The sequence below is a fragment of the Condylura cristata genome, unplaced genomic scaffold (assembly GCF_000260355.1).
Source record: "Condylura cristata isolate star-nosed mole 26May11 unplaced genomic scaffold, ConCri1.0 scaffold00014, whole genome shotgun sequence".
NCBI lineage: Eukaryota > Metazoa > Chordata > Mammalia > Eulipotyphla > Talpidae > Condylura > Condylura cristata.
The window spans coordinates 5,180,780-5,242,941 of record NW_004567115.1 but is presented as its reverse complement, the minus strand read 5'-3'; the positions used below and the strand labels follow the sequence as shown (position 1 = coordinate 5,242,941).

General features: G+C 37.1%; 1 protein-coding gene across 1 annotated transcript; it reads left to right on the top strand.

The window, feature by feature from the left end:
• The first annotated feature begins 24,773 nt into the window (after positions 1–24,773).
• On the top strand, positions 24,774–44,053 carry LOC101622571 (chromosome unknown open reading frame, human C3orf58). Its single transcript, XM_004682128.2, has 3 exons — positions 24,774–25,963; positions 41,500–41,803; positions 42,722–44,053. The coding sequence occupies exons 1-3, from the start codon at positions 25,307–25,309 to the stop codon at positions 43,051–43,053; spliced, it is 1,293 nt and encodes a 430-aa protein (XP_004682185.1). The 5' UTR covers positions 24,774–25,306; the 3' UTR covers positions 43,054–44,053.
• Positions 44,054–62,162: the final 18,109 nt, after the last annotated feature.

Below are 62,162 nucleotides of genomic sequence, written 5' to 3'. Positions count from 1 at the left end.
ATGTACAAATAAATAAATCTTTAAAAAAAAATGTTAATGGAGTTCTAGATACAAATTTTCGAGATTTTGAATAGTTTGTGGGGTCCAGCTTGGTGAATAGACTTTTATAAATTTCTCCAGATAGTTCTACAATAATTTATCTTGCTGCAATGTTAAAACTATATATATTTAAATAAAAGTATTCAACAATTTACTGTAAACAAATATTTCTGTCTAAGTTACTGAACATTCTATCTGGCACTGGAGAAAAAGCTATGAAAAAAGGTAAAACTTTTATTCCTGTAGGAGGAACAAATAATTAGCATGGAACCAAATAATATTTGCGATAAAGAAAATTACTCATAGTAAAATGAATTACATAGTGTGAATTGTTAGAACAATGGAGAAAGCTTCTTAGGGTACATTTGACCATAGGCGAGAGGCACATGATAATTACATTATTTGGAAAGAGTATACAAGGGGAGGCCAGATAGAAGGGTGTGATGGCGGTTAAGCCAAGCTAAGGACATTGGACCATATTCTGATCTATCTAGTTAGATATTGTCTAAATGACATTGTAAAATTAACACACTGGCTATGTAGAGGCTGGATGGTAGAAATAGGTCGAAGGAGGCAGACCTGTAGGAAGATTATTACAGCAGCTTGTTTGAGAGATGATGGTGACTTGGGCTAAGGTGGTAACAAGAAAGTTTTCAGTAAATAGTTGATCTCAGGATATATTTGGAAAATAAATGCAATAGTTCTTGTAACTAGGTTGAAAGGGAAAATAAAAATACCTTGAATTTTAAACATCTACTAAGGTGGGAATAAAGGTTGGTACAAGAGTTCTGATAAGACCAGCATAAATATTTTTAAAGATTCATGTATATATGCATACAAGAACTGAGTACAGGCCAGAATGCTGGGATGAGAGAATCCATCAGAGATAGAGTGGGGAGCAGAACAATGGCTCTGTTGCAATACACTCTGAAGAGAGCAGCAGGAGAGACAGAAGAGGTCTGCTTCCTCATGTGGATCACCTCAGGGGTGGGGTATCAAACTATGCAGAAGTGGCTGTGGCTAGCTTCTAGTGCTGCACCCTAACCCATTGCACCCCTAGGGAGGGCCCCAGCATAAATTTAGTGTCTGATCATTGTCCCAGTGTAGAGGGTATTAGAAAAGATGTGTGTATCTGAAGTTCAGAAAAACAATCAAGGCTACAAATATAAATTTGGCTATCAACTATACATGAAGGTGTCCTTATTAAGTTTCAAATGTAACATACTGTGTTATTTTTAAATAATACAGGATGGTTATTTCATTTCAAAATTAATTACTTTTTCTAGTTATACCTGTTATCTAAATTATCTGGCACCTGATGATTTATAACGTTTTACTATAGAAAACACTTTGCTAAGATGATTGTTTCAATTAGTTTTTCCATGGGATCTTTAGAATTCTCTCTGTATTTTATAATGTCATCTGTAAATAATAATAACTTTTTTTCTTTCCTACTTTGGATTCCTTTCATATCTGCTTCTTGCCTAATATCGCTACCAAACTTTAAAAAATGAACTAATTCCTATCCCGCTCTGACGCTTTCAAAAAATTGAAAAGAAAGGGATCCTGCCAAATACTTTTTATGAGGCCAGCATTATAACTAATACCAAATTAAACAGACAACACAAAGAAGGAAAACTACAGACCAATCTCCATAATGAACACAGAGGCAAAAATCCTCAATAAAATCTTATAAATCAAATCCAACAATGCATTAAAAGGATTATTCATCATGACCAAGAGGGATTTATACCAGGAACACAATGTTGGCTCAAAGATCATCAACCATCCAAAAATCAATCAATGTAATTCTCTACATCAACTAAAATGAAGAAAAAAAAAAGCATGATGCTAACAATAGATGCTGAGAAAGTATTTGATTATATTCAGCATTAATTTATGTTGGAAAACATGGTATAAATGGAACCTATGTTAACAGAATAAAAGCCATATATAACAAGTCCATAGCTGGTATCATTTTCATTGGTGAAAAACTGAAAACCTTTCCACTAAGATCTGGTACAAGATAAATATTTCCACTCTCACCACCACTATTCAACATAGTATTAGCAGTCCTAGTTAAAGCAATTAGGCAAGCGAAAGTGATAAAAGGAATCCAAGTAAGGAAAGAAGTAAAACTATCATTACTTGCAAAAGATATGATAATACACATAAAGAACTCCAAAAACTCTATGAAAAAAAAAAAATAAAGCAATAGCCTGCTAAGCAAAAGTGGTAGGATTCAATGTCAGTACACAAAAATAATTTTCCTTCTTAATATAAACAAATAATGAGATAGAAGAAAAAAACAAGAAGCCATTCTATGTACAATCTCACTTCAAGAAAATCAATACCTAGGGATAAATCTAACAAGGCAAGTAGAGGACCTAAATGGTGTTGGGGAAACTGAACTGCCACATGCAACAGAGGGAAATTATCAACTGATCACTGTCACATACCACACATGAAAATTAGCACAAAATGGATAAACTACTTGGATATAAGACCTGATGACAAAACACACAGAAGAAAACTTAGGCAAAATATTACATGACGTGAACATCAGAAACATCAGTAAGCATCAGATTACTTCCCAATAACAAGAAACAGATAAAACAGCATATATCAAACAGAAAGCCTCTGTATAGTGAAAAAGACAGTGACTAAAATGAAGAGATAATGAACTGATATAAGTAAATATTTGCATACCATCCAGCCAACGAATGGCTGTTATCAAAGATCTATAATGAGCTCATCTAGCTCAACAACAAAGTAAGCAGCCACAATTAAAAAGCAAAACAAAACAAAAACAAAACAAACAAAACAAAACAAAACAAAACAAAACAAAACAAAACAAAACAAAACACTGGGCAGGGCCTTCCTGGAGGCTCAGGGGTTAAGTCTTTGCACTGTGCTACTGTTTGAATTTGGTTCCTGCCAGGTAGCTAAACTGCCTATGGAAATGCAGATCTCTCATGTCCTGACTTCTGCTCCTCTTAGCAGTGTATTTCAGTGGATCTGCATGTTCTGCTACCCTCTTTCTCTGGTAGATCCTCTCACTCACCACTGCACTGGTTCACAGCCCAATTCTTAAATGCCTAATTAATTAATTAATTAATTAATTTTTAAAAATGGACAGAAGAGCTTGATGGACTCATCTCCAAAGAAGACACACAGGTGGTCAACACAAAATAAAAAAAAATCATCATCACTTATCATCCAGGGCATGCAAATCAAAACCACAATGAGATACCACCTCACACCTGTGAGAATGGCCCATGTCAAGAAAACCAGAAATAAGGGCTGTCAAGGATGTGGAGAAAAAGGAGCCCTCTTACATTGTTGATAGGAACGTAGACTGGTACAGTCCCTACAGAAAGACTTGTGGTGGTTCCTCAAAAGATAAAAAATAGATCTGTTATGGAACTCATCAATTTCACTCCTACATATCTATATGAAGAATACAAAAACACTAATTTGAAAGGTTATGTGCAATTCCTTGTTCATTGCAGCACTATTTACAATTGTCAAATTAAGGAAATAACCTACACACCCCAGCTCAGTGAGTGGATTAGAAAATTGTGGTTAAATATACACAATGGATACTACTCAGTTATCAAAAAATACAAGCTCGTGCGATTTGCAGCAAAATAGATGAAGCTGGAAGGGATTATCCTAAGTGTAATAAGCCAGGAGGAGAAAGATAATACAGAAAGGTTCCACTTGTATGTGGAATAAAGCGAAACAAAAAAAGGATACAACAAAGACTAACTTCAAAAGCAACCATTGGAAGCTGACCATAGATCTGAGGCATCTAGCATTTAAAGGGAGGGATTAGGGGGAAAGGAGGAGAGAAAAAGTGGCTGGTAAGCACAGCTGACTATGGTGGAGTATAGTGGGAGAACTATGGTGACTATACTTGAAGGCAGAAAATTTTTATTCTGGAAATAAATAAACATGAGTGTAAAGTGATGGTAATAGGACAACATCAAAATACATTAAATAAATAATATATAATAAAATAGATAATAATAAAATCATAAACCACTGTGATTTTATTTTAACAAAACATATTGTAATACAGCTTATAACTACAAAATGAAAAGATAATCCTTAGTGAGAGGATTTTCTTACTGCAGAAGAAAGAAGGGGAAGTTATCACAATGGGATTGAGGCCATCTCTATGGCATCAAGTAAGTAAAAGCATTTATGTGTGTTTAAGCCCTCTCAAGCCTATTTAAAAAAAATAATATATATATATATATTTTTGGTATCAATGGTCATTTTGGTTCATTTTTCATATTCGTTATTCCTTATACATTTTCCTATAAATCCTCCAAAATACCTATAATCTTAAAGAATATACACATTAATTCTATTAACCGTTTTATTTATGGATGTGTCTTCCCTTATACTTTTAAGTTATTAGACACTTTTTCCTTCTTGTTTAATAACTTTTGGGAATCAATAGTTATTATTGGTTATTGATTATTCCCTTTTCTGGGCAAAAGGATAGGTTTAAATTTTAAATCCTATCTGCTTGTCAGTAAACTTGCAAATACAACCTTTCTTCTTTCAAAGTGAGGACATGATAAAGTTGGCTAAAATACTTCAGGTACTGAGCACCTTGGCTTGGCATTTCTAGTTCTTGTAAAACGTGTTTGGAGTGTGTTTGTATGTCTTACGTATTTTCTCTTCCATTTTATTCTTTAGTTCTAAATGTTTTATATTTATTTTGGAGTGTTATCAGATATGTTATGTTTTTTTTCTAATTCTGATCTGTTTCATTTTTTTCATTTTTTCTTCAGATTGGTATCTTTTAATGTCCTTTACCTAGTGTTGAAAGAGTACAATTTGATTTTAATTTATTTGGAATATGTCCTTTTATTGGAATTTCTTTCCTTACAGGATTAATTTGTTTCTTATTGCCCTATTTTCTTCTAGTTACTTACATGTGACATTCATAATTTTCTTAGAAGATTTAGTTCTGAATGCCTTCTTAATGTCTATGAGTTCCTTTTTATGTTGTTTTCATATATTAGTAAAATGGCTTGCTTGGTATGCTTTCTTATCTTTTTTCCTCCTTTTTACCTGGGCTTTCTTGTTCTTTCCTTTCAGTTGTTTCTATGCTGACTGATTTTTCCAGTTCAAATAGTGACTCAAACCAATAAGTCAAACAGGTTACAAAACAAAATGCATAGACCACAAGATACAATTTATTTCCAAAATTTTAGTCTCAGAAAGGAAGAGATCCATTGCATAAGCAGTAACACGGTGCAGTAAAAAATACTCATTTGTCAATCTTTTGTGGAAATATGAGAGTCTCTGATTAAACAACTACTAACTCTTACTTGACTTTCCAAGTGAGAATGACAAGGGCCCTTGGAATATTTGTCTTTTTATAACACATCCCGAGACTGTGACATGGCTGTACAGGAAGAATACTGTTTAAGAGACTTAGAGTTCAGATTCTAGTCAAAAATTAGATTGGCTATCCTCTGTAAGTAGAGACACCCCAGTAAGTGATTCCTTGGAATAGTAGAGATCATAAGCCACAATGTCAAGCTCTTCAGGACACAAAATGAAACAATAGGAAACCAGACTAGTATTTTGGTTTTCTCCTCACTTGCATATTCATAGTTTCAGCCAAGCTTCAGCTCTCTTACAGCCAGACATTTTGACTTTTCATATTTCCTTTAGGTAAACCTTTACTTCAAGTGAGTGTCACTCACAGCAAAATATATGGGTCTGTCTGGTGAGGGCTCAAAACTCACCAGTCTAGGGTGATAGCAGAACAGCAAGCTTATCAGGGTTCTCTCTGCTAGTGAGTTTTCTACCCAGTGGAGTTGCTTCCTGTAAAAAATAACAAAAAGATAAAACATAGTAAACAAAGACCTTCTTTGGAGTGTTGGATCATTCTCCTGAAAAGGATTGTGTAGGCTTTACTTAAAGGATTAAGTAAGGGTATTCAAAGGAAAAGTAAGAAAATTCAAAACTATGAGAGATTTTACCCAACAAATAATTCTACATGTTTTCTCTTGCCGATCTACAATTTATTGAGGCAGAGGAGGCCTCCCTGGCAGCCTAGAAGTTTCAGCACTGTTACCACCATAGCCCACCACTGTGGCCTGTGTTCTATCCCAGCCCTGCAGGGGAGCTAGCCCAAATATGTCACCGTGGACCTCTCCTGTCTCACCAGCCACTCCCCTTAGCTGTGTATTTCAGTGGATCTGCCTATTCTGCTACCAACTGTCTCTGATGAATCCTCTCAGGGCCCCCTTCCCCCCCTCCCCCCGCCATGCCTCTCAAGAGAGAGGTCCAGGACACTGGCATGGTGAAAAAGCTTAACTGTGCTAGATATTTATCAGGTATCTCAGATCCCTCTCCTCTGTTGTCATCTGTGGGATTCTCCTGACTGGCTCACCAGAAATGAAGGGAAAATACATTGGATTCTCTCCTTACCTCCTTTGGTTGGTCCAATAATAAACTGACATAAGACAGATTAATTCGAGAAAAGGTGATTTGCTGTTGTTGCTGCACATGGTGGTCTCTAAGATATAGAACCTAATAAATGACCAGAACTTTCAGTTTATACAGTGTTTAGACAAGGAAACAATAAATCTTTGAAGACAAAGATATTACTCAAAAGTCTTGGTATGGACAGCAAAGCTAGTGAGACCAGCAGAGCATCTCTAAATGCTTCTTATTCCTGTCTTTGACAATAAAGGTATCTCTCCATCTCTGTGCAGGAAGAGTAGGAGCAAGGCTCTAGAAAATTCCCACTTTTAGAAAAAGTGAGGTTTTAGTGAATTAATCATTTAACAAGTATTTCTTACTTCAAAACAATCATTAAGCTACTGTAATACATCTTGGTGTGGCCTACTATGGGAACTGATGATATATTTTAATTACCTATAGAGTCTATTATCAGGATCCCTTGCAGGATGCCATTTGCATTTCAAGAATTTATAGTTAACACTTATAATACATAGGCTTACTTACTCTGTTTAGATTAGATACATAAGCTGTAGATCTTTCTGCATTTCCAAATAACTTTCTTTGAAATGGACAATTAAATTATTTCTTCGTGGCATTAGTTATTAAATCATAGTACTTTTTTTCTTCTAGCTTAAATATTGTAAATGAAAAGTCTTTTCTAGTCTGATAACTTCCTTCATGCATTTTTTTTTCCCCCTTTGGAGATAGCTTTGTTCCCCTTTATGGAGAAAGTTGAAATCTCAAAAAACTGTAAGTCCTTAAGATTGCTGATATATCCTTTCTCATGAACAGCCTCTGATCCTGTCTTCTCTGTTGATTTTAATGCAATTCTTAGGATTGGGATTTGATTGTACTACTATATAAAAGAAATCCATGATCGTTTTGATGCATTAAGAAATCAATTATGGTTTCTCTGCTCACTTTTTTTTATGAATATAATACTTAGTAACAATCTGAAGTTTTGAGATTATGGCCTTATTTTCCATAAGTGTGCATTTCCCTTCATCATTCCTGCACTAGTGAGCTCTATTATTCTCTATATGAATGTCTTTCTCCAGGAATATTTTTCTGTAAAATATTTAATTATTAGTGCTACTCCATTTCTTCCTCTTTTTTGAAACTCTTGTTACTCATATTGGGCCATCTGTATGCATTTTCAGTTCTCCATCCATTTGTATTTTTGTTCTGTGTTTTGAGATTTTTCTCCATTTGCTCTCTCAGGCTACTACTAATTCAATAATGTGTAATTTTTGCTGAATTTTTAAGTTTGAAAATAAATTCAAATTGTTTGGTTGAGAATGGTGTTACGTTGGTGGTGAGTGTGGTGTGGGAACAAACCTCTGAAGAATTGTGCACCAATAATTCGAGTCTTATAGAATATTGTAAAGCAAAACAACAATCTATAGAATTTCTCTCCACATATAAAAATAATAATAAAAGAATGCGTATGTTGGGGTACAGTGCAACAGGAATACCATTAATATGTTGCGAAAACATTCAGGATAAAGACTCAGGCCTGAGGTACAATACATAAAATCAGTAATGGAAATAGGATGACAAATTATGTTAGTTTAACTAATCCATAAACTATGTGGATTAAATATAAATGATTTTTCCCCCCATTCCTCTGGAGACTAGCAGTCAAAAATCAAGGTACCTATAGCAATGGTTTCCTCTGAGGCTTCTCTATTAGGCTTGCAGATGGCTGCTCTTTTGCTATCTCTTCAGATCCTCTTTTCACTGTATGCGCACATATCTGCTGTTTACATGTCCACATTTCCTTTTGTTATAAGGGGACCAGTCACATTGGATTAGAATACTCCCAACAGACTCATTTTTATTTAGTCATCTCTTCAAAAACTTTATCTTCAAATATTATTAGATTTTTGAAGTACTAGGGATTAGAATTTCAAATATAAATGGGGGGCAGGGCACGATTCAGCCCCAAATAGCTTCCATTGTAAATATAGTAGTAGTTGTTGAGTTTTATGCGCACACCCACCAATTCTTACACCAACTAGGTGTTAGCAACTCAATTCAATTCAGCCCTGACACCAACAGCCAGATCTAGCTTCATACAGCACAAGCTAAAGGCTCATTCTCACAAGATCTCATGTCAGACACTGGCCACAAGTGGGTTGCCAAGTTTACCTACATTTCTACATTGAAGACTCAGATATATGGGTTTCCTCAAACTTCTGCCTAGGTTTGATAACTCACTAAACCAATTTATAAAAGTCAGGAAGCGTTTTGTTGTCTGTTGTGAGATGAATGGTTTATTATATAATTCAGGGAAAACCAAGTGGCAGAGACACAAGGTAAGGGCTGGAAGAGTGTTGATGGTCTGTCACTTCCATGCCCACAGAAGGTAAACAACTAGCACATCTATAAATTCACCAACTGGGAGGCAAACCAAACCCCATGGATAAGGGGATTATATAGATTCATTAATTAGAAAATTGAATAAATTACTGATCATTGTTGATCATTTCCAACTTCTGTCCCCTTGCTAGAGGGCATTGATCTTTTTGGCAACCAGCTCTCATCCTGAACCTATCTGAATCATGCCTTATCATTAAGAAAATGTTTAGGAGCTCTGTACTCAGAACCAAGAACATAAAACAAATAAAATGTTTGTATTATAATTCCTTTGTGCAAAAAGGTGACCTTGAATACAGACCAGGAAAAAATTCCTGGCTTGTAAAAGGCTAAATTTACTTCTAAAGCAGATTGTCTCTATGATTGTCACTTAAGAAAGCCACAAAGGGATCTATAAATCAAATATACATAAAATATCTATTGATGTCCCTGCAAACACTTGAGTATATTGAATGTAAATATATTAGAGAGAGAAACTAAGAGTTTTTTTTCAATAAATTGAATTGATCTAGGTATCAAGTTTCTACAGATTTTCTGGATTCCTTGTGAGAAGTGTATTATTTTTGTTTGGATTTTGATTGCCATGTTTATCATTGTTACTCTTTTTCTTTGAACAGCTGTTGTTGAAACACTAGTGAAAAAAAGGGAAAAACTAAGTTTCTCAGACTGGGAAGGTGACAATCAGTTGCGAATTCAGCCATATTTAGGCACAAAGAGGTGACAGAAATGCATGTGAAACTGTTCCTTCTACAATGATATTTAGTGACAAAACTGGAAAGTTTGTGTTTTCTCAAAAAATGCAATCCCCCCCACAAAAAAATCAAACATGCTAAATAACTTAAGTTTAGTTTCCAGACAAAATCGTGTAACAGGCATCAGAGCAAATGCCATAACAATTAGAAAACTGGACAAAATTATGACACACTAATTTTCCACTGATGAGCAACAGTTCAACACAGAATAGTGATTAATGACTTGGCAAGAAAGAAAAAGTGAAAAGTAAGTTATATCTTATCAAAATTTACTCTGGGACTTTCCAGGATGCAGAATATGGAGGATAACAAACATCAGCAACTGCACTAAATTAAGGAGACAGAACTTGGTGTTTCTGAAAGCCTAACTTTCTAGAATTTGCAAGACATAAACATGTTGAGAATGTAAATACATACATATAGTGCTGTCGAGATCCACAGAAGGTTGACCTTCAGTCAATTGCTGATGACTGGTCTGCAAATATGAGTTAATATACTGTAAGAAACCAGTTGGGAAGAAACATGAAAAAAAGAGGCAGAAGAATCTTTAACTGTCTCACAATCTGGGAATAGTTTATGGAAAGATTGTCTAACACCTGGGATCTGAGGGATATCTGATACATTGGGAGTGGGGTAGAATTCTTAGAAAATGTTTTAATAGAGAAGCCATAACTAAAGGCTGATCTGTTCCTACTGACGGAGGGTGTTAGGAAATGCATATAAGTATTAGTTAGGAACAGGGTACCCCAAACCCCAAGTCCATTCATCAGCCTGATTGGGAAACAACCGCAGACCAAGAGAGTACCACCCCCTTCCAGCCCATGCCCATTCAATTACAAATGGAATGTTCAGAGGGCCAATAAAATAGCAAAATAGCAACAGACCAACAGACCAGCTGGTTTAGGAAAAGTAGGCTGGTTATCTTGGGAAAACTCAGTAGGCCTTGGTAGACAAGGAGTCCCCTTTCCTCCTACCTCTTCCTCCCCCATTCCCATCCTATAGGCCCAGCCAATCAGCAAGAGACACAAGTTGGAGACACCCTACTACCCATTGTACATATAAAAGTTCCTACTTCTCACCACATCCCTGGCTACCTACATGAGACCCCTCTCTGCTTGGAGAGATTTCCTGTCCTTCCTCTTATCTATCATTAAGTACTTGCTTTTCTGTAACTTTAGCCTCAATATTGAAGTCTTTCCTCCCAAAAGACAAGAACTGAGAAAGAGCCAGATTGGAGTCTTCAGACTCCAGGCCAGCTTCCAAAACACCACAATTTACTACCCTACAAAGTTAAAACAAGCCTCAAAAGCAGAAGACTAATTTAAAATAATTTACCAGTCTCTAGAATAACCCCAACACTATTTAAATGTACACACTACAATGTGGCATCTAGCACCAAAATTTATAGTGCCTGCCGCTTTTTAAATTTTCACTGCCATGCAAGAAACAGAAACACATGACCCATAAATAAAAGTAAAAAAAAAAAAAAGTCACATTAATAGAAAAAAGGAGCAGTAACAGTAGACTGCAGAAGAACTATGAAGTTATGGGCAGCCACAGCAGCATGAGTTTGATCTCTGGCCGGGGAACAGACCCACGCAGCAGACCTCTCCTGTCTAACCGGCTGCACCCCTCAGCAGGTGTTTCATTCCATCTGTCTGTTCTGCTCCCCACACTGTCTTTGACGAATCCTCTCACTCCTCACCCCACCCCATCCTGCACCTCTGGCCTATACCCCACTTCTGATATGCATAAATAAATAATTTTAAAAATATTTATTTATGCATAGAATCAGGGTTAGGCCAGAGGTGCAGGGGGTGAATGGATTCAGCAGAGCCAGAGTGGGGAGCAGAACAGGGATTTACTGATGTACACTGCTGAGGGCAGCAACAGGTGAGAGAGGAGAGGTCTATTGCACCATATGTGGGTTAGCTTCCTGACTGGGTATTGAACCCAGGCCATAGAGATGATGGAGCAGAGACTTATCCCCTAGGCCACTAGGCAGGCCCATACATTATATTCTATATGTTCAAGAAGATACAGGGATATGTGACATGATGAGGGGAAAATTGGAAGCTTCTTCAAAGAACCATAAATAACTGGTAAAGTTGAGAAAATAATCATATGAAGTTAAAAAAAATACACAGAATGGGGCTACCAGCACTTTAGACACTACATAAAAAAAAAAAGTGGTAGAAACTATCAAAAAAAAATCAGAGAAATACCTTAAAAATCAATCAAGAGCACCAATGATCTGTGGGTCAAGCTACCTAACAGGTAATTGGAGAAGGGGCGCCAGAGGAAAATGTTTCAAACCATGAGTGAAAAATTTCTGAATTCTTTTTTATATAAAAAAGTGTAAATCTACTTATCCAAGTAGAAGAAGCATAAAGAAAAACAATCCTAGATATATAATAATCATATTGTTAAAGGCCAGTGCTAAAGAAAAAAATCTCGAAAGCAGAGGGAAAAAAAGGACAATCTACATTCAAATAATAAAGCAATGAACAACACACTCTCAGAAATTATGCAACGCAGGAAACAATAGTGCAAAATCTTTTTCTGAAAAGTCAACCTAGAATTCTGTATCAATATAAAATAATTAAAAAATTGAGACGAGAAATACCTTTTCAGTTTTAAAACTTAGAAATTTCACTGATAGAAAACGCCTCTCCAAGAAATAGTAAGGAAAAATGCAAATGAAAAATAATGCCAGATAATTGAATCTACACAAAGGAATAAACAAAATGGGAAATGAATGGATTTTGAGAGTTTTTTTTTTAAAGTTCTTAAAAATTTTATAAAGCATTTTTTAAAAGATTTTATTTTATTTTATTTATTTTTTTATTTTTTTAAGATTTATTTATTTGTGCATACAGAACTGGGGTACAGGCCAGAGGCTAGGGGCGGTGAGAGGCTTCACCAGAGACAGAGTGGGGAGCAGAACAGGCAGATCGACAAAGTACACTGCTGAGGGGAGCAACGGGTGGGTCAGGAGAGGTCTGCCACGCCATGTGGTCACCTCCCGGACAGGCGGGGATCGAACTCATGCGTAAGCGGCTTTAGATTCTCGGTGGTGTGCTTTAACGCGCTGCGCCACCAGGGAGGGCCCAGATTTTATTTTATTTTAAAGAATTATTTATTTGTGCCTACAGAATTGGGGTACAGGCCAGAGGCACAGGAGTGGTGAGAGGATTCACTAGAGACAGAGTGGGGAGCAGAACAGGCAGATCGACAAAGTACACTGCTGAGGGGAGCAGTGGACGGTCAGGAGAGGTCTGCTGCGCCATGTGAGTTACCTCCGGTGCAGGCGGGGATGAACTCATGCGGAAGTGACTTTATCTTCTTAGTGCTGTGCTTTAACCCACTGTGCCACCAGGGAGGGCCTAAAGATTTTATTTTTATTTCTGCATGTAAGAATATAGTATAGGCCATGTATATATATATATATATGTATGTATGTGTGTGTGTATATATATATATATATACACGCAGATTATAATATAGTACAATATATAATATATATGTATGTGCGTATATATATATGCATATAATTTTTATAATCTTTTAAAATTAAAAACTTAATACCAAACATGAGGATTAGGTTGAAATATTCTTCTGCAGAGTTGTAATTTTGCCTTAAAAAAATGGACATGCCTAGGATTTTTGTTGGACTTGTAACTTTCCCTGGATCTATCTGATACCAGCACCAATAATCATCAAAAAATCTTTACTTAAATGTGTGTTATTAAAAACAATTTATGATGAAATACTAACCTGTTAGATAAACCTTGTGAAGTTCTTTTTTTTTTTTTATCGTAACATGCCTGTGTTTACATTTACATTAATGATGCAAAGGCAAGGATGGATAAAATGGTTTGCATGAGTTGTTACTTTAATGGACATTTGCGTATTCTTTTGGTGTTCTGCTTTTATAAATAGTGTTACAGGGAATATTCCAGTATTTATCAATTAGTGAATGGAAGCATATTTGGGGGAGGGAGGCATACACTTTGAATCCTAATTGCTGGTTCGTATGCTATGCATGCATCAGATGCCAGTCTTTCAAAGTACTTTTATCCATTGATTTACCTTGCAGTGCATAAGAGAAATACTTGCTCCACATCTTTTCTCACTCTAGTATTCATTTTACCCATGTCGGTGGGGTGCACAGTAATATCATATGATGGATTTAATTCATATTAGGCTGATGACTAATGAAGACAATGATATTCTTTTTTGAAGTGCCTTTCAAAGTCTGTTGTTTCTTCCCCCTCACCAATTTTTCCCACTTAATTTGTGAAAGTTGCTATAGAATGGGCACAGTTTTTTGTCAGATATATGCACTGACTGGAAATATTTTCACTGATGCTGTGAATTGCTTAATCATTCTCTCAATGAAAAAGTTCTTACTACAGACCAACTCATCATTTTTTAGGGGTTATGGCACTTTTTTGGTATTTTTGGTTTAAGATGTCTTTATTTATGTGATATAAAAGATTAATCTTGCAAAGAAAGGTGTGGTTTTTCCCTCTGGCTTGTGGGAGGTAACCTGTAATCCCTTGGAATGACCTGTCTCATAAAAATGTCTGTTTACATAGCAGTCTTTAACCATGACAAATATGCTTACAATGTGATTCATGTTTGGGGCCCTGGATAAAGGAGTATCCGTCAAAATGAGAATTCTACTAGATTGTCAGCAATGTGGCAAGAGAGCCACGGCTAACTGATGATCACCAACTATGCCTAGTGCCCCCCCATATGCCTAGTGCCCCCGCCGCCCCCCCAAAACAAAAACAAAAAAACTACTCCACATAAAACTCCATTGTAAGAAAACAACTGGAATTTCTCTGTGCTTGATCTCTTCTGGGCTTTCTACACTATTTCCTGTTGTTGATTTTAATCTTTATTCTTTCACTGTAATAAACCCTAACCATGAAATTAACAGCTTGGCTGAGTTCTGTTCTTCCAGTGAGTACTGAGCCTCAGGGCAGTGTGGGGACTTCCCACACCAAACAGTACCAAAGGTTATGCAGATATTCCTTCCTAAAGTTTTATAATTTTATTCGCATTTTAATCCCTTTTAATTGATTTTGGTGCATGATGTGTGAATTACAGATCATAAACACACCCACACATAATTATTCCATATAATAATCTCTTGACCTTGTATAGTGTATTGAAAAGATTACCTTTTCTTACTACACTGCTCTATCAATTTTTTTCATAAGTCATCTGGTCACTTGTGTATCTTTTTTTACTATTAGTTTAATTCCTCCAGCGTTATTACTCTTCATTACTGAATTGGCTGTTCCCGACACTTTGTATATTCATATGAAATTCCAATTTGTCAATTTAACAAAACTGTTGGTATTTCTATGGGGATTATGTTGAGTCAAAAATTAACATTATTTCATCTTATATCTTTACAATATTAAAACCACTAGTCATTGAACATAGCATATTCATTCCTCTATATAGACCCTTTAGATTCTCTGTAATTGTAGTTTCCAAAATACAGTTACTGTACAGCTCTCTTTAGATTTATTCTTAGGTATTTAAATTTTAAAATGGTGCTCTTATAATTTATAAAATTGTGTGTGTGTATGTGTGTGTGTGTGCAGATAACCCAAAACAATCTACAAACTATTAGAATAACAAATGTAACATTACTGCTAGATGTAAAGACAATATACACAAGTAACTATTTCAGTGTACCACAACAAATAGAAATAAAAATGATAGGCTAATGCTTTTTTAGAATTATGTGTTTTAGGAAGATCTGTGGAAATCAAATATAATTCTTATAATAAATTCTTTTAGTATTTCCCCCCACAATTTCTTTTGCAATTATGTCTAGTTTTATGAGGAAACAATAACATATAACTCATTGGTAGTTATTTTAGTGATAGTTTAAGCAAAATAAGAAAACATGCCTAAAATGGACCTGTGTGCTAAACCCCATATTGTTACAGGACACCCCAATGTGAATTGGGTTGCCTATGTGTGGGTAATCTGTTACAGGACAGGGAGAGAGGGGCGCCCCTGAAGCCCCAAACCTGCCTGTTCTAAGTGGGTTCTGCCATCTGTCGCGTCAAGACAAAACATATAAAACTTTAATGAAAAAGGACTTTAATACAGTAAATATACAATATGGAATACAAAGAATATAACTTCTAAATCAAACACGGGAAGTTACCCATCCCCTCGTGGGCAAAAGTCAACCCCAAATTGGCCTAAAGCAAGGCCTGAAAGCCCACCACAAGACTAAAGCACCTTCTGGCCAGGACCCATGGAAAAGGGTCAGAAATGGCCAGACAAATCTGGGAGCAAAAGAGCAAAATCAAAATCAATATAAACACTGCCATAGTCACCTCTCTACAGGTATCTCACCCACATCTGCCTTAACAGGTCCAGGGTCAGGAAACAAGCACGATTTCTTCATCACATGCTCACTGCTCCATGTGGCTTCCTCAGGTCTCCTTTTTGTTCTCTATCCAGCTTCCTTCTCCTCTTCTCTCTACTTTCTCTCAGCTCCACCCTCCTTCTGGATGGGGCAGGAAACCTGGAACTTCCCCTTTTCCTAGGGACCACCCTGTTACAATATCACTGGAGACTTAACCGTTTTGGCTCTTCATGAAATGGAATCATAAACCAGGCAGTCAATCAGGAATCGCTTAATATACACTAGGTAATTTGGCTGATAAAACCCTTGCCACCCACTAAAGAAAAGTGACCGTAGCATAACCAATTTACTTATTGGCTTGTATCATTCCCTTGTCCTCACCCTTCTTTGTTCTGCCCATAAAGTCCTTAATTTTGTATTACTCTTGGAGCTCCTTTTGTTACAGGGCAGGGAGAGGGATATCCCTGTACCACCAACCTGCCTGCTCTAAATAGGTTCTGCCATCTACTCATCAAGACAAAACATGCAAGACCTTAATGGAAAGGAACTTTAATACAATTAATGTGCAATACAGAAAAGACCAAGAATATAGTTTCTAAAACCAACAGCCAAAGTTATCCATCCCCTCATTGGTAAAAATCTATTCGAAAGGGATTGGCCCAAAGCCAGGCCTAAGGCACCTTCCAGCAGGGACCCATAGAAAAGGGTCAGAAACGGACAGACAAGCCTGGGAGGAAGAGAACAAAATCAAAATCAAGATAAACACTGCCATAGTGAACCTCCCCACGAGTCTTTCATCCACATCTGTTTCAACCAGTCCAGGACCAAGAAGCAAACATAGTTTCTTCACATGTCTCTATGTCTCATGTGCCTCCCTCAGGTCACCTTCTGTCTCCCTATTCTGCTTCCATCCTCTTCAGTATCCCCTACTCAAAAGGAAGGTGAAGCTGAACAGGGAGGAGAAAAAGCTGGAGAGGAGACTGAGGAGGAAGGAAGCAGGATGGAGGCCAGAAGGAGACCTGAAAAGAGGCACAGGGAGCAGAGAGACATGAAAAGGAGCAGCTCTTGTTTCTGGGTACTGGACTGGCTGAAACAGATGTGGGTGAGAGATCCGTGGGAAGGTTGACTACGGCAAGGTTTATCTAGCCATTTCTGACCCTTTTCTATGGGTCACTGCAGAAGGATGCTTTAGACTTGTGTCAGGCTTTCAGGCCTTGCTTTGGGCCAGTCCCTCTTGGGTGGACTTTTACCCACGAAGGGATGGGTAACTTCAGATGTTTGATTTAGAAACCATATTCTTTGCTTTTTCTATATCACACACTAATTGTATTAAAGTTCTTTTCCATTAAGGTCATACATGTTTCTCTTGATGCAGTGGATGTCAGAACCTATTTAGAGCAGGCAGGTTTGGGGTTCAGGGGTGTCCCACTCCCTATCCCTTACATTTTCCATTCTTAGATCAGATGCTATCTGATTCATGAATCACATAATAAAGTCAGTAAGATCTTTTAAATTTACTAATTTGGACTCTTATAATAATGAAAATATACATGCTGACAAATGAACAAGCACTTGTTTAATGATTTTTATGGGTACTTTTTTTTAAAAGATTTATTTATTTATGTATACACAACTGGGGTACAGGCCAGAGATGCAGGGGCAGTAGAGAACTCACCAGAGACAGAGTGGGGAGCAGAACAGGAGGACTGACAAAGTACACTGCTGAGGGGAGCAGATGTCTGCCACGCTGTAAGTTTTGATTATTTATTATTGGTTATCACTTTGATCTTTGGAACTTTAACATGGACTTTTCTTTTCTCTCTTGATATTGGAAATTATATAACTGACTTTTAAAATTATTGTTCATTGTCTACAGTCCAATATTATGTACTAATGTTTCAAAGACTTGGTAACCAAACCCTAATCTAAAATAATTAAAATCTATTCTTAAAACTCGAAGAATTTAAACAAATTCTTTTAAAACAAATTCTAGCACCTCAGTTTCTGTACTTACTACTATTTATGAAAATTAACTATAATTAGGCACTACATTATGGTAGAATGAATTAATCTATAAATTGCTATATTTAATCTACTAAATTGCTATATTTAGTAGGTGAGTGGCCTTATTAGGATTAGAGTAGCACAACTATATTTACATAGCTGTATAATTATTTAAGTCCTATTATCTAATAGACAATCTTCAAAGAAACTTAATTATAAAAAGAAATATGTAATATTTTTACTTAATTTTATGTGACTTAAATTTTTAATTCCTGGCTTTTCAAAAAATAACTGGCTTTCCTATTTCCCAAGAGAAAAATTCATATAATTTACTTTCAATAGAAAACATATGACAACACAGTAACGGAAAAGTAGTAGATGTTCTGTCAAATCACAGAGCAGTGAATCAGTTAAATCGCAAAGATTAGAACTCTCTTTCAGAAAACCATAGTTCCACTGACCTTTTTTTTTTAAAGATTTACTTATGCCTATAGAATTAGGGTAGAGGCCAGACGTGCAGGGGCAGTGAGAGAACTCACCAGAGACAGAATGGGGAGCAGAACAGACAGACTGACAAAATACAGTGCTGAGGGGAGCAGTGGGCGAGGCAGGAAAGATCTTCTGAGCCATGTGGGTCAACTCCCTGGCCAGGGATTGAACTCGTGCTGAAGCAGTTGAGGCTAGCTTCACAGGAGTATGCTTTAACCTGCTGTACTACCAGGGAGGGCTCTGACCACATTTCTCATTACACAGGATAAAGCATATCTACAATTAGTGGCTGTGGTACTATGTTCTAGAATAAATATTTGGTCATCATCCATGTTTACTGGCTTCTATCTCCCAAGGCCTTATAATTGCATAAGAACAATGGAAGCACTTGTTTTATACTTCATTTCCTGTGCTCAGTTCCTGGAATGATTTTAAAGTCAAGAGGTGAAATAGTTGTCTTGTCTTTCTATCACATCAGAGTTTATGTTTATGAGCTGACTTTTGGAAAATGTGTATGGACAGGGCTAGTTGTTGGGGGAAAACCACCCTTAATAGGTTGGAATTTCTGTTTGGACCCACTGATTTCCTGAAGAGGACCTGGAGACGTCTGTACTGAACACACAGATTCAAGAAACGTGGTGCACTGAAAAAGGGAGTGGAAAATCCATTTTTCTTCCATCTAGCTTTCTTTAGTAACATTGCTTTATAACAAACTGGTAATCTATGAGTACAATGTTTATATGAGCTGATGAAATTAATCAAATCTGAGGAAAGGGTGTGTGAGAAGCACAGGCGATAAACTGGGTTTGCGATTGATCTCTAAAGTCAAGGGAAGGCTCCTGAGAATGAAAAATCTGGAATCCGAAGTTATCTCTGGGTGAACAGTGTAATAACTGAGTTAAAATGTAGGAAACCCTGGCTGGTTTTAGAGAATTGTTAGTTTGGGTGTCCAACCTTCATGCACACACTCCACATTGAAACCGGTAACCATAACCTGTAGTTACCCAAGTGGGGATTCTTAACTACTTACCTACATTTACAAATCTCTCTTTTGTAAGGGAAAAAAAAAAAAAAAACTTATCTCAGCAATATAATCTTGAATAATAAAGACACATTATGTTTGATACCCAACTATAAAGGATAAGTGCCTTTCCTTAGCTGTGGATGATCTTGAGGCTGAAGGCCCTGGCAGATCTTTGGCCTATCTGTATTACTTCCATGAAGGAACACAGGTAAAGGGACTTTCTTTAGAAAGAAGTCTGAGGTTTATTCATCAGGTTGCTGTTGCCCCAGTGAGGGCAGTTGTGGTCCTCAAGGCTTTCTGACATGCCTATTTGTAGAAAGAAAAGTGGGCTATAGTTGCCAATATCCAGAAGAGGTGGCAGAAACATAACTTTCCCAAGTTCGTAGACCAGAAAAGGTAGGAGACAGGTTGTGAGGCTTAATAAAACAAGTTATCAAAAAAGAAAGAATCAACATTATCTTAGTGCACAAGATCTATTTTCCTAAGAGGAGCATTGTCAATACAATAACCATGTCTGTAAATACAGGGATTTCTTGTTTATACTCAATAGCTATTAGAAACATGTCATAAAATTGCTATGTGTGTCTTTGCCCCTAGACAATAAGATGCCATATACTCATAATATTATACTTGGGTGGAACTGAACAAGGGGTGTTTAGGTAGGTCAACCCATTAAATACATAATAATGTTAATTTCCAGAGGTATAATATTTTCAAAAGATATTAACTGGGTACTTAGGTGACATCCCATTGAAATAGTATTAATTTTTTTTTGTCTTTGATAGTTTTTGCTGAAGCAAAGTAGGTAAGAAAACTATAGTTACTGAACACCAAAAAAATTAATTTACCAAATAAGGGGAAAAAATGGGCCTCTCTGATTTAGCCTGGCCAATGTAGAAAATTATGTCATAGATCATGATTTATTACAAATTATAAATCACAAAGGTCTAGGTGGACTGGAGCTAACTTGTATTCTAACCAGGTCAGAAAATGACATCATTCAGCTATCTCAAGCAAAATCACAATATGGGTGGTTATGAGTTTGAGAAATCTGTTTTTTACCCACATAAGTCAATTATTTAATATATATATATATACATATACATATATATATATATATATATTTAAGAAGGTCTTAAAAGTAACTGTAGTGTTTATATAAAATGTGTCAAAATTTTTATTAAAAAGTAACTATGAACTCTGTCCTTAAGTTTCCCTTATCACATATGGATATTTATGTGGATGGATATCAAATAATTACGTTTATTGAGAAGAACAATTTACAATTAACATTGTCAAGTGTTTGAATTTGGTACATTAGAGTTAGAAGGCAAAAAATCATTTTGTGGGAAGTGACTATAAGTCTTTCAATAAAGTTGTAGAATAAAGGTAATATGTAATGTTTATATGTTGTTTGACATTTATAGGCTCAACAGCTTAAACTAAAACACACAAATACAGTACAGAAGAAAATGAATTGAAGGAATTGTTCTTATATTTTCCTTATTCTTTATTGCTCTTATCTCACTCTTCCTCATTTAATATAACTCTTCTTATAGTCTTGGATAAAAATCATACAGTGATACCTGCTGCTGCTGCTTCTCTCACATTCAAACCATGAGTTTCAGAATAGACAGAGTGTATCAGTTTCCCACTGTTTCTAGCTTGAACTATTACAATGATATTTCACTTTAAAGTGTTCTGTCTTTCAATTGTTCATCCATCCACCCATTTACTAACTACTATTAAACAGTCACTTAATTCATGCAGGGTATTTAATTACACACAAAAATGCTTCCCTAGCCATACAAAAGGAATACCTCTCACTATTGTAATATGCAAGATATAACTGCCAGGGTAGTAAACAGCCAATACTAGGACAATAATAATGCTCAGGTAAACAATAACATCTCAAGCTGGGATTTCAATGCTTTGCTTCCAAAATAAACTGAAGAACCTAATTTGTATGTTATTTAAAATATTCTGATACAGCATTGTGAGCAAATGGTTTTGGCTTATAAAAGGCGTAAAAAGAAATGAATGACATTGTTATATCAATATTCTTTTTGTTTTTCTTGCTTCAAATGAACAAGATGTTTTTGTCGTTAGGTCTCTAAACATGAAAAAAGAGAAAAACACTTGAACTCTGTCAGATACTAGCTATAAGTAATACTCATCCACAGAAACTTAGATAGCAGGTCCAACCTTACTGAGAAGTATATTTCAATAAAACATTGTATTTTAGAATCAGGCCCTCCCTGGTGGCACAGCGGGTTAAAGAGCAGCATTGTAAGCCAGCTGCAGCTGATTCAGTGGGAGTTTGATTCCCCCCCCACCCCTCAGGTGATCCACATGGTGCAGCAGACCTCTCCTGTTCCACCTGCAGTGTACTCAGTGCCTCTGTCTGTTCTGCTCAGGACCTTGTGTCTGGTGAATCCTCTCTCACCTCCACTGGCCTAAGCACAATAATCAAGTAATAACTTAGTACCCCAGTTCTGTATGCATAAATAAATAAATCTTTTTAAAAAAATTACTTTTTAGAATTAGTAAAAGTTGTGTTATTTACATTTGATCAGCTGTATACTATATTACAATAGTTATATCTATAAAATTTTTTCTGAATTGACATAACATTAAGGCCATTATGATCACAAAATATGCAATAAACATAAATATTCACATACTTTTTGCTACAGGATAAAAAGTAATCACTTCAGTGCCTAAAACTATACCGCATAAGAAAGCTCTACAGTTCAGGGTTTCTTAATAGCACAGGGTTTCTTTTTGACACTTTGGGCTGGTCTTGTGCAACATAGGATGTAGGAGTTCAGATACCTGACCTCTTCCCACTAGATGTCAATAGCTCCTTCTCCCTAAACTAGGATACCAAAACTGTCTCCAGTTGTCAAATGTCCTGCGGGGGTAGCTGAGAAGCTATAAGCAATGTAACATAAAATTACTACTAAAGACAGTTCAGTTTTTAAAAATGGATGGAGACGGGTCCAAAATATTACTTCTTAATTACAATGGGATACATTTAAAAACCTTATTGTAGGGTAACATTTTACAAAGCAATGTAAATTATATTATTTGTCATAATTTAAACATATGGTTAGACTTTGGATGTTAGCTTGTATAATCCGTTAGTCAAAAGCAACCTTTCTTTAAACCCTATTTAGAATACTGAGATTTTAAATATAGCTCTTTGTTTTCTCTTTTGAGAAATGTGTAAGTTCCTGAAGACTATCTTTTCTAAAAGTTAACTGAAAAGAGTATCAGGGCTTTTCAACTGAAGTAAAATATCTCGACACAATACAAATATTCCTTAAAATTCACTTTGTATGGACTAATAAGCATTTTTAATTCACTCTTCAAATGATCCCATATAAACTCCGAGGATTTGGAGGCTGAGAAAAGCTTAAGAACTCTAAAGACCTTTTCTATATAGGGAAGCAATGCCTCCTTAATCCCTTTAGTAGTCTTTGTACATAGTCTCTCACTATGCAACACATTTCGCAACTTAATAGTTACTAGAAAGAACACCAACAGAACCATATAAATGTAAAAATGTATGTATTTATATATCATAGAAATGTGTATGTCAGAAAGTCATCTCACATAAACTATCTAGCTTTAATAGACAAGTATAATTGTTAGAGATGAGAACTTTGCAGTTTAGTATTAACTTGCCTAGTTTACAATTCAGCACCAGCAGCAGAGCTGACTTTCTGGAGTAATTACACCAAACGCTTTTCTTATGAAATCCTCATTTGAGAATTTGCTCATAACGCTACATTGTATGGAAGGCAAGTGAAATTGAATTACTGCCAAAGTGACATCAAGTTTTAAGTGGAAGCAGCCAAATTTCTTGTCACTTTGTAAAAGGCTTGGAAGTAAATTTTCCAATTTGTCTGTATTCACTGTAGTATTACTTGAAATTCACATCTATGTCAAAAAATTGTTTTCACAGTGAATTCTTCTATCATGAAGGACAAAACATTATCCTCAACAGTACTTCTCAAGAGGCTCTTTGCCTTTAGGGATAAAGTCATAACTAAGCAAAATACAGAAAAGTCATTCTGATTACTCATTTGATCTCTCCCTGCGTTATAACTAAAAAAAAAACATGATAAATGACACATTTGCAGCTACTGCTAAGGAGCCCGAGTCCCCTAAAACTTATACCATAATAAGGCGCTGGAGTTCGTATCTCTGAGTTATTTTTGCAGTGTGGCGTGAATCTGAGCCAGCGTGCCAGTGTGGAGCACCAGGCGGTCCCGGGTTCCCATGGCGACCGCCACAGCAACGCGCCGCGGCAGGGGGAGGGGCGGGCACCCGCCCACTCCTCGGAGACCCTCTGGGGCGGTGCCAGGAAATTCACTTTGCGAGTAAAAGGAAGAGCTGCAGCGCCGAGCGGGGAAGAAGTCCCGAGAGCACGGCACACTACACAACTGCTCCTCCTGCATCTTCGCGGTGCGTGGGGTAGCACTCCCGGCCTCACTGGGCCGCTTCGGTACCATCGTCTCACTTTTCCTTCAAGACGAAGTCTTCAGGACTTCGTTTTCTCCACGCGACGCAAGAAAATTTCAGATATCTTCACAAATAAGTCAAAGATCAATGATAAAGCCCCCGAGCGGGACGTCAAAACTCCGTCTCACCCACAGAGGTCTCTCCAGGTCCGCCCCAGACCCGAGGCGCGCGCCCGGGGGTCAAGAGCTCCCGCCAGCAACCAGGCCGCCGCGCCCCGCCCCGCCCCGCCCCGCCCCCAGGCGCGAACCCGGGCCGAGCGAGGCGCGGGAGCTCGCGGCCCCTCCCACTTTGCCTCCGCCCCGCGGGCGCCATGGGGGTTGGGGGGGGGCTCGCCCTGGGCTACCTCAGCCTACGGTGCTTGGCCTCTCGGAGGATGTTTCCACAATACCAGAAAAAAGGTCCCAGTAAAAGTTAACAGCCATAAAAGATGAAGTACTACTGAGAATCATTTCACCTTCAAAGCTGCGAGCTTAGCCCTCCTCCTTAGCCCCACCCCCGCCCCCCAGAAGCCGGCCCCCGAAGTCGCCTCTGCGAGCCCGCGCTTACGCTTTCCGGGAGGCGCGCGACGCGCTCGCTCCGCCCCGCCAGCCCCACCCCCTGGCGCCCGGTCCTTCTGGAGAGCCAGCGCGTACCAACTGGGACGTGGGGCGTCCGACACACGCGGACGCCTCGGTCTCTCCACCCTCCTTCACTGTGCTACTTTTCGATCAGAGACACTCCTGCGTCTCCTCCCCTTGCGTGAGTCCCTTCTTCCCTCTCCGCAGCCACCCGCTCACCCCTCAGGCGGACGGCGCTGCAGAGCGAGCAGTGCGCGTGCGCGCGCGCGCGCGCGCGAGCAGACGCGGGCACGCGGCCGTCGGGTCCCCGCGCTCCCTCCCCCTCCGCTCCTCTATAACTTGGCTGGCGAGGAGGAGGCGCCCGCGGAGTCGGAGGGCGGGGAGCTCAGAGGAGGGAGCTCCAGAGTTGTAGAGACTAGTGACTGGGAGAAGTCGCAACCGGCTCCGGTCGGCTCCTTCCCGCTCCCTGTCTCCCTCTCACACACTACTCCGCCTCCCGCCCCAGCCCGCGCCCTCTTCTGCTTCTCGCCCGGGGGCGCCTGCCCGTCGCAGGCAGAGTCTCGGTGCGGCGGGGGCGCCCCGGGGGTGCCCTCGCCCTCCCGGTGAGGGCGGACGGGTGGCGGGCGGGATGTGGCGCCTGGTGCCCCCGAAGCTGGGCCGCCTGTCCCGCTCGCTGAAGCTGGCGGCGCTGGGCAGCCTGTTGGTGCTGATGGTGCTGCACTCGCCGTCGCTGCTGGCCTCCTGGCAGCGGAACGAGCTGGCCGACCGCCGCTTCCTGCAGCTCAATAAGTGCCCGGCGTGCTTCGGCACGAGCTGGTGCCGCCGCTTCCTCAACGGGCAGGTGGTGTTCGAGGCGTGGGGTCGCCTGCGCCTGCTGGACTTCCTCAACGTGAAGAACGTCTACTTCGCGCAGTACGGCGAGCCCCGCGAGGGCGGCCGCCGCCGAGTGGTGCTCAAGCGCCTGGGCTCGCAGCGCGAGCTGGCGCAGCTCGACCAGAGCATCTGCAAGCGGGCCACCGGCCGGCCCCGCTGCGACCTGCTCCAGGCCATGCCCCGCACCGAGTTCGCGCGTCTCAACGGCGACGTGCGGCTGCTCACGCCCGAGGCGGTGGAGGGCTGGTCGGACCTGGTGCACTGCCCTTCGCAGCGCCTGCTCGACCGCCTGGTGCGCCGCTACGCCGAGACCAAGGACTCCGGCAGCTTCCTGCTCCGCAACCTCAAGGACTCGGAGCGCATGCAGCTTCTGCTGACCCTGGCCTTCAACCCCGAGCCGCTGGTGCTACAGGTAGGCGTGGAGTGCGGGCGGGGGGCGTCCTGCCGCAGGGGCCCAGCGGGAACGCGAGTTGGCCGGCCGGAGCGGCGGTGGCTTTGGGTCGCGTTGGGCTGGCGCGGTTGCGAGCGTGGGAAGGGGGCAGCTCTGAGGGGGCCCTGGGCTCCGTGCCGAGTCCCGGGAGGCGACCGGGTTGCTGGAGAGCGGACTCTTACCCTGGACCTGGGAGCATCTAGGATCTGACCGCGGATCCGTCAACGCCAGAGGGAGCCGGTCTCGCAGGCTTCCAAAATGTCTCTCCTGCGAGTTTCCTTGGCCCTGTTCCCGTCTCTCGGCTGTTACCGCCGGGGCTTGCCCTTGCCCCGCTCCGTCTTCGCCGAGCCCCGGGACCTTTCTTCTTCTTCGCTAGTGTTGCTCTTCGCCCCACCGTTACCCCACGTGGCTGGCCTAACTTCAGCACCAGTCTTTGTTTTTAGCTGGCAATCGTTGGCGAAGCTCTTTGCGGACAAGCTGGGGGAGATGAGGTCAGAAACAGGCCCATGGTTTGGGCTGCTGTTATACTTGAACTGTTATGCTTTGGGGGGGGGAGGTGGGATTAGGGAGAGGGGGAAAGAATGCGGCGTTGGATTTGGGTCTGGGGCGACTTAAGCCCAAAATGGGCATTTTCACCCTGGGGCTGTAACCTGCCCTGTTCATCAGATAATTAGGCTGCAGAAAAGAAATGCTAGGCCGGGTTAAGAAACTGGGAGGAAGCTTCTCTCCTGCTTGAGTAATTGGCTCCCTTGACTTAATTTGAAAGCAGTTATTACTCTTAGAAGAGTAGGTTGGAACCTTCTTACTGGTGACAACAAACAGTAAAGAAAACAAAAAAACAAATGTGTACTTTTGGACTAGTTACTGAGAGTCTCCACCTTCCCAGGCTGTGGTGCTGGGTGCTGGGGTAGTGGATGCACCTGGGGGATTGTGATCGCCCTGATATCCTCGGGCCACGTTAACTTGTTCCTTTTCCATACTGCTTTACTGTATTTTAAATACGAGGAGAAATGACTTAAAATTAACCACAAGTAATTTTGGGTACCTCACGCCCTTTCTTATACACTAGCTGACTAGCTGGGAATGTCACAGAGTACTTTTAAAGTTGGTTCAGGCTTTTTTTTTTTTTTTTCCTTTAAAGTGCAAGAATGGGAATGTGTAGTAGTCATTTATATTGCTTGCTTACATTTTAAATTCCCTGCCCCATGTAGCTAAGAGAAACAAACCAACTCCCTTTGGTTAGTTAGCCAGGTAATTCAAACACAAACACCTTTTCTCAAACAAAATTTTCATGTGGGTCTTAGTAAATGTTATAGTGTCCTAGAATACATGCAATGAATGGGTTTTTAAAGTACAGATTGTATATTAGATACTGCTCACTTTTTTTTTAACGTGGAAAACTGCTTAAATTTTCCTAGAAGAAATTATTTGGTAGTTTCAGATGTAATCATCTTTAAAGCTTATCTATATTATGAGCTATATACACCTTTGAATTGAAACTTCTTTTTAAAATTGCCTTTTCCTTTGAGAAATAGAAGTCTTACTGTTTATATTGACAAAGTTGGTCCCCAGAGAAAGCTTTAGCTGAGTAGATAGTCTGTCAAATTCTCTGGGACTCAGAATTTAGTAAGGTGCTGTCTTAATAGTAATACACACATTTCCTGCACTTGAGATAGTCACTGACTATTGAGGAAAAAAAAAATACTAGGTGATGCTGCATATTGATGTATTATTAGAAACAACTAATATTAGATACAATATTTAAAGGATAGTGTGTCCATTTCCTTACAAATGTCTTCATTTCATCTAAATATGAGAAACATTGACACTTGATTTGCAAAGGTAAGTATGCGTTGTCAAGACACTTATTTTGAAGTTAAGTCTTGACATCAATTTAGGGTGTAGGTGATAGGGGTGCTTCTGTTTTGTTTCCTGATTAACTCTTCCTGAAAGTATTTTAATCTTTAGTGATAAACATCACCTTAAGAAAAACTTGTTACTTATAATTTAAATTTAGTGACATATTGCTCAGAGTGGTTGGCTATTTGGATTAGAGAGTAAGAATTTGGTAATCTGTGAGGTAACATATATCAGCGTTCTTGACTGACATTTGTAAATTGCATTTTTAGTTTAGTCAACTCAGTTTTCAGGAATAGTACTAATACTTTGTAGCTAATTACAACAACTGTGTGAAACATAAATTTAGGGTCTTTAGTAATCAGTAATATTGTTCTCCTTATTTATTTTTTAACCTGAAGAGCAATCAAGTAGAACATGATACATTTTTGAAGGAGAACTTGGTAGAACCTCTTTGATATATTAAACTATAGAGTTAAGTAAGAACAATACAATTAAGGTTTGATGGTAGCTTAAAAAAAACTTATATGAAAGGAATCTCAAATTCAGTTAAGTGCACAGATTGCTACTAACATCAAATTATGATGATCATTACTTTTTTGTTTGCTAGATAAACATAGTTTAGTATTTATACAGGTTTCTGTAAAACTTTTTAGCTGATTATAGTTATATTAGGCTTGTTAATTGATAATGGTAGAAAAGCTCAGTCATTTGGTTTTCTTTTTTTTTTGATTCATGTTTTGTTTTGTTTTGTCTTAAATTTAAGGGTGTCTGTGTTTTACAACTAAAAGTGGAACTAGTTTTTTTTTTTTTTTCCAGGAGAGGGAGCTACTTAGTGAATTTTTGGACTGTTGGATTTTTCTAATATTGTCTAAAAGTTAACTACTTAGGGAAAAAGATCTTCTGAATTTAAACTATTCTTAAGGGAAGTTCTAATGTAGTAACTATGCCTCCAAATTAACCACTTCACAATTTCCTTTAATAAGGTACTGCAGAAAGAACTGAAAAACAATTAAGAACTGTATGTAATTACTAACTCATTAAATTTGTCTTTAATAATTTTAATAAACCATAAAATGTAGTTTCTAATGTGCCTTGCAAGGATACTTGAATGACATTGTCTAAGGTATTGACACACACACACACACACACACCTAATATATCAATAGTTTTATAGATTTATAGATTTGTGGTATTTCAAAATACAAAAGTACAACACTCATCCCATTTTTGGATAGTTTTATTAGCTTATGGCAGCTTACTAGCTTTAAGGAAAGTTGTTCTGCCATAAAACTATCTTCTAAAACATTTTTATGTTTTAGATATGTATCAGGCAACTACTCTATTTTACAAATACGTCACAATCCTATTAAAATTTTGTGTTGAGAGACATTGCAGCTATTGTGTAATAGGATTCTTGGTATCCTCAAAAATTGACTTGTTGACGTGTGTGGCAAGATGGAGGTTGTCTTTATTGGTAAAATTTCTGCCACTCTTTGTACTTAACCTGTTCTTGAGTTTATAGACAGTGGGGGTGGGGACTGAGGGGTCGGGAGGAAGTAGAGAGAGGAGACAAAAAAGGAGACAAAGGAGACAGAGAGCAAAAGAAATACTGTCTGGATTTCTTGAAGCCCAGACTGTATCTTTTGAGTTACAGATAGTGAAGATAGTCTTATTTATAGAAAAAAGGAAAACTGTTTGTAGGAGGAAGGAGAAGGATATAGGAATTTGTTTTATTATATGTGTAGTACCTTTTTTACCTTAATTTTTTCAAATCATGCTTTCAATAATACAATAAGAATTTTCATATTTTTACAGTGTGTAACTAATTTTTAAGCTATGGATTTTAAGTTTTTCAATTCTTGTGAATGATATAATAAATGCAGGACATTTTGTATAGTACCTGATATGCATAATAAATACTCATGTCAAGCATGAGTACAGTAAAAGCAACCATATAGTGCATTTTGAAGTTTCTTTGGAGTATGAATCACCTTAAAAAGAGTTAAATGGTTGCGACTATCAACCACAGTTTCAGTTATGCTCTTTAAGTCCTTTCTACATTATAGGTCAAATTTTTAGAGAAGCTTTGAGTGAATATTGTTTTTGTTTTTAAAAATAGTTGCTGTAGAAGAAAAATTAAGATGCATTGTCTAAAATTTAGTTTTGAAGTAAACAAAAGATTATGGCCATTTAGCTAATTGTCTTTCTTTTGATAAGTTGATAACACTTTTATATGGGACTCACTTTAATCTATAAGACTCTTGGCAGTAGAGTCTTTCGTTAAAAATGCCAACATCCTGTGATTCTCAAATTCTTGATTGAAGAATTGTTTGTCTACTTCTTTTATGAGCTAACTTGGGTGGCTTAATCTCTTCTAAAAGGGGTTAGGCTTTTTCTGCTGGGGTATGGGCTGCAGCCAGACAGATAACCCTGATTCAAGCTTATCTTTCACCCAATTTTTATATACTGGAAATAAGATGAAAACAAAACAAAAACCCAGAAAGTTTCTTTAAAGAAAAAAATAATGTAGACAGAGTTAGGCAAAGATCTTGTAGGGCAGTGGTGTTTAGAAAGGATGTTCCAGATTTTGTCTCAGGAGTTCCTTTTCAAGCAACACCTACTTCTCTCTCACTGGCTGCAGCTGTAGTTACTGCATTCCCAGATTTAGGCTGGTTCTGCTGACTAGGTAGTTCTGAGTAGAACATTTTTCACCTACTAAATTTATACACTTAAATCTAGGGTGTTGGTTTTTTTTTAATGTTTTCTGGTTTTTCATTTTTGGGTTCATTTACACTTTTTTACTTGATTAAAAAATATATTAACATAATTCTGTATTCTTAAGGTCTAAAAAGGAGAGATCCTTTTATTTTAGAAACATCCTGGAAACAGAAAATTACCCTAAGAGGGCCCTCCCTGGTGGCACGAGTTAGGATGCAGCACTGGAAGCTAGTGGTGTTGCTTCAGTGCCAGTTCGATCCCCACACAGGGGGTGATCCACATGGCACAGCAGACCTCTCCTGACCTGCCCGCTGCTCTCCTCAGCAGTATACTTCGTAGATCTGCCTGTTCTGCTCCCCACTCTGGTGAATCCTTTCACTGTCCCTACACCTCTGGCTTGTACCCCAGTTCTGTATGAATAAATAAATAAATCTTTAAAAAAAATTCAAAAAAATATTACTCTAAGAAACTACCACTTCCAGATCAGTGGAGCAACATTATTTAACATCCTGGCTTATTTTCTGCCCTTACCTATATATTTTTGATCATTATTAATTTTGAGGTCCTTCAGTACTTTTGCCTCATTTTCAAACTATTTTCCTTCATATTTCTGCTAAAACATGGTTCAGTGCACAATTCCTTATACATATTTTTGGGGAATAGAAAAATTCTACCTTTCAGAGTCTGTCTTCTGTATGTATATGGATGGTCAGTTTCTCCATGCACCATCACACTGGTTTTAATCTGTTTTTATTTCTCATGGTCTCTGGCCTCCTTCCAGTATTGCCATAATTGGCTGCTGGTTTGTCACAGAATGTTGACTTTCTTTTCACTTTTTATTCATTTGTAAATCTGGCATGTTTCCTACATATATGATGAACTTTAGTAGTGTAAAACATCTTAAAACTGTCAATTATGGGTGTAAGATGGAAATAGTTTTTTCATCTCATTCATTTATAGACCCTGAAAGCTTTTTAAAATTAATTTAACTTAAATTATGTAATCAGATATTTTAGGTAATTTGTATGCTTTTTGACTATTGAAAATCGTGTTTTGATAGGAAATCTACCTGTGAAGTAATTGGGGACTTTTTGGATTCATGACCCTGGACTTAGAGTCCAAAGAACTGAATTTCATTTATTCCATTTGCTAAATAGTTGTTATAACATATTTGGGTTGAAAAGATATTTCTAGGCATCCAATAGCTGTCAAAGAGGTAGCCATATAAATGACTGATTATAGTCAACACATTATAATAAGCCCTATTAAAAAATACTTGTTTTCATTGGGTGACTCATTTAGGGAGCAAAATTTAGATATGTTCTTCATGGGAGTGGATAGTATGGAAAATTTCACAAAAACTGGGTTCCAAAGAATGAGTGGGATTTTAGTCAAGAGATAAAAGTGGGAGGCATGAGGAGTGGTAGGAGTAGTATTGAGATAACATCCAGTTCATACTCTGTCCCACCACAAAGATGTTGGGTGGTATTGAGCAAATCACTTTATATTTCAAAGCTTGCGTTTTTTAAATCAAATGGAAATTTATTATTTCTCAAATGGGATTGTTTTAAAGATCAAAGAAGATAGATTGAGATTTTTATTTTTATAATTTATTTATTTATTTATTTTTAACATTTGTGCCCCCCACCCCCACCTCCCGGGTGGCACAGTGGACTGAAGCAGCACAGTACTATGAAGCTATCCACAGCCACTGAAGCCTAAGTTCCATCCCTGGCCAGGAGGTGACCCACATGGCGTGGCAGACCTCTCCTGTCCCGCCTGCTGCTCCCCTCAGCAGTATATTTCAGTAGATCTGCCTGTTCTGCTTCCAAGTCTGCTTCTGGTGAATTCTCTCATTCCCACGCCTCTAGTCTGTACCCCAGTTCTTGTATACATAAATAAATAAATCTTAAATTTTTTTTTGTAAGCCAGTTACTCCATTTTTAGAGTAGCTATGGTAGTTGAAAAATTATTTAGTGTATTATGCTGATGTTGTTTAGAAATACGAATTTCACTCTTATGGCAAATATTCAAATGTTAATTCCCTTTACATATATACATATCATCAGTACCTTTAAAGCTGCTACTTCAAACTGTAGTCTTTTGGGATTGTAATTAAAGGGATAAGTGGGTTAAAGAATTTGTCCCACATTGAAGTACAATGAGTAGAGGGAATACAGTTGGATTTAGATAAGAATTCCATAATATAGAGAGCAAATAATTTTTCTTGTAAATCACTACAGTGTAATAATTCTATTTAATTTACTGTTAAATGGTCATTAAAAAAATAGAGGTGAAGTTTGGCTTATTTCTGGGCATTTGAGGTGCTGGGACAGACTTTTAAAAGATGTATTATTTGAAGTTTGCATGATGTTTTCAGTGTCTTTCTCCTATTTCATTTCTATTGCTTAGTGTTTTTAACCATGAAGTGATCTGGCAAGAGTTGTGTGTGATTGTTTAATAATGCCAGGAACTGATCCTTCACCCCTGGGATAAAGATTAGCAGGGCACAGTTTGTGCCGTTCTGAGGCGTTAAGTGTGGATGACAAACAAAGAACTAGGTTAATTTCAGGTTTTATATATTTTTAAAAATGAGCACATTGGCTAGTTGGTTAGTCAGGTAGTCAGGCAAAGTGACTTTAATTTTTTTTAAAGATTTATTTTTATTTATTTGTACAGAACTGGGGTAAAGGCCAGAGATGTGGAAGGTGAGAGGATTCACCAGAGACAGAATGGGGTGCAGAACAGGCAGATCAAAGTAGTACACTGCTGAGGGGAGCAGCGGGTGGGTCAGGAGAGGTCTGCCTCTCCATGTGGATCTCCAGGGCAGGCAGGGATCGAACTCATACGAAATGGCTTAAGCTTCTTTGTGCTGTGCTTTAACCCGCTGAGCCACCAGGGAGGGCCCAAAGTGACATTTTATTTGAGCTATGAACTCAGAAAAAGTTTGGTGCAGAATGTGCTGCTCCTCTCAGCAGTGTACTACTTTGATCTGCCTGTTCTGCACCCCATTCTGTCTCTGGTGAATCCTCTCACCTTCCCCATCTCTGGCCTGTACCCCAGTTCTGTACAAATAAATAAAAATAAATCTTTAAAAAAATTAAAAAGTCACTTTGCCTGACTACCTGACTAACCCACTAGCCAATGTGCTCATTTTTAAGAGGCAAGAGATGTGTAAAACAAAGGCTCCAACACTGGATAACTATGGAACTAGGAAAAATGGTAGATTTTGTAAGATCCTAGAGGTAGTCTGGGACCAGATCTTTATAATCATGTTTAATGAGTTGAAGATTTTATTTTCAGAAAAATGAAAGACATTAGAAGTGTTTTTCAGCGAGGGCTGGTTTGTAGGACGTAGGAAGGGTGTTGCATTTAATTGCGAGAAAGAACTGGAGGGTTTGGATTACAACGATTACAGTATAGGTTATGAAAAAGGTAGGACCCCAGTATATTTTGGAAAACCAGTGGGCAAGGCTTGCTCATGGTCTTAATGTACGGTAAAGGGGAACTAGTAACTGATGCTTCTCGGATCTTGGTCTAAGCAACTGGTATCTGAGCAACTGCTAGTGACAATTCCTTATGATGAGGAAACCCAGAGAACAAATAGCTATAAGATGGGAGAGCCAAGAGTTTTGTATTGGCTCTATTAAATTTAAGGAAATAACAGGAACACAAATGTACTAAACCCAGGTGCCAGGTTTTTAGCTGATCAAGTTACCTTGCTGCTAGCTAGCTGGTGTCTTGCTATTCTTCTGAAGTACTTTGTTAATTCAGTTTGTGTTTTGAAGGAACTGGAGAAGTTGGCATTCTCTGTTTATCAGATTGCTTAAAAGGTCAGATCTTGACTAAAGAAAGTGTGGTAGCTTTTTAGATTATTGAATCCAAATTATCTTTTTCATGGAAAATTTGTTTTATTGGGTGTAAATGTTTGACTTTGGTATTTGTAGATATTTCAATTTGTGGATCACAGGCTGGTAAAGCAAGGTCAATGGAGACTAGTAAATATATGCATGTTTAAAATTCATGGTAAAGTGATTTGCAGGGGAGGTAGAGGGAGAACTTTTCTTATTCTAAAAGTTGATTTATTTCTATGAAACTTGAGTAGATTTTTTTTTGTTGATGTCTCTTACTGTTGGTTTCCAATTTTAGATACAGCTGTTGGGCATAATATTCAGTGAAATAACACAACCTTGCTATTTTCAAGGCATAACTTAATATTGTTGGAATTATAGGTGGGTGGAAAATGGTATTCAGAAAATTATTTAATGAATAAGTGAAACATATCCTGTGACTTGGGAATCTTGATTATTAAGATTATACAGCATTTGCAATGGATTTTGAGTATTACTTGGCAATAGAAATTAAAAGCTTTAGTTTTAGAGAAATTTTAGTAAAGATTTGGTAACCATTAAATCATCCCAGTAATTTTACTATAGTCTCTCTCCAGACAGTTCACAAAACTGTGAACACATTAGTCTGTCACCAGTACAGTTGACTAATCTCTATGAACAGCTGTTATAACATGCGTTACTACAATGGGGTATTGTTCAAAATTGGACTTTTCAAAATAATTTTGTGATTTAAATTGAATCTCTAAGCATTTCTATGTTTTAGATAACATTTACTTTCTACCAGTGCTCTTGAGTTAAAATTTATGTATGTGCAGAAATATCAGTCCTATAGAAAGCCTATATAAGTTCTAGGTTATTTATAGATTCTTTTAAAGTCTTTTTCTTGACTTAAAAACTTCTTCCTATTGAAAAAAACCTACACCAAACTAGTTTTGTCTCCTACTTTGTATTCATTTTGTCTCTATAGGCAAATGCAGTTATATTTGTTTTAATGAAATGTTGTGAAGTAAGGAATAATTATAAATTATTTTCTTGAGTGAAAGGAATTATGGCCTTTTATTTTATTTTTAAATTGAAGTAATATTAGTTGACATTAGTGTAAACCACAGGTATAGATTTCTGCCTCTTCAGATGTGTTTTTGGTTTGCAAACCTTACTTTTTGGATATGTAAAGAAAAAAGAATGAACACAAGCATTATTAGTTTCATGTCATTCATTGTTAAGTAAATAAACATAAGCCCAGGAGGTACTGGCTCATGTATTTTTACTTCTACATCCCATGACTCCTTTTTTCTTGACTGTTTTGCCTTAGTAGAAAAATGGTTCTACTAACTTGATAGAACAAAGGCTGTTGTTCAGAGGGCATTGTAATTCTGTAAGAACTTGTTATTTTAGAGTCGCAGTATATAACATAAGATATTGGTTATTCTAGTATGTAAGATACTTTTGAATTTAAAGGTTTTGACTTATTTTTTCATAGCATGTAGACCATTTTGAGGAATTTGTGTTTTATTTTGTAAGTCCCATAGTGATCTGTCTATTCCTCACCTCCCTCTCTAGACTCCATTACCTCAAGCCATTTCCTCTTTGTCCATTTTATTGCAGCTGCTTGAGCATTTTATTTCAGTGCTGAGAAGACAATTTCTGGCTCGTAACATGTGCCTGGAATATTCTTACTGTTCTATCCCCAGTCTTATACTACACTCATCCTTTAGATCTCAGCCTTAGTGGCACTTCTTACAGAAGCTGCTCTACCACACAGTCTTAAGATAGGTTCCCTCCTTTTCTTTCTCAGCATATTTTACTTTCCCAGAGTTGTAACAAATGTCTAATTTATTGTTTATATGTGTTTTTTTTTTTTAAAGATTTATTTATTTGTACATACAGAACTGGGGTACAGGCCAGAGGCTCATGGGTGGTGAGAGGTTTCACCAGAGACAGAGTGGGGAACAGAACAGGCAGATCGATGAAGTACACTGCTGAGGGGAGCAGCGGGCTGGTCAGGAGAGGTCTGCGCACCATGTGGTCACCTCCGGGGCAGGCAGGAATCAAACTCATGAGGAAGTGGCATTAGCTTCTCAGTGTTGTGCTTTAACCCGCTGCGCCACCAGGGAGGGCCTGTTTATATGTTTTTATCCTTCTAAATAAGGCTGTAAAACTTCCTGAGAATGGGACTATGTTTTATTCACAACTGTTGGTACTTAGAATTTTATGGTGGAACTATGATAGGTCTAAGGGTTTTAGTTCAAAATTTGTATTATTTTCATTCCACAGTAATGCTCACTGACTTTAACTCCAGCTACTTTAGTCAGTGAAATGTGTTTTAACCTACGTTCCCTTATCTGTAATTCCAAAGTTTAAAAACTTGTAGAAAAATGGAGTGTGTTACATTAAAAATGAAAAATGAGGTCCTCCTTGATGGCGCAGCGGGTTAAAGCACAGCACTGAGAATCTAAAGCCGCTTCCGCATGAGTTCGATTCCCGCCTGTCCCGGAGGTGACCTCATGGTGTGGCAGACCTCTCCTGACCCACCCGCTGCTCCCCTCAGCAATGTACTTCATTGATCTGCCTGTTCTGCTCCCCACTCTGTCTCTGGTGAAGCCTCTCCCCACCCCTGAGCCTCTGGCCTGTACCCCAGTTCTGTATGCATAGATAAATAAATCTTAAAAAAATAAAAAATAGGGCCCTCCCTGGTGGTGCAGCGGGTTAAAGCACTGCACTGAGAATCTAAAGCCACTTCCGCATGAGTTCGATTCCTGCCTGCCCCGGAGGTGACCACATGGCGTGGCAGACCTCTCCTGACACGCCCGCTGCTCCCCTCAGCAGTGTGTTTCCTCTATCTGCCTGTTCTGCTCCCTGCTCTGTCTCTGGTGAATCCTCTCACCCTCCCATCTCTGGCCTGTACTCCAGTTCTGTATAAATAAATAAATAAAATCTTTAAAAAAAAAATAAAATAAAAAATAAAAAATGACATGAGGTAATTTATGTACTTTATTTCACTTAGACTGAATATGCTTACATTATTTTTGCAAGGCAACATGTTTTCTTGTGGGTTGCTGCCTAGACTCTCCTGGAGATGTTGAATAATATGAGTTTGAAGTATATGCATTGCTACCTTTCCAAAAATCTGAAAATTTCTAAAACAGAATATTGGATTGAGAAATGGTATTAGCCTGGCTGCACTTCTTACTAATTGTAAAACTTTATAGGTAAATCACTTAGTGCTGTTAGGTTTATTACACAGGTGTACCCTCTGCCACTAGAATTTGTTTTCTCATCCCCTTAGTGAATCTCATAAACTATCATGGCATTTGGTCTTGATCAATATTATTTGACAGGTTACTCTGGCATACCTAAAATAGAAATACCTGTTTTGCTTACCTATTATAAATGAAATGCAAATTGCAGTGCTTTGTTTATTTGTTTTAAGTTTTTTTATTTTTGATGCTTGTGAATGCTCTTTAAGTTTCTTATAGCATTTTATAGCATTTTTGCCTTTTTAAGCTTTAATATCTAATTTATGTATCCTAATATAAATTAGAAACTGTTAGAGCACAGTAAAAATTTCTGACTTAGTGATTCTCAGTTTTGTTGGAAAGTGTTCATTGTTTATAATACCGTTCAGAAGGAGATCTGAAATTAAGCCTTTTTTTTGTCTTCATATAGTCTTAATCTAATACTTCAGAAAAATTTACATATTATACCTAAAGCATTTAAGCTTGATAAACAGCCCAGAGCAATTAGTTGAAATGCATCTAATCCATTTAGAATTTAAGCCATTTTATTTAAAGGCATTTTTCTTCAAATGTTTTATATGTTTCATTTATAAATAATTCATTAAGAGCCTCACATTTTGTGTCAGATTACTAAATGTAGTTATTGTTCTAAATAATTTGAAAAATTAAAAATATATAAATTAATAACTTAATAAATTACTGAAAATATTTATTTTAAAATAGAAGATGGACTTCAGCAGTCAACTTATTATACTAGCCACTTAGGATTTATGCACTGTGAAAGCTTGGTAGGTAATCAAGAAGTAGGAAATGAAGTTTCTTTCTGCTTGATATTTTTAATAAAGTTCACATTACAATGTTTTAAGTTTTATCTTGCATACTCTGCCTGACCATTGCAATTTAGTTCCAATCCAGAATTGGTTTAAATACCAATTATAAATAATTTGACCTACTATGAAAATTTCCCTTGTACTGTTGTGTGTTCAATAGAAATTAATGAAATTTGACTGTTTTGATTATACAGTGAAAAATTTTCATGAGGAAAAGTGATATAACTTAGTTTATTAAAGTTTTTCTGAAAGATTAGCTAACAAACTATTAATACATTAAAAAAATACAATGCTCTTCTTAAAATGAGGCATATAGCAGGATTTCAGCCAACAGTTCAGAAATCATTGGGTGAATATAAAGCTATTCAGTATGACTTTTTTTCATACATGTTATCCTTTTCTATGAGGGTCTTGGGTAATGAAGTGTGTATTTGACTGTCATTTGCCAGTTGGAAAGGTTCCAAAAACAAAGAGACATTTGTATATGTGCAGATGTTGGCAGGGTTCCCTTTTGTCCTGTTGTCAAAGACCATTTTATTTTACAATGATATGTTTGTATCTGTTCTATAATATGGCAGGTGACTAACAGACCAATAATGTATAGCATTTTTTGTTTTACTTTGTGTATGGCAAAACTGTAATCTTTGCATATTTACTTATTTTTACTGCTTCATATTTTATGTAGGTGACTTTATAAATGGATAGTTTTCATAGTTAAATCTTTTATAAATGATTATTTTATTATCAAAATTATTGTCTAAAATTTCAAGGTTGTGGAGGGTTTTAAGTTGGGAGGAAAAGCTGAAAATAGTATGTGGGTTAGAAACAGTTTTTGCCATTCACATTGGACATGAGCCAGTCTTGTCATTTCTGGTGCTCAAAAGTAATAAATTCTCAGGAACAGAATTAAGAATGTGCCTTCCTGTAATTGTCAATGAATCAGTAGATACTGTCTGGGTTAAAATTGAATCAATAAATTTATTATAGTTAAAGATCCACATCTTAATTAATAATTTATACAGTGTTTTATCACCAACCTGCTGAAATTAAAAAAAAAAAAGTACAGTAATTGTGCATTGATAAACTTGAATAGGAGCACAGATGTATAAACAGGTAATAATGGAATGGAATATAGTGCTGAAAATCTTTTTTTTGTCTTAAAATTGTGTTAATGTAGGAGTGTTACTAGAAATTTGGTGATTGTGTAAAAGCTTAGTGAAAGATTAATAATATATTTCTTCTTTAGGTATCCTACATGAAAAACTTCATCTCTTGCTCTTTTAATGTGTATAGATTTTAATAGCAGAACGTGGCCACATTTATATTCTGTGGTGTTTTGTTACCCCTATAGTGTTGTATAAAGATCATCTCATGATAATTTTTTTTTCCAACTTAAGGAAAGACACTAGACTGAGTTAATATCTTAAGCCACACTCACTCCCTCTCAGTTATGTGTTCTTTCAAGGAGTTGTTTAAAACATTACTTTTCATCCTTAATCTCTGTGCAGGTATGCTTTAACCTTTCCTGTTCTAAAACACCTATCACTTAAAGTTAAAAGTGACTTGATGGTCATGAAAGATTTTTCCTTTGATTTAGGATGATGATTCTCCCAGTAATTATAAAATCTATTGGGAAAATTTATAGATAATAGGAGAATAAATATTGTTGATTCTGAACCTTGAACTGAAAATGCAAATAGGGAAGGGGAAATAAGATAAATTTGGGACAAAAGGTTGAGTGGCCATTGCACTGATAGGCTCTCAGATTGCTCTTTACCACACTTTGGATATAGGTTAAATGATACTTCCCAAGAGTCCTGTGAATTCTACCCTTCTTTTGCTTTTGGATTATTAAATGTTTTCTTAGGATCTATGCCATTTTTCAGTAACTAACGCATACTCTGCTTAGATAAATCTGTCTGCATTGCAGTGTCTAATAAATACTAATAAACTTGGTTGATTGAATTCCCCAAAATTCTTTCTCTAGGAGAAAGAATTCACTACAGGTAAAAGTGAACCAGGCAAAGCTTTGAGACTCATACAAGAGGGAACCAGTGCTGGAAAAGAGAATTAGCCTGTCTCCTGGAAGGGGAATCAGGAGATAATTACAGAGAATGTCCCTGAGGTGTTATTAGAGGAAGAACAGCATTGTACCTTGTTCTGGGCTGTGCCACTCCCAGACAAGAATGAGATGGGTTATTTTCAAACCTCGCATGTCTTTTCCCTCTAGGATCTAATGGTTTTTGTCTAACTTGGCACCTTTGGTCAACAAGATGGTCCAAATTGTTTGAAAAGATACTGGGAAGGGATTCTCTAGTTAATGATTTGTTATGTCTGTTGAAACAGGTAGTTGAGCCACTTAACCTAGCTCAGCCTTCGTTTAGTTCCCTTGTCCAAATTCTAACACTACTGGCTTTGAAGTTTTTTTTGTTGAGTGTGTTCCAACTGCATTTTCACAAGTCAAAAAAAGAAAAAAAATGTAAATACTTATATATTTGGTAATAGAGAAGATGACTTGCTGATCAATTTGGTTCTGAGATTTTGGTGATACTAATTCCATTTTAGTTCTATTTATTGTATTTTTAACACATTTTATAAATATTTTTATCAGGTAATATTTTACAACATTGTTAACAGAGTGTGTGTGTGTGTACACACACATGTATATACACACATGTGTGTATACATACACACATGTGTATATATACACACATGTGTGTATACATACACACATGTGTGTATATATACACACATGTGTGTATACACACATATATACACACATATATATGTATATATATTTCACTTTTTTGATGTATGTTACCACATCACACCTATCGCCAGCTATTTCAGTTTTATGATATGAAGTTCTCTGAGTTAACTTTTTTCCCCAGACCCATTTATCTATTGAATATAATGAGAAAATTTAGTCCCCTGTCTAGTAGCAATCCACTGAGAGAATCTATGAGTAAGCCTAGGGTATCTTCATTGGAATCTCTTATAATATTAAGATAATTCTTTCATAGAGTTTTCCATCTGATGAAGGTTGGCCATTTGCAAAATATCTTGGCGCTTGTGGAAGAATGGTGGCTGTAAATTATGTTGGAGAAGAGCTGTGGAGTTACTTTAATGCACCATGGGAAAAGCGAGTTGACCTTGCTTGGCAATTAATGGAAATAGCAGAACAGCTTACAAACAATGACTTTGAATTTGCACTCTACCTCCTGGATGTCAGCTTTGACAATTTCGCAGTTGGGCCTAGAGATGGGAAGGTAATCATTGTGGATGCTGAAAATGTTTTGGTTGCTGACAAAAGGTTAATTAGACAGAGTAAGTATATAATTTTAGACTTCTTTTTTGGTTCATTTTTATATGTCAAATAATGTCTACATTTATATGAAACAAACCTTTAATTTTCTCCTTACATGGCAACCTTGCATCTTAATTTGCTTTATTTGGCAAGTATCAGTAAACAAATACTACTTGATTACTAAAGTGGTAGAGAGGTTTGTTTTCATAAGCCTTTCTACTGTTGGAAACTGCTGTTGTGTTCTCTTCATTAGCATTTCCTACAATAAAATGCTTATTTACTTATTTTCTAATGTCTACTCCATATCTACTGTCTATTTTGTGTACTCATACATACCCTTAACCTCCCATAGAGTAGACATTCCAGTGATTATTTACTCAATAGTTTTTTGGTTTTTCTTTTGATTCTCTCCTATCAACCTCTTAAGATTTAAGTTTGTCCCCTCAGTTTTTTTTTTTTTCTTTGCCTTCAGCATGCTTTTCTAGTACAATTAGCAGTTCTTTTTTGCTCCCATTAAGCATGTGTATACTGATGAATTCAAAATATATGTAAGGTACCTCAAAATCATCAATTATAAGTCTACTTGTAGTTATATACATGACATGACCACTTAATAGCTACCTTATACTCTATTTGTATATATATTGATACTATTTTGTTAATATCTACCTTATCTTTAAACTTAACTCATACATTCACCTGTTAATTTTTGTCTCTAGTTTATCTACATCCTCTCCATATGCCTGTGATAGGAAGTTTTCCTTTAATCTCAACCCCTTGGTGGTAGGTTTTTCTGTCTGGTATTGGTGGACTGCTGGTGAATGAAACATTCATAATACAATTTTAGTAAACAAACACTATGTTAATTAGTAACATTATATTTTTAGAAATAATAAAAACTCTTTTAAGATGTACTTTTCTCTTTTTTCCTTTAACAGATAAACCTGAAAATTGGGATGTATGGTATGAAAGCAAATTTGATGACTGTGATAAAGAGGCTTGCTTGTCATTTTCAAAAGAAATTCTTTGTGCTCGTGCCACTGTGGACCACAATTACTATGCTGTTTGTCAGAACCTCTTATCCAGGCATGCCACCTGGCGTGGCACTTCTGGAGGACTCCTTCACGACCCACCAAGTGAAATTGCCAAAGATGGCCGACTAGAGGCCTTGCTGGATGAGTGTGCCAACCCAAAGAAGCGCTATGGCAGATTCCAGGCTGCAAAGGAACTGCGTGAATATCTAGCACAATTAAGTAACAACGTGAGGTAGTCTATGATGAACTTTTCTCTTCTCTATTTAAGGTAGCACTGGCTAAAACTATACCACCAAAAGCTATCTGGAAAAATGAAATTTAGAAGCATTACATTAGGAGGATGATAAACTTGCACTGATAGATTATATGTTAATATCCATCCAATATAAGTAAGAAGTTACTTCAAAAATCACAGAATGCTTCTACAAATAAGTTTATTCTGACACTTTGGAGACTTAAGCTGTCATTGACTGCTTTGCACCCCTTGAATGCGTGGGTGGATTAATTAATATTGTTAAGCTATTGGAAATGAATCTGATAGTTACATCAGCTTGTGTATCAAAGGGTACTTGGTACTTGACATAGTTTGCATTACTATCATGATTTTGTGAATCTCTTGCATTTTATTTTGAATGACAATTTAGATTGGCCTGTTTTATAGGCCACTTTTTTCTTCTGATGTGTAGGGTTTTTCTCCCCCACTTGTTATGTTTTCTGTTAATTTTTACATTCAGGTTATTATAGGTATTTGCTTAAATTTTGACTAGTTTTCATTCAATGCCATGTGGTACACATTTACTGTTTAGGGCAGTATTCCCAATTTATTGTCATTTTTTTCAGAAAGCTAAATAGTTGATTATGTAAATACTTTTCTCCCTACCTTCTGTGGTTTCACCATTGCATGAGCTCATTTAAGGTTATTTAACAGTTATATCCCCTTATGCCAATAATATAAGTGTATACTAAACAGGAAGTTTGGCATATGTTGAAAGAAGTGATATCGTTTCTAAACGGTTTTAAGAAGACTGTATTAGCAATCTAAACCTTGATCTTAATTTTGGTTGAGAAAAAATATATAGCTCAGTATTTTTTAAATGCTAACTAGTCCAAGGTAGTAATGCATATGCCAAAGAATGTTAAATTTTAAAATTGATCACTGACCTTTTCTTAGGATCCCACTTCTACTTCTTTAACTGTCATTACTAAATTCAGATCTCCTTGGCTTTTTTTTTTTTTTTTTTTGACATTGGTAAGTTAAGCTACTGCTTTCAAACATACATAATTTAAAGATATCTACCTTTACTCACTGGTAGTTTTGCAGAAATTAACATGGTAGTTATCATTTAAATTTAACAAGCATCTTAGTAAAATACTGATGGACAGTAATTTTCACTGTAAAACAGTTTAAGCCAGTCTGTTCACTTTGGCATTACATTACCCAATTATTAAACATCAAAATGTCAAATCTAAGTACGTGGATAAAAATTTTAACAAATGTGTGGAATTTGTGGAATATTTACACAATGTTTATATATATATATGTGTGTGTGTATACATATATATATATAGATAGATAGACTATCACTAACAAAGGTGATATTTTTCTGTTTAAAGTTAGTACTTTTGTTTACAGCAGAGTTTGATATAATGTGCAGTATTTAGTTCTAGAATAACCTAAATCAAAACAGTGATTAAAATATGCACAACCAAAGCCATGTTTGTTTTTATTTTTGTTTTTTGTTTTCTTTTTCATTCAGCAACTATTTATTGAGCATCAGTTCTTTGCCAGGTACATTACTAGCTGCTACCCACTGTCTGAATATGACATACGGTTAAGTAACTTTACAATGATTGTCAGATACTTTAATGTATGTATTTCTCAAGTTGAAGTAGCATTTATAAAATTAGGATGATGCTTTCATGTTATTTTATGGTTGTGATCAAAATTCTACTTTTTGTACCACCTATAACTGAGTTGCTGCAAAAAGCAGGATGAAATCAATAGTTAATCCCAGTGTAAAAACTGGAAGGAGAAGGGTAAGAGCTCTCCATTATAAAACAGATTATATTGTGTTAATTTTTATTTATCAGTGCATTACATATATCAACTAGCCCTTAACCATATAAGTGCTGGACATTTTACTGGGCTGACTTTTTATGACTCTGAAAAACATTTGAGGGGAATTGGTAAAGTTATTTCTCAAACATTCACCTCTTACTCAGAACATCAAATAAAACACTCATTTGCAAAATGGAGCACCTTTTATATTTAATAAGTATTCATTTTAAACCTTAGATTGCCAGTCACACAAGGTTTGTCTTTCTGTGGCTAGGAAGCATTTATCTTACTTTTTTTGAAAACTGATTGTGATTGCAGAACAGAAGTGAGAAAACACTGCCAGCAGTGATTGCTACTTGAGGTAGTTTTTTTTATAACTACCATTTACCCCATGAAATTAAGGGAATTTCTTTTATCTTTGGAAAAGGAGGCAAGAATAGTAAAAGAATTAGGAATTTAAAAATACAGGGAAAATATGTATGTGAAAAGCAATAAATATTTTGTTCACTTTGCTATCAAGATGTTCACTATCAGATATTTATTATACTGCAGCAATTTATATTTTTAATCATTGCCCATTAATAGACACAGTAAAATATTTTTGAATCAGACATTTGGGGTTTGTATGTGCATTAAAATTGTCTTTTGTACTGTAAGTTACTGTTTAATTTGAATATTCTATCGGAACTGTCTCCCTGTGCCTTTATAATATAAAGTTGTTTCTACAACTTTTAATGATCTTAATAAAGAGTACTTTAAGAATCACACTTCTCAGATTATCTTTTAACTTCAATGCCAGATTGTTTTTTGAGTTGCAAGTGAAACTGTATACATTTATTTCTTTTCCTCTTCATGTATTTCGATAAAATTTTCAGAAATATTCTGGTTGGGTTTGAGCTGGCCTTAAGTGTATGTGTAATCCTAAAGTAGGATAAAAAGAAAACTTTTACTACAGAATATTTCAAATGTATATAAGTAGAAGATATAATGAACAATAGGATATATATCATACTACAAAAATTAATGACTTGCCAGATGTTTGATTTATGCCCAATGTACACCTGTCATAAGCTTGTTTTGAGCAAATCTGAGAGAAATTATTTTGATTCAGCTGTATACATTCTTTAAAACAAAAACCACAGTGCTTGTTCACATCCAGAAAATTTCCAGTCTAGTAATATTACCGAAGTGGGGAAACTCTTGAATACTAATTGTGTTTTCTCAGGCTCAAGTTTTAATGACAGCATTTCAAACCAGTGATTTTTAGATGGAGTAATTTGATGATCTGTAAGGATAAAAAAGTAAAATGGATTAAAGTACATTAAGTATGTAAATTATGTACCAAGTGGTCACTAAAACAGAAGACAAAAAGCAAACCAATTCTTGTCAATTTGGGATATTGGAGAATTTTGAAACTGAGTAACTTAGAGAAAAAGAAGCATTTAACGTGCCTTGCTCTAGGGTAGCCAAACAATTGAGTGGAAGCGTTTGTGGTATATGTAGAATTGTCAAAGTACAGAAAGAGTGTTGTTAGAATATCACCATTTTGTGATTCCTAACCAATTAAATATAAGCACGAATCACCAATGGTTGAAGAAGCTGTTAATTGAAAAGCTGATGAAGAGCTTTTGTGAAGTTCATGGCATGCCTGAACTCTATCATACCTTATAATACTACTCAATAAAAGGTACCTATCACTTATGAGATGTTTTGCCAAAAACAGGACAAAAAAATAAAAGCCCAACTCTGATCAAGCTTCTAGATGAAAGAACACATTAAAGGTCAAAACAGGGATGCAATCAATACATTTCTGGTCACAGGCAATTCTATAGGGTACATGATTTTGTTTAGCAAATGGCAAGGAAAAGAAATGACTAAAAGAAAATGTCATCTTTATTAAGTTGAACAAATAAACTTTTAAGAAAAATGAAAATTTGATCCATAACTGGGCAGTAAGGGAAATCAACCACGTTAATTCTGCACTTGTTTTTTTGCTGGGGAAAACCATGGAAGTACTTATTCTATACCAAGTGTAGTTTAATTTTATAGTAAGTTGGTAAGTATGCTTTAGTTCTTTTGAAAAATCATTTGTCTATGGTCACAAAAACAGGTAGTGGCAGGCCTGGGGCTCAGATCTGCAACTGATCTCGGCTAACTTCTAGCCACCATGTTGCAGCCTCTGGGAATCAGAAACATGTAGTTGAAGGCGAGGTCATATATATGTTAAGACATTTTAGACATTTCTCAATATCAGATACAGAGTGGAAGATTTGTAAGGTGAAGAAATGTAGAGAAATGCTACATGAGACAACAGAAAAGGTAATGAGTAGGAATCAATCTGAAAGACAATGAGAAGAGAAAATGGGAGAATTGACATTTCATGAATGAAAGCATAAGTTCTTTTTCCATTTGACCTTAGAACTTTAGACGTCTCATATACTTGTAGATTATATAACTTAGTCTTCTCAACATGCCTTGTCTTGTAAATTCTAATATAAACTTGTAGGGAAGTCTCCTTTGTATGGTAAGGGACCTTTAAAAAGTATAGTTAGTATTATATAGTAGGGTTGAGATTTTGCTGGTGATTTTAGCTTTTTTCCCTATATATATCTCAGATATCTCAAAATAAACACGTATGAGTGTGTTAAGGTCTAGCAGAAACTATGCTCCTTGGGCATAACATTTTAATCTTGGAAATAAAATCAGTGTCCCGCCTCCATTGCCACTAAGTGAACTCACTAATTTTTTTTTCTTATATTTAAAGGGGAAAATTGTTGGTTTTAATTTATGTCTTCATTATTTTAGCTTGCCAAATAACTTGACATTTTCTAAGGACTTCTTGTGCAGGTTATCATTGCATTTTTTTAATAATTACTTAATATTTGGGTGGGGAGATAGGAGTGATGAATAAAACATAACTACTACAAGCTATTTTCTGAGATGTGCTTTAAAAGCTGTCTTTTCAATTGTTTGATGAACAATTCTAAAACCTTTTTAAAAAGTTTTGTTTTAAAATAAATGCATGCGTTTTTATAGTAATACCATGAATGAAGTTTTATTTTCTCACTATTATTGACACACACACTGTATATACTTGTGTTGTCTTCTGTGTAATTTCAGACATTTATTATTTTCATATGTTTTAGAAAGTAGACTGTTAAGTGTTGTATGAAGTTAAAGGCAGATTTTTGACCTAGTGAAACTAGTCAATATTATTGTACTCTTAGACGTGATGAAGTTTTGAGGATAGTTGTCCCGATTTCTCTAGAACTAAAATTCTTTCCATAGTCATTTACTATTATTGTTAAAGACACATAAGTAGGAATCCCAAACACATAAAACCCGTGTCCCCACATGTTTCTGTGATTACAGTTGAGAAAAAGGCAGTTAAAATGAGAAAACAATCTTTAAACTGTTAAAAAAGGATTATTTGGGTGTTTTGAAAGGGAGAATTTGAGTCTTCTTTGACATTTGCCAGTACTCCTAAATGAATTATTTGCGTCAATGACATAGTGTTCACATTTGAAAAATACAGAAATGTCTCTGATTTCTTTACAGGTTCACTGGATAGATGGGGTAATGTATGGAAAAACACTTGTTAAGTTGTGAAGGTCATAAAGTATATGGTAATGACATGTAAACTGATGATTTGCCCAGAGAGAGAAAGGACTCCATTCAAGGATTAAATAATTGGCTTGGTATCTGGCATTGCAAGCCACTAATGACTTTTACTTAATACTAAACTAGTTTTAGCAGGACTTGAAGAAGCAACATTTTAAGAAAACTTCCTGTGGTTTAGATAAAATTGCCAAAGATGTGATTCAGCAAAGAGAATTTTAAGTTTCCAGTTTGTGCCACACTTCATAGGAGAATGATTTATAATCAGTGGGGAAGAGGGCAGGAGGGAAACGACAAGATTTTGGGGGAAGGAAACTTACAAATCTTTGTCAATATAAATTTTTGGGGTCTCCCTGATGGCACAGGTGGTTAAATATCAGCACTGTGAAGTTATCCACAGCCACGGTAGCATGAATTGGATCCCCAGCCAGGGAGCTGATCCACATGTGAAGCAGACCACTCCTGTCTCTCCCATTGCTCCCCTCAGCAATCAATTTCTGTAAATACGCTTGTTCTCCCCACTCTGTCTCTGGTGAATCCTCTCACCGCTACCCACCTCCTAAACCTCGCCTACACCCCAGCTCCTGTACATATAAACAAATCTTTCAAAACATCAATTTTTGAAGCTTTATTTTTTTACATCTTTTGTTAAAATATCAAAAGTAAGAAAAAAAACTTATGACACTGGTACGGCTACTAGTTTTCAGCTCATGGTTTCATACGAAATCTTTATCTGATCAGAACTAAATGAAAACAGTATAACTTAAGTTTCTTTTCTCCCAAGGTAATGTTTGTTTATTCCCATCAAGAATGTATTAATAGCCCAAAGATAATGTCTTAAATCTTATTGACAGTTCTCAAAAGAGTTAGCACAGTGGAGTCCAATATGACATCATACACAAACTCTTCATATTTGCAAAAGGCACCACATTATCTCTCCCTTTCTCACTGGAAAGAAACAATACCAGTAAAAATGGTAGCAAATCAGGTGATGAGTTTTCCTCCTTAGCTTGGCAGAACATAAGTCATAGGCAAGAATTTAGAAGCAGGACAGGAGATGCTAGGAGACAGAAATTCCTTTGTGGGTCCAGGCATTTTCTTTACCCTTTTTCATAACTATACTAAATAAAACTTTACAAAAGTGATTTAGAAACATGTACCTATTAAATAATCCCTCTCCCTCCACCCCAGTTCTTAAAATAACTGTTATTAATGCTGGATTGCATTTAGGTAAGCACATATTTTTTTTTTCATGTAATAAAGATCATCCTAGCTACCTAATATGGATAATATTATTGATAGTTCTTAACTGGATTTATTTTTTTCATGATAGGCCTTGAAGCCCATATAAATAGATCTATTTCAGTCTTCTCAATCAGGGCTTGGCAAACATTTTCATTCAAGCCAGATAGTAAATACTTTAGACTTTGCCAGCCTTGTGATCTTTGTTGCAGTTACTGAATTCCATCCATTGCTTAGTACAAAGGCAGCCATGGAGATTGCACAAAGCTCACAAGACAACACGGCTTTATTTGCAGAAACGTGGTAGGTTTAACTCATGGTCGTAGTCTGCTGACCTCGAGTCTAAATTTTCACATAGTATTTCTGTGTAAAAGTATAGCCGTACTTTAGTTAATAATGTTCAATTTTTTATTTTAAATACTGCTATTAGAAATATCCTTATACAGGTCCCTCCCTGGTGATGCAGTGGACTAAAGCACAGCACTGCAAGCTAGCTGCAGCCACTTAAGTGCCACTTTGAACCCCAGCCCTGGGGTGACCCACATGGCACAGCAGACCTCTGCTCCCCTCAGCAGTTTTCTTCATCCATCTGCCTGTTCTGCTTTCCATTCTCTCTCTGGTGACTCCTCTCACCACCCCTGCACCTCTGTCCTTTACTCCCTATACATGTTATGAGTACTTCTGTAGGATGTGAAATCTCCAGGTCTTATGTTTGCATTTTAAAATATGTAAAGACAGTTCCAAATTCTCTAAAGATTTTTACCAACTTACAGTTCCCAAACAGTATAGGCAATGCTAACACTGACTATTCTTGGTTTGCAATTGTTTTTACCAGTAGCATGTGTAAATACTATGTAACTGCTTAATAATTAGCTAATGATGTTTGAGAGAACTAATAACCCCCTTCCTGCCTGATTTAGAATAAATTAAAAGGCAAATGCAGGAATCAAGAAAATGGAGAATATTATCTATGCTTTTGATTAAATTGTTGGACAGCATGGCCTATATCCATGGTAACAATAGTTTTCCAAATACCATGTTCCAGAATTAATCTTCTCCACTTTTATCATAGGCAGAGCTGGAAAACGACAGAACCACTATTGGCAGTTTCCCCTTGGAAAATGTACATGGGGGAAGCAGAGAATTTGTGATTCATGAGACAGTCATATCCCAGGAGGAAAGAGAAAGTGGCTGAATTGCGTATGTCCACTTCTTTTTCACAAATTCATCAGTTATATGACACACCAGGAAGGGGAAAAAGATCAGGAATGCCACACTTACACAGTTCTTCCACAGCAAGAGGCAAAGTAGATGCCTGTGACAACTCAACACTCCAGTTCCAGCCTTAGTGAGACCGGTCATCTTTCTGGAGTTTAACAACTATTTACTTTTTTGTGTGAATCATTCTTACCCCTGGCCCATTTTTATTTATTTATTTTTTATATCAGTTATAAATTCCAAGTGTACATTTAACTACCTAAAGTCCAATTCTAACACTTACCATACCATTGTCTCCTTTGTCTCACTTGATCAAACCAATCACTCCAGTCTTCTGGTAACCACTAATTGGCCATCAATGTCAAAAGTTTATTTTTGTTTTATTCATCTTTATTTTCTCTATCACATAGGAAAGAAATGGTGGTTGTCTTTTGTTTTTATTGACAGTTTTTAATTGCATATATGACATTGTTTTATAATACTATATGTGATTCAGAGTCACACTATTATAACTTATCAAATGCATATCACACACCACACCCACCATTAAGGAGTCACTAATAGTTCTTCACAGAGTTTATTGTGCCCCTTTTCCTCTGTGTTTTTCCATCTTGTAACCTCAATGCCAGTCAGATTTCTAAGGTTTTTATTGGTTTGGTTTTGTCTACCTCTTAGTTTTGTTTGTCTATATTAAATATGTAAGGGAAACCATCCTATATTTGTCTTTTTCCTTCTGAACTTTGCTTAGCATTATCCCCTCCAGGTCCATCCAGGTTCTCACCAATGGCAAGGCTTCATGTATTTTACAGCTAAGTGGTATTCCACTGTGTATATATACCACATCTTTCCAATCCACTTCCCTGTCCTAAGACACTTAGATTGTTTCCATAGCTTGGCTACTGTAAATAGTGCTACAGAGAACATGGAAATTCAAATTTCCCTTTGATTTAGTGTTTTTGTACTCTGCAGGTACCTATAACTAAAAGTGGAATTGAATGGATCATATAGTAGATATAGTAGATCTATGTTTAACATTTTGAGAAACCTCATGCTGTTTACTCAGAGTGGACCACTGTACAGTCTCACCAACAATGTATGAGGGTTCCTTTTTCTCTGCTTCTTGCCAGCACTTGTTGTTTGTGGTCTTTTTTTTTTTTTTTTTAAGATTTTTTATTTATTCATACAGAACTGGGATGCAGGCCAGAGATGTGGAGGGTGAGAGGCTTCACCAGAGACAGAGCAGGAAGCAGAACAGGCAGATCGACGAAGTACACTGCTGAGGGGAGCAGTGGGCAGGTCAGGAGAGGTCTGCCACACTATGTGGTCACTTCTGAGGCAGGCGGGAATTGAACTCATGCAAAAGTGGCTTAAGCTTCTTAGTGCTGTGCTCTAACCCGCTGCGCCACCAGGGAGGGCCTGTTTGTGGTCTTTTTAATATGGGTATTCTCACAGGTATGAGATACCACAGTGTGGTTTTGATTTACAGTTCACTGATGAAAAATGAGGAGGAAACTTTTTTATGGACCTGTTGCCATCGATTGTCTTTGGAGAAATGTCTACTTAGGTCTTCTATCCACTTTTTGATTGGGATCTTCATTTTCTTTTTAATTAGTTGTATAGGTTCTTATGTATCTTGAATATCAGTCCTTTGTCAGATGTATGCTATACCAGTATTTTCCCCCCATTCCGTTACCTATGTTTTTGTTGTACCAAGAACATGGTTTCTTTCACCATGAAGCTTACATTTGGTTTTGTTTGTCTTGCTATTGGAGTTAAGTCTACAAATGCATCACTGATGTAAATAGTGTGGTGTGTTTTGCCTATGTTTTCTTCAATGTATCTTACAGTTTGTGTCTCACACCCATGCCCTTCAATTCATTTGACTTAATATTTGTATAAGGTATGAGATGATAATCTAGTTTCATTCTTCTGTATATGGCTGTTTAGTTTGCCTAATAACATTAGAGACTTACCTCCCTCCACTATCATCAGATCTTGACCCCTTTGCCATAAATGAGTTGCCTCTGTATATGTGGTTGTATTTCTAATCCATTATCAATATAACTGTTTTTATTCCAACAAAAGCTGTTCAAATTGCTGTCATTTTGCAGTATGGGCTGAAGCTGGGAAACATGATACCTTCATTTTTGTTCTTTTTTTCTCAGTGGTGTTTTGCTATTCAGTCTTTTTAGTTCAAATAGATTTCATGATTTTTTTGGTTCTATTTCTGTAAAGAATGCCTGTGATATAGTTTCTAACTTGTGGCATTTTCTCACCTATCATGACTTCACTGCTGCCTCTTTATAAATTTTCTTTTATAATAGTACCTTTAATTTGTGGATCCAGTCTTAAAATAACAAACTTTCCACACTTCATGATTATTCACTATTTCTGTCCTTTTTCTTGTCTCAGTTTGCATGTAGATTGTTATGTATTTTTGGAACCTCTTCATATAATGTGTTTGCTGTTTTCTCCAGAATCAACCTGATAAGCTGGGATCTCCGAGAGCAGATGAGGTGTGGGACATGCTGAGACAGTGCTTCTTAAGAAGGTCTCTCTCGTCTAAGAGATTGCCCCATAGTACATAAAGCACAATCTCTTACATGAGGACTCCAGTCTCTGTGAGGGAAGTCAAATGTGGACAATGTGTGGATTGTAGGCATTTAAATACAAGACAAACTAACCATAAAAAGAAATGGTCATGTCATTCTTTACAAGAGATAATATAACATCAAGGGACTACAAGAGAAACCTTTAAAATCCTCTAACTCACTATCCTCTTTTTCAACTTTAGGACTGAAAGGATGTTAGAAATTTAGTCCAGTAGTCTTTGAAATTATTATAAGCTGTGGAAAACTCAAAATTCCCCATGAATCCCCAATAGAGAGGACAGATAAATGCTGACTTAATCTGACAGATACTCATCTATGCCAGTCCCTGGGTGGCCCCCAAAGAGCCACCTCCTTAGAACCTTATTACTTTGAAAAATACACTCTATAGCCTTTCAGATAGTTTGGTGTCTTCATTTGACATGAAAAATGAAACCAAAAGTGTTTCAGGTCACACTGCCAGGGAGTAGTGGGGGCCGTTGGTGTCCTGCCCCAGCTTGTGCCTGCTTTCATGCAGGTCTTATTCTCATCCCATCAGCTTCCTCTCAACATCCTTTTATGATTTAAGCCGATGGCGCCCATTTTTGAAGATCTCCTACCCATCCTAATTTTGTTAAGATTTGTTTTAAATGGATGTGCTTTTTATACTTCTTGTGGTAGGATAATGAATATTAAAAAGGAGTTGGAAATAAATACATGAGGCAGTATGTAAAAAATTGATCAATCTCAGTTTTTATGGTAACCATAATATAAATCTAAAGTAGATATAGAAGCATTTTTAAATTTCTTACTTCATTCTAAAGTTCTTATGATAGGATGCAAATTTTTCTCAAGTACAGATATTTCAGTCTTGATTTTGAGAAAATGATTTGTTCACTCTTAAAAGAATTCATAAAACTAAGTTCTGCATTTTAAGTATGTTGTCACCCATCTCTGAAATTTAAATGAATTTTAGCAATCATAGGGAAAATTGTTACATTTTCTAGACCGTTAGCAATGCTTTTGTTATTCAGGCACACTGGCCAGACTGTCAAAAGCATATCTAGGTAATCTGGTCCCTGATGAAAAAAACTTTTGGAAGGGGAAAAGAAAAAAAAAAAAAAACAACTTTTAAGAAACCAATTTAGTAGTTTTAATCCCACCTGGATTTTTTTTTTTTACTGATGTTAATTGTCTTTTTTTTTTTAAGATTTATTTATTTATACATACAGAACTGGGATGTAGGCAGGAGGTGCAGGGGCGGTGTGAGAATTCACCAGAGACAGAGTGGGGAGCAGAACAGGCAGGTCCATGAAGCCCACTGCTGAGGGGAGCAAGTGGGTGATCCAGGAGTAGTCTGCCGCGCCATGTGGGTCACCTCCAGGCCAGGGGATCAACTCACACTGAGGCGGCTGTGGCTAGCTTGCAGTGCTTCATCCTAACCCGTTGTGCCAGCAGGGAGGGCCCCATCTGGGATTTCTAGCAGTCTTTCTCTATAAGTGGTTTTACTTGATTAGCACTGTTTAAATTAAGAAACAATTAATTGCCTTTTAAAATGTTTTATTATATAGGAATACAAATGATATAAAAAAGTATGAATTCAAAACATCAGCTTTTATTTACCTTTCCTGCGTGGTTTTACTAAAAATTATAAATCTAAATCTAAGTTTTGACAACCGCCAAAAGTAACATTCATATCTGTCTTGGGGTTCCTTTAAAAATACTCTTTAAGTCATATGTTAGCAAATGACCCATCAGATGAGATTAGCTTTTGAGTTTACACTCCACCTCAAGTTATATTTAGTGCTACTGGCAAAAGATTTTATGGGTCTGCAGATCTCTTAACTTTGTTCAAGTTTTTGGCAGGATTTTTTTAGTGTGTACGATATATGTTTCCTCTTGGCAACTTTCTGACAACTTGATGCGTTCAAAAATGTATGTCTGTGCTGTGATCGTCAATACTTGCCTTGCACCATTTTATTTTTTGACACTAAAAAGTTAACTTGTACAAAGCCTTGAGCTGAACAAAATATATGCTCATACGTATTGGGCTGTTTCAGAAGTTGTCCTTTCTTTAGAGGGCATTTCTATTTGAGGATAAATGTACCTAAAGTTACAGCAGTGAGATCCTGGAAACGGAAGAAGAGTTGTGGCCACAGCAGCTCATCCTTCACCTACTTGCCACTTGCCTTCAACCAGATGGAGAAGAAGTACTGGAACAGTTTTCAGCCTGAGTATTACCAAATCAGAGATGGCTACAAATCATTTTTGAAGGATAGGAATTTGAAAAAGCAAGACACTCATCCCTCCCCCCTTTTTTGTTTAAGTATCAAATGTTTGGAGATGAATGTTTATTTTTGCCACTTTATTTTTATTTAAGATTTTATTTATTTATGCACATATAAATGGAGTCTAGGCCAGAGGTGGTGAGAGGATTCACCAGAGACAGAGTGAGGAGCAGAATAGGAAGATCGACAAAGTAAACTGCTGAGAGGAGCAGTGGGTGAGACAGGAGAGGTCCGCTAAGCCATGTGGATCACCTCCGGGGCAGGGATCGAGCTCTCGCTGAAGGGAACTCACACCGAAGTGGCCACAGCTTGGGTTAGCTTCAGCAGTTCGGAGCTCCAACCCACTGCGCCACCAGGGAGGGCCCTATTTTTGCCACTATAATGTAACTCAAAAGGACAGCTGTCTGTGTGGTCTCATTATAGTGAGCCATCAGTTCATTGGTTTACTTCCAGTTAAAAGTTTGGGAAAATGCTGGTTCCCTGCTTTCCACCCACCACTTTTTTCCCCCCATTACCACCTGCCTTGTAAGTAGATGTGCATGCCCAGTCAGTAGCACGTTGGCTGAGTGAAAGAGATCTTTAGGACATTTCTTTGACCTCTACTGAGATTAAAAAACTCCAATTGTGTGTTACTCAGCAGGATGCAGGGATATAGTCCTTGACAAATGTTTCCAATGTGATTTCCATATAGACTCCATGGTCTTAAAAAAGCTCTTTTAAACCTTCTGTCTTGTAATGTTCCAGATTTAAATTCCATCTGTACCTACCCTTTAGCTCCTTTTCTGCCACTCAAGAACTGAGTCACCATGAATAACTTCCTTATCTTTGAGGCTGGGTCAAGCTTGGAAAATAACATAAGAAATTGTCTCATCCTTACCGTTGTATTTGTGCTTGGAGTTCACTCTAGATATTTGTTGCTGAGAGCTACTGTCTCGTCTCTCTCCATCTTCAGCTTAGATATTGATGCACCAAAGCCAGGAAGGTGGCTTGAAGCCTCAAGGTAAGACTGCTGCTGTTAAACATGATTTGGCAGAGGTTTAAAAACTGCTGTTTTGGCCCTTCCTTCAATGGGTTAGGACACAGCACTACAAGCTGGCCACAGACGCTTCAGTGCGAGTTAGATCCCTTGCCCCAGAGGTGACCCACATGGCCCGGCAGACAGCACTCAGCATGCCCGCTGCTCCCCTCAGCAGTGTACTTGTCAGTCGGCCCATTCTGCTCCCCATTCTGACCCTGCTGAATCCTTTCACTGCCCCTACACCTCTGGCTTGCACCCTGGCTCTGTATGCATAAATAAAAAATAAATCTTAAAAAAAAAAAAGCCAACAAAAAACAACTGCTGTTTTGCCCTGCTAAAACTACTGTTGCTTAGGAAATAAAATTAGGGGTTATATAGTCTCAAAATATTTTTAAGCATTTTAAGGATGTTCTATCTAATTCATAAAAAAATAAGTTTGATAAATTATAATTCATAGTATTGAATTTTAAGGTGTAGGGCATGTACCAAGTTCTAAAGAAAGGTGATGTGATTTGAATGTCAGAATATTAATTATCGAAGCTTTTATTTACCATTGGTAAGCTGAGAAATTACAGGGAAAATCATTTTATTTTGTTGGTTTTCAATTTTCTTCTTTTAAGAGGGGCTAGGGTTAAATTATTCCTAAAGACATTTCCAGCTGAAGTTTTCTATAATTTCAAGTTGATATAAATTTATTTTTAATCTTTAGAATATACTTAAACACTGTATTTTAAGGTTTTTCAAATATTCCTGATCTAAATAATCAATATTGCTTGTTCTAAAATAGTAAATATTGTGCAATTGATTAAAACATATTCATGTTATAAAGTTAAATATATTCTTATTAAAAATATAGATGCCGGGCCCTCCCTGGTGGCGCAGTGGGTTAAAGCACTGCACTGAGAAACTAAAGCCACTTCCGCATGAGTTCGATCCCCGCCTGCCCCGGAGGTGACCACATGGCGTGGCAGACCTCTCCTGACCCGCCAGCTGCTCCCCTCAGCAGTGTACTTTGTCGATCTGCCTGTTCTGCTTCCCGCTCTGTCTCGGGTGAATCCTCTCATCACCCCCTCATCTCTGGCCTGTACCCTAGTCTGTATGTATAAATAAATAAATCTTTAAAAAATATATAGATGCCATTAAGTAACTTAAATTCTATTAGTATGATTGGGGTTGACCACTCATAACTATAGTGTGAGGCAGGAAGTTGTGTATGAACAGACTACTGGAGGATGTGGTTTTTTGTTTTTCACTTTTGGGGTTTTTATTTTTTGGCTAGAAGATCTGGGCTGTAGATGAAGGTGCAGGGGATAAGGGGATTCACCAGAGACAGAGTGGGGAACAGAACAAGGAGATCTACTGGAATACACTGCTGAGGGGAACAGGAGAAAATGCACTGTGCCGTCTGGGTCAGCTTTCTGGCCAGGGTTTGAACTCAGGCCATAGTGGTGATAGCCCTGAAACTTAACCCTAGGCCACTAGCAAGCACCTGAGGATGTGTTTTGTAAACTGTGGTGGGTCATAGCAGATTTTGTGAGGCATATGTTATTGAAGAAAGTAAAACCAAGATAACATTCTTAGACTTATTTTTCCATATTTTCTTGTGAACCTAAATAAAATATATTTACTTTCAGAGGCATTTTTGTGGATATGCTCTTAGTTAGAACAGGATATCACTTTGATAGAAACAAATGTGGAGGATTATCTAGCTGCTAAATAAGTGCATTCTTTAGAATTTAGTAAAACTATATTTTTACCAAACTATTTTTAAAAGGTTATAAAATTGTGTTTCCTTTGAACATACTTCTAAGTCTCTAAATAGCTGTGTGTTGTATTAGATTCTAAACTCATTAAGATTCCCATAAGCTTTTTTCTCAATTATTTGTAAGACAAAATCATATTCACATTTGAAATAGGACATGAATGTTTCCCTATGGGGAAATGCAGTGAATATTACTACTTCCCTTTCTTGGTTTATTTTTCCTTGTGGTACTTTCTATCATCTACATACCATGTATTTCAGTGGTTTATTTCTTTATTGGCACTTTCCCTATCACTCTCATATGTAGCTGCCTCAAGAGCAGTATTTCCTTCACTGCTTTTCCCCTTGTGGCAAGTACTCTAAAGTGACTTGAAAGGAGGCTGTTTAAGTGGAGGAGTAGAAGGATGATGGGTGCACCTCCTGTCATGCGCATATGCAATACATTCAGAGCAGTTCCCTTTGAAGCAGAACTAGTGAAACAACATCTCCATGGTGAAAAGTAAAAGACCCCATTGAAAAGGGTAGGGAAGGTGGAACATGAACTTCCCAGGATCACAATCCCCAGCAAAGGGACCCACAGCAGACAGAGGCCTTCCTGGTGACCTAGGGGTTAAGTCTCAGCGCTGTCACCATGAAGGCTTGAGATTAATACCTACCTGTCCAGGTTGGTATTAATATGGCACAGCAGACCTCTCTTGTCTCACCTACTGTTCCTCTCAGCAGGGTATTGCAGTAGGTCTTCCTGTTCTGCTCCCCACTCTCTTTCTGGTAAATCCTCTCATCCCCTGCACCTCTGGTTTACTCTCCAGATCTTCTATGTATAAAGACATACAATTAAATAAATATTTGGAAAACAAAGAAATAAAAGAAAAGGTTAGGGGTAGTGGAACATGACCTTCCCAGGATCATTAGCTCTGGCACAGTGACCCATAGTAGACAGGGATACCATAAAATGGACATCCTCCCTGGGAAGGAAAGGACCAGTGTCCCACATCAGGCACCCCGACCCTGGGACCTGTACCAGAGAGGTGAATCACACATCCAGCTGCAGAAAGTAAGGGGGCTTATGTTAAGGAGACTCATAGGATGGAGGGACATAGACTACACTCTTTAAGGACTGAATACAGACCCATTCACTACAGGACTCAGTGCAAAAGGAACTTCTAGAAGGGTACCTAGGCTATACCCTGAGTGACTTGAATATTGCTCAGGAAAATCAATCAGGGTTGCAATCAATGCAAGTATATGCTAGAAACTTTAAATGTTGTGATTCACCATTTTTTATTTTAAAATAATCTCCAAACATATAGTAAATAATTTTCTAGCATGTAAATAACAAGAAGATACAAATCAGAAATTTTGCCCTTAATCATGTTGTTACTATGATAGAAGATTAGAAGCATTAAGAATTGGGGAGTTAAAAACAGGATGATTATTACTATATAATGAAAAGTTATATTTAGTCTCAAGTCAGCACATTCTTATTATTTCTATAAAGCATTGTAATATGTTCTCCAGGGAATACAAAAAAATTAGGACGTGAATCCTTACTCAAAACTTCAGCACATTTTTGGAAGGTTGTTGTGGAGTGATTGCAAGATTTTGAAATTGTATTTGAGGAAAAAGTGTAGAGTTCAGTTTTGGCATATATCATAGTCTATTTTTTATTCTTTCTCAACTATCTTTTCTTGATCCAATGGTCAAGTAGGTGGATTTACACTGCACAAAAAAGGCTACCAGACCTCAGACCAGTGTTCCAGGGAGCATTTCAAAGAGAATTGTGTAAATAACTATGAAGTTAGTCTGATGCTTTGAAAAGAGGCAGTCCCATTTAGATATATGAAGTGGTTATGTTAGAGAGAAAATTAAATTTATCAGATTTCATTATATAATCATTATGGACCATGAATACCAAATGTGTACATATCATATTACTTATGTCTTTTTTTATATATTGAAAATTAGAGTTTCCATTAGACTTGTCTAAATGTGGGTTTAATTTTTTTTAAATTTTATTATAATTAAATCAAATGTAGATGAGTTACTAAAATTATATAGAAATAATAACTATATATCACTTGCTTATACTAAGAGAGAAAGTCTGAATCTTTTTAACAATTATTTACTTCTAGCAATTTTTTCTTTCATTGAAGTTATTCCTTGTAAGTAAGAATGATGATGGCAACTATAAAACAGAATTTATTTTTTCCGGGAACCTTATGTTGCCAGGAATAGATCTTAATTTGTGTGTGTGTGTGTGTGTGTGTGTGTGTGAAATAGTTTCCAATGCCTTGTTTCATGCAAAGTTCAAACTTTTATTCCTGAGCTTTCTTTTCTTATATATTTGTACATGAAATTAACTTGATGTGGTCTACTATGCTTATGGAGTATTTGAGCTAAATTAACAGTCATCAGGAAAACGTGACATTTCTTTTACACATACTACTGATCAAAGAATCGAGCATGGGTCTTTTGCTTCAATAGGGTCCATTTACAAGCTTCAATGATATCAAGTAAAATAGAAGAAGGCTTGTTAAAATATTTATAGGAAATAAAAAGACTGTGATATCAAAGTGAACATTAAGAAAAACATGCAAACATGACAGAATTGGGAAAGTGAACACATTATTTTCAAAGAACACAAGCATCAGATGAAAGATATGATATAAATAGCAGTTGGGCAATTTGAAGGCTAGATACTTCTAGTATTATATTTGGAAAGCAGTACAAGTCACTAGCATTTAAGAAATGACAAGCTGTCTAGTGAAACTTCTGTACTATCAGGCAGAAAATGCATGGGAAAGCTGCCCAATTGTGGTCACTCATCATTATATTAAATCACTGGGTGCATATCTCGGAACACTGTATGGAAACACTTGCATGGTAGAGGGAAAAGTGGGGGGGTGCTTTATGGTTAATATTTTTTGATTGCAAGTAACAGAGTAATTCAAGCCTGCCTATGTAAATACACACACACACGCACACACACACACATACTTATTATAAATGTCTCAAGAGCATTGAAGTATTGAATGTCACTGGGTTTTAGGAGGGTAGGCAAGGCCAGAACTAAAGACACAGTTTCTCCCTACTCTTGCCCCAGTTTCTTCCTGTAAGTGAGATTTGAACATAGATCCTATTTCTTCCTGGGAAGACACCCAAAGGTAATTTCTATGCACATTTGTCCTACAAATCTAATGTGGCTTAGGAGTGTTGCTATTTTGTAGAGGTTGGACCTGGATTGCTAGCTCTTCAGAGAGTGCTGGAAATCCTGCAGGATGGTACTCATGTGGAGAGTTTGGGGGTAGAACAGGAGTGTCCCAGTTGGACAGGTCAGAAAGTTAATGTTCCCTATCTGGTATCTGTGAGACAGGGAAAGGACTGGGGGGCGTGGCAGGGTCTACAGCACCCTACCAGCCCTTCTGCGCTTTTCACTGGGAGCAGGCTCTCTGTTTGATTTTCATTCTGTCTTGGCCCAAAGGTCATGTACTCTCAGAGTCCTTCTCAGGTCACTTAAAAAACCCGACACCCACCTTCAAAACATTCTTTCAT

What these genes read in the sequence shown, in the direction of transcription:
- LOC101622571 (XM_004682128.2), top strand. Translation starts at nt 25,307, where the DNA reads ATGTGGCGCCTGGTGCCCCCGAAGCTGGGCCGCCTGTCCCGCTCGCTG. An exon ending in CCGAGCCGCTGGTGCTACAG is followed by an intron (nt 25,964 to 41,499) that starts GTAGGCGTGGAG and finishes ATTCTTTCATAG; the next exon opens with AGTTTTCCATCTGATGAAGG. An exon ending in CAAAAGGTTAATTAGACAGA is followed by an intron (nt 41,804 to 42,721) that starts GTAAGTATATAA and finishes TTCCTTTAACAG; the next exon opens with ATAAACCTGAAAATTGGGAT.